The sequence below is a fragment of the Oncorhynchus tshawytscha genome, linkage group LG12 (assembly GCF_018296145.1).
Source record: "Oncorhynchus tshawytscha isolate Ot180627B linkage group LG12, Otsh_v2.0, whole genome shotgun sequence".
In the NCBI taxonomy this organism is placed as follows: Eukaryota; Metazoa; Chordata; class Actinopteri; order Salmoniformes; family Salmonidae; genus Oncorhynchus; species Oncorhynchus tshawytscha.
Window position 1 is genome coordinate 65,707,334 of NC_056440.1, and position 60,948 is coordinate 65,768,281.

Genomic DNA, 60,948 nt, shown 5'->3' on the forward strand with positions numbered 1-60,948 from the left:
CCCTCCTGGATGAGATTGTAAGCACTCCGCAGGTCCACTTGAGTTTTTTTTTTAAATAAAAAGCTGCGTGATGGCACCAATGGGAGAGGGTACCAATACTTGGTGCTGATTTCGTTGAGTCCTCTAGTCGATGCAGGGACATAACCCTCCATATTTCTTGGCTATGAAGAAAAATAAAGCTGACGCAGGACAAGTGGACGTGCGAATGAAACCTTGTTGGAACGCCACTTGGATGTAATCCTCCATGGCCTGGGTCTCAGCCACCGACAGAGGGTAGATGCATCTGCGCAGAACCTGAAAGCAGGTCGATGGCACAGTCCCAGGGGCAATGAGGAGGAAGAGAATACCTCCTGCAGGTTCTGATATACCTCTGGGATGTTGGGCAACCATAGGACTCTCAACCGACATGGAACCACAAAGGACAGGGAAGCAGGTCTCCCGGCATTCAGGTGACCAGTCTGTAATTCTCATCCTCGACCATGAGATGGTAGGGTTATGGCATTGAAGCCAAGGGAGGCCGAGGATGATCTTGTGGACTGGTAATGAAAAGGGGGATGGTCTCCTGATGACTGAACTCCACGGTGAGGGTGAGAGCCTGACTGGCCAGGGCTTGAACCGGAAAAGGAGAGGAGAGCGGGTATGAGTTATGATGTTAAGGGAGGAGGGAAGGGTCTGGTCAATAAAGTTCCCCCGCGGCACCAGAATCCACTAACGCTGTAGACACTGTACATAAGTGACAGTCAGTGTGATGGACACCAAAAAGAGCCTAGTAGACAGTGATGGAACTCACTCCTGTCCCAGGGGGTGGAAGATCATGTGACTGTCCCTCTGCTCTTGTGAATCCCAGGTTCTGACCTGCCGGACAGCTCTGGAGCTTGTGTCCTCCTTGTCCACAGTACAGACAAAGCCCCAGCTGTATCCGTCTGCGGCTATAGCTGGGGGAGACGAGTGACCCCCTACCTCCATGAATTCAGGCTCTGATCCGAGTGGTCACTGAGGGAGGGAAGCGATGAGTGTACCGGCGCTCCCGAAGTAGGTTATCCAGATGGATGGCCATCGCAATGAGTGTGTCCAAGGCACGGTTGTCGTCGCGACAAGCCAATTATGTCTAGGACCTCTTCTAAATAGTGTATGGAGCGCCGGCTCATTCCATCCACTTGATGCCGCTACTGTCCGAAAGATGAGCACGTACTCTGCAGACGTCTGGTTCCCCTGCTGTAATTGCAGTAGCCACTCACCTCCCTCTGCCCTCCAGGGGATGATCAAAAATACATTTAAAATCAAGCTCCTCTCGCCCAGACGGCCGTAGCCCATTCCAACACCCTCCCCAGTCAGCAAGGAAATCACAGTGGCAACCTTAGACCACTGGGTGGTAGGAGCTCCCATCTGATGCCTAAAATAGAGGGAGTAGCTTACTAGGAAGCCATGGCATTTGGATGGTGTACCGTCATGTTTATCGGGGAGGGATAAACGGGCGTCGCTGACCTGAGTGGGGGTCACTGAATGGGCTGATGTGCTAGGGTGACTGGCTGAAGAGTATCCTCCGCTGGATGAAGGCAACGCCTCTCGGGTGTGTTTGAGACGTTGCATACCACGAAGAACCTCCATAGCCGATCCCAGTTGTTCCAGCTGGTCATGGTGTTGACGTAGAAGATAACCCTGTTCATCAACCATCTGAGAGATAATTTAATTTCCTGCTGCTTCCCTATTTTGAGTTGGTATTCTGTAACAAAGACGCAGTGAGTCGAGAAGCAGGTGAAACATTTAGTAACCCATGAACCGAGATAACATCACAGCGGCTAAAAAGCATGAACATAGGAACAATACCAACTGAGGAACAAATGTAAGGGAGGGACAGATAGAGGTGAGGTAATGAGGAAGGTAATGGAGTCCAGGTGTGAATCATAATGATCAACAGGTGCGTGTAATGAAGAATGCCAGGTGTGCGTATTGATGTATCCCAAAACAGGTGGTTAGTATTCCGGCGACGTCAAATGCCGGAGGCCAGGAGCAAGAGTAGACTGATGGTAAAATAATCAGTATAAACATTCGAAATGCTTTCTTCAGCACTGTTCTTCTGTATGACAATATATGGCATCTAATTTACATGAGAAAATGAATGGCTCTTATATCTTAATGAATCCCCTCCTACAAACTGGCTTTTTTTTTTTTTACATCTTCTGACTCAATTTGAAAGAAATTATGTTATGTTAAAAATCACATGATAGCTTTAGAGTGCCTGTAAACTCATATTTATGCACTTGGTCCTGTTATTAATCTACTATTTTAACAAGCTAATCTGCATCATTAAGCAAAGAAAACTTCACGCATGATTCCTCCATCCTCACCTACCTTGCACAAATCATACATTAAGCTGTGTTGTTGGGGGATATTCCCAAAATGGAATTTCCATTGAAACCATATTGCTCAAGTACAAGTGAGCTGAGAGCAGTTGCGAACGACTAATTTCTGTTGTGGTTATATTACTGCTATCATACTGCACATTGTACCATTTACCACTTGACAGTGTCAGTTGCTTTACATTGTTTTGAATGCATTTGACCAACTTGGGGTTGATTTAATGAAACAGTCAAGTGTAAACGTGTTTTAAATATATTTCTGAAGTTCTCTTTAATGGTTTGTGTGATCATGGGACACCACAATCATTATGAATGATAGTTTTCATCCAAAGTGTATCAGTGAGGGTGTTTCATCTAGAGGTCGACCGATTAATCGGAATGGACGATTTAATTAGGGCCGATTTCAAGTTTTCATAACAATCGTAAATCTGTATTTTTGGGCGCTGATTTCAGATTTTTTTTATACCTTTATTTAACAAGGCAAGTCAGTTAAGAACACATTCTTATTTTCAATGACGGCCTAGGAACGGTGGGTTAACTGCCTTGTTCAGGGGCAGAACGACAGATTTTCACCTTGTCAGCTCAGGGGACCCAATTTTGCAACCGTACAGTTAACTAGTCCAACTGGCTAACCATTGCACTCCACGAGTAGCCTGCCTGTTACGCGAATGCAGTAGAAGCCAAGGTAAATTGCTAGCTGGCATTAAACTTATCTTATAAAAAACAAGCAATCATAATCACTAGTTATAACTACTAATCCAGTTTAGCAGGCAATATTAACCAGGTGAAATTGTGTCATTTCTCTTGCCTTCATTGCACGCAGAGTCTGGGTATATGCAACAGTTTGGGCTGCTTGGCTCATTGCGAACTAATTTGCCAGAATTTTACGTAATTATGACATAACATTGAAGGTTTTGTTAGTGTTTATATATTGGAGAGTTGAGACCAAATCACGGACGCTGGACAGAGTGGATTTCAGTTGTAACAAAAGACAGTTTTAATGAGTCAAAGATATCTTGTCCCGCAGTTTTACGTGCACGGATCTAGTTCATATAACTCGGCAAGGAGTCAGGTGAAAAAGAGGCCTTATACAAAGGTTACATTCATTTTTATACATAGAATAAAGTAGGTAGAGTCTTGTTGTTTTGGTCTTCTGACTGGTCACAAAGGGTTTGAGGCGGGCCTTGCTCTAGCCAGAGCGGGCCCCATTGGTGCACAGCAGAGTCTTGTTCTCTGAGCTCCCGACCAGTAGAGGGGGTGAGATGTGTGTTTATACAAGGAGACATTTGTGTGTCAGGAAATCTGACACAGGAGAGCAGAGGGGGTCAGTTTTATGGCTGGGTGTATGTGTTCTTGCGATGGAATGTCTTTGTTTCCTGGGGTCGGGAGACAACAAAGCTGAGGGGATAGTGTTAGGGGGGTAGTTTTATTGCTGGCTGTGTGAGCTAGTTCCTGTTTTAACAGGGGTAGGTAAGATGACTTGAGTCAGGCGGTTTGGCTTGGCGCTGTATAATATATGAGCTATGTGTATGAATGTTTACATATATATAGATATGACAGTTTGTAACGGCTGTTGGAAGGAGAGGACCAAGGTGCAGCGTAGTATGTGTGCATTTTTATTTAATGAGCACTGAAATGACAAAAATAACAACGCGAACGACCGAAACAGTTCTGGCTGGTGCAGACACACAACAGAAAACAAAAAATAGAATACCCACCCACTTCACACCCTGACCAAACTAAAAATAGAAACATACAATGCAATCTACGGTCAGGGCGTGACAAGGTTGTGTAATGTAACAAGAATATTTAGACTTAGGGATGCCACCCGTTAGATAAAATACCGAACGGTTCCGTATTTCACTGAAATAATAAACATTTTGTTTTCGAAATGATAGTTTCCGGATCCGACCCTATTAATGACCAAAGGCTCGTATTTCTGTGTGCTATTATGTTATAATTAAGTCTGATTTGATAGAGCAGTCTGACTGAGCAGCAGCAGGCCCGTAATCATTCATTCAAACAGCACTTTTGTGCATTTTGCCAGCAGCTCTTCGCAAGCACAGCGCTGTTTATGACTTCAAGCCTATCAGCCTAATGGCTGGTGTAACCAATGTGAAATGGCTAGCTAGTTAGCTGGGTGTGCGCTAATACCGTTTCAAACGTCACTCGCTTTTAGATTTGGAGTAGTTGTTCCCCTTGTGCTGCAAGGGCTGCGGCTTTTGTGGAGCGATGGATAATGTTGCTTCGAGTGTGGCTGTTGTCGATGTGTTCCTGGTTCGAGCCCAGGTAGGGGCGAGGAGGGGCACGGAAGCTATACTGTTACACTGGAAATACTATAGTGCCTATAAGAACATCCAATAGTCAAATGTATATGAAATACAAATGGTATAGAGAGATATAGTCATATAAATACTATATTAACTAAAACCTAAAACCTCTTACCTTGGAATATTGAAGTCTCATGTTAAAAGGAACCACCAACTTTCATATGTTCTCATGTTCTGAGTAAGGAACTTAAACATTAGCTTTTTTACATGGCACATATTTTACATGGCACACATTTTTACATGGCACATATTACATATTGGCACATATTACTTTCTTCTCCAACACTTTGTTTTTGCATTATTTAAACCAAATTGAACATGTTTCATTATTTATTTGAGGCTAAATTGATTTTATTGATGTATTATACTAAGTTAAAATAAGTGTTAATTCAGTATTGTTGTAATTGTCATCATTATACATACATGTTAAAAATTTGGCCGATTAATCGGTATCGGCTTTTTTGGTCCTCCAATAATCGGTATCGGCGTTGAAAAATTATAATCAGTTGACCTCCAGTTTCATCGTCACCTTGGAGATCTCATACCAGTGTGCATCTGTCAGAGTGCTTTTATACACAATGGCAGAGCCCTGTTATCATGTGGAGGTAGGGAGACTGTCAGACAGACAGAGAGCATAGTGCTGCTTATGTCCCTTCACATATATCCTAGTGATAATGAAAGTTAGTAGTGGACCATCTACTACCCCCACATCCACCCTTCAGCCTCCATTCCAACTTGTGTTAGTCAGCCTACTATCTCTCCTCAGCATCTGTTATGTGTCACCATCCACTTGTGGAAGCACTCAGAGTGATGGAGCCCACGCAAAACAATCGAAGTCCACCCACTCACACAAAAAACAACACTGCACATTTTTCTCTATCTTGCAGGAGCAGATACACAAAACATCATGTACACACACACACACACACACAGAAAAAACATCCTGTGTGCACACACACACCTACATGTGTACAATGGGCGCACACACACACACAAGGAAACCTACACGTGTACACGGACACACACACTCTTTCCCTAACAGCTACTCATTTAAAGTATTCACCCTATCCATATTTGAGCTGCACAGATAAAGACTCCCATAAAATAATGTGAAAATAGGAATTCATTCTACTTGTCAAATCCCTATTTCTTAATGGGAATTCAAATTATTATTGAAAAGAGATGTAAAATTAACCAAACTATAGCACATAAGAGATTAGGGAAAACTTGCAGAGGGATTTAAGAAGATAACCCTGGTTGTTTTGCTTCGATGCCAGAACCATTTGACCTTCTGCACCCTCTTTTCTGTGAACTTCCTGAAGATTCTAATCCTGTTAGTCCTGCTATTCTGAGGAGGCACATGAGATAATTCAGAGGTTCAGTTGTCCAATATGGGATGATTGCACATTACCTCTGCCTGGATCACACTACTTACAGTGCCTTGCGAAAGTATTGGGCCCCCTTGAACTTTGCGACCTTTTGCCACATTTCAGGCTTCAAACATAAAGATATAAAACTGTATTTTTTTGTGAAGAATCAACAACAAGTGGGACACAATCATGAAGTGGAACGACATTTATTGGATATTTCAAACTTTTTTAACAAATCAAAAACGGAAAAATTGGGCGTGCAAAATTATTCAGCCCCCTTAAGTTAATACTTTGTAGCGCCACCTTTTGCTGCGATTACAGCTGTAAGTCGCTTGGGGTATGTCTCTATCAGTTTTGCACATCGAGAGACTGAAATTTTTTCCCATTCCTCCTTGCAAAACAGCTCGAGCTCAGTGAGGTTGGATGGAGAGCATTTGTGAACAGCAGTTTTCAGTTCTTTCCACAGATTCTCGATTGGATTCAGGTCTGGACTTTGACTTGGCCATTCTAACACCTGGATATGTTTATTTTTTAACCATTCCATTGTAGATTTTGCTTTATGTTTTGGATCATTGTCTTGTTGGAAGACAAATCTCCGTCCCAGTCTCAGGTCTTTTGCAGACTCCATCAGGTTTTCTTCCAGAATGGTCCTGTATTTGGCTCCATCCATCTTCCCATCAATTTTAACCATCTTCCCTGTCCCTGCTGAAGAAAAGCAGGCCCAAACCATGATGCTGCCACCACCATGTTTGACAGTGGGGATGGTGTGTTCAGGGTGATTAGCTGTGTTGCTTTTACGCCAAACATAACGTTTTGCATTGTTGCCAAAAAGTTCAATTTTGGTTTAATCTGACCAGAGCACCTTCTTCCACATTTTTGGTGTGTCTCCCAGGTGGCTTGTGGCAAACTTTAAACAACACTTTTTATGGAAATCTTTAAGAAATGGCTTTCTTCTTGCCACTCTTCCATAAAGGCCAGATTTGTGCAATATACGACTGATTGTTGTCCTATGGACAGAGTCTCCCACCTCAGCTGTAGATCTCTGCAGTTCATCCAGAGTGATCATGGGCCTCTTGGCTGCATCTCTGATCAGTCTTCTCCTTGTATGAGCTGAAAGTTTAGAGGGACGGCCAGGTCTTGGTAGATTTGCAGTGGTCTGATACTCCTTCCATTTCAATATTATCGCTTGCACAGTGCTCATTGGGATGTTTAAAGCTTGGGAAATCTTTTTGTATCCAAATCCGGCTTTAAACTTCTTCACAACAGTATCTCGGACCTGCCTGGTGTGTTCCTTGTTCTTCATGATGCTCTCTGCGCTTTTAACGGAACTCTGAGACTATCACAGTGCAGGTGCATTTATACGGAGACTTGATTACATACAGGTGGATTGTATTTATCATCATTAGTCATTTAGGTCAACATTGGATCATTCAGAGATCCTCACTGAACTTCTGGAGAGAGTTTGCTGCACTGAAAGTAAAGGGGCTGAATAATTTTGCACGCCCAATGTTTCAGTTTTTGATTTGTTAAAAAAGTTTGAAATATCCAATAAATGTCGTTCCACTTCATGATTGTGTCCCACTTGTTGTTGATTCTTCACAAAAAAATACAGTTTTATATCTTTATGTTTGAAGCCTGAAATGTGGCAAAAGGTCGCAAAGTTCAAGGGGGCCGAATACTTTTACAAGGCACTGTACAATGTACATCAAAGTCAGATTTATCAAAGCATCCAATCATATTGTCCCTGCACTATTAAAAAAATCCCATTTGCGATAATATTCTGACTAATTATGTTTCCTGTGTCATTTTGATTATATTATGAAAGGGTGCTTGAATTTTGATTGAATGTGTCAAAAAAACCTAAAGCATCATTATCCTACCCCATGTATTACTGACTCAATGTAGGCTAATGACCTGACCTTGAACCCTGGTTTATGAGTAATTCATCTTCACTGGGGTAGAAGTTTAGTTGTTGCAATGTAAAACCCACAAGCACAGAGCAGCCTCTCTAACAGAGAGAAACAGTCATAAATCAGCACAGAAAATCCAAAATATAATGAGGACACTTATCACCATGCTTCAGGTAACCAATGGCAAACCGAAATGTGCATCAGCCCACTCTCCTGTGGCTCAAAATAGAAAATGGATGTGCTGAGTGATTACAGAAAGGCACAAATTGGCCCCGTACTTTTAGCTTCAGACTGGTACAATGCCCTGTCTCTGAAGCATAGCGGTGGCTATCTACATCTCAACACATACATCTCCTGTTCATCCTTTTATGTGCATAAAAAATGTATGTAGCATGTGATCGTGATGGTGTTTTTTAATGGCCAATATGTATTTGCATTGCTTTTAAAATCTCACGGCAGCTTGTGTCTTCATTTGTTCTTGATGATTTGTGCTTATTCACTCCAACAGCTTGATTCATTTTGCAGACATTAGAAAATAATGGAATATTATTTGTCTGGTAATAACCAAAAAATGGATTCCAACAAAATTTGTTGCATCTTTTTTTATACAATGTGAAGTATATTCTGTAGAACCAAATGAAATAACCTTGTATTGGGGTGTGGCGTAATGAAAATATTATACTCCGACTGATATTTCCCAAGAAGGCCCTTGGATAGATAAAATAACATTTCTGCCTCAGCCACTTCAGTGAGAGAATGTGAGCTATCTGTACAGTATCAATGTTTGAACAGTGAAGTCCAGCTGCTATGGAGGCCCATCAGAGGGTCTGCTTCCCCAGCAGGTAGGCTAGTAGTGTCAGCTAGCCATGAACATGCCACTCTGTGGAAGGAGGACGGTCTGGAATATGCCTTTGATATATGCGCTTGTCACTGTCCTAATGACGAATCCATCTGTGCGGAGTCCAGTGCAGGGCTTGGAGGAGATGGTCTCATCCTTCAGCTATTTAGGTTAATGTCCTCGCACTCTTCCTCCCCAATCCACTCCCCCATGTAGCTCATCTCTGCCTGCTCACAGGTGGTCTTCACCTGATTCCGCCTGTAGTGGAATTGAGTGGCGATAGAGCCATTGCTCATACAACTGGGCCACAACCGAATGATCCTAGTGTAAATGAGTGTTTCAATACAATGTCGACTACATTACACAACAAAACAATGACATACAAGGACACCAACTCTGAAATGTGTTGAAAAGTCCTTTGAATGTGCATATTATCCTAATGGCCAAGGAAGAATAATTTGCCTCTTGGTTGATCTTTTTACTTGCATCAGATCCACGTATTTGATTGGGGCACGTGACTACCACCTAACGTGCCACAGGTGTGGTAGTGGTATTTATTGTTGTGCATACCACGGCTTGGTAAGTTGATTTTATCATGTAAATTCACCTGAAATCATTTTGAAGAGCATGCCCTTGGGTGTTTTCTTTTTTAAGTTTCACAGAGGAAGTGACAAACAATATGACCGACAATGTTTGCAACACTCAATTTGTCTGAGTCCGAGGACACCAATCTAACCAGCGCAGATACGCAAATGCTTCTAGAACGGCACAGGCCCATTAAAATTGGCATAATATCAGTTTTAGGAGCGATGATCACGTTGGGGAATATTGCAGTCATTATGGTGATTTCTTCATCGGTGTCCGGCTGGTCAAGGAACTCTCGATACTTTTTACTCTCACTCACAGGTGCTGATTCGGCGTTTGGACTGATCATCACGCCCTTGAATCTGTGCGTCAGTCTGGCGAAAGACTACAGTGAAGGCCCAGACTCCCTCTGTCACATTGTGGCTTTCTTCAACGCGACGATTTATTCGACGTGCATGTACACACTGGCTACAATAAGTCTAGAGCGATACATAGCAGTGTTTTACCCACTTAAGTACTCATCGCTGATGACAAGGAGAAGAACGCTGTTTTTGATCGCGTTTGCATGGTGTTTTCCTCCATTTTTACTTGTGCCCATATCATTTCCTAACGGGATAATTGAGGTCCACTTTTCTACAGCGTCACTGGTTTGCAATCCATCGTACTCTACTAACGTTGTGTACACTCTAACGTTGACGTGCCTCATCTTCTTTCCTTGTTCAATCATCATGACTTGCGCAAACCTGCGCCTTTGGTTTGCTGCAAAGAGACAGCGAGTAAAGATGCGGGCACAACACCTGGGTCGTCACAACAGACCCGACGTAGCCTCCAGGGTGCTTGTCCCTGTAATGACCGTGTACTACACATGTTGGACGCCGTGCATGGCGGCAATTATCTATAATGGTGAGTAGGCCTATAGAAGGAACCAGTTGGTTTACATTTAGTGGATGAAGGAACTTTAGTTGGAACTTCTAAAATTCAGTCAAGGTGCATGTTTTTCCCAAAGTCACTCACCACCCTTCTAAATGATCTCAGGAAAATTACCGTAACAAATGTAGGCTACAAGGCTGTAAAGTGGAAATGCCAATGTGCTGGGTGTAAGATGACCGAGGTAGGCTGATGAATCAGACTGATATGGGCAGCTTCTGGTATACCGCCTTAAACTAAGCCGTCTCAACGGGAACGTTTCTTTACATTCAAGACTCTAGAATAAAATTACAATTTACACTACCGGTTGTCAGTATAGTTGGTTAATCAAATTGGCCCCAGGAAATTGTTATTTACCCGACTTTTTGGAGCGCTGGTATTGCTGCTGAAATATCTATCACCTGGCACATGCGATAAACCATGTAAACACCTGCAAAACTTTGGTCAGTATGCATGCATCAAAGTGCAAGTTCTTCAGTCTTGTGCACGTGCCTTGGATCAGGAGCAAACGCATCTTGATTGTCCCCACATTTTGAAGTCTTTAATAGTACTTTTCTGTGGATATTTTGACCCACTGATGAACCAATCCCACGGACAATCGGCAGTAAGTTCAAATTGTATTCAACGTTCGTGATAGACAAGGGAAGATGGGTTATTTGTACATTTGTTTGCAGGGCGCCGCATACTAGTTTGCTTGCTTTAACTCGGCTAGGTGATGTTTTTGCAGAGAAGATCTTAGTCGTGCAATGTTACATACAACTATGTTTGGTGCAGTATTTCTCAAGTGAAAATAATTGCATGAAAACTAGTCTTCTCATTTGAATGACAAAGAACACTTCGTTGAAGATTCCTGTTCACACTCCTGCTAGAAGTAGTACTGTTGACAATCTTTCTTCGACTGACTATAGTCCGTCTTATTTCATAGCCTATGCTGTCCCTTTTTATGCATTTTTCTCTCTCTGTTATGTTTTCCACCAGCCATCTCGGGCAACAGAGTTCCAGAGTGGATGGAGTTTTTGGTGGTGTGGCTCCCAACCTCCAACGGTTTCCTCAACTGCATCTTCTACTTCTGGATCAACCGCAGCTTCCGTAGAAAGTTCTGCCTGCTTTTCCAGCGGCTGTGTCTCACATTGTGCCCAGATTTGGCCACGGCCCTGGGCTGCACAGCCAGCTCACAGCCTGTAGTCTGGGACAATAACAACACCTTCCAGGAGCGCTGCTCCAGTGTGTCGTCAACCTGCACCCTGATCACCCTGGCCAGTGACACCCCCTTCTGAGGGATTAGGCTTCTCATAGACATGGTACTCGCTCACATTATTCAATGATACATCTGGTAAGTTTCAACGCCAAACACCTGAAGGACATTTAGGAGAGCTGCTTGTATTGAGATCATGGTATCCGGTTATATTTAAAAACAACGTGTGGCAAGGAGACATGGGAGTGCTGTCAGGCCATGGTGTGGTGTTTGACAGGGGCTTTGAAGCATTTATCTTCCTCACCATCACTATGCAGTTTGAGTTAGTTCGAATATTTTTTTGTTGTATTTTTGTTTTGTTTTTGGAACCCAAACATAATTCTTTAATTTTATTCATCCCCAATTGACAGTATTAGGTCCATGCTGGAATGTTTTTTTGTTGTTTTTTTATAGATTTATTTTTTGTTTTACATTTTACTGTCACATCAAGTGTTGTCAGAATTTCATGCACCAACAGTGAAAACCTCTTAAACCACATTTTTAGTAACTTCTTTTAGTTTGTAAATCCATCTGAATGTAGCCCTCAACCAGCCATGTCTCCCGCCACCTTGTTTGTATTTGCATTATCAGTATTTTACGTGGTGCTACAATTTTATCTGCAGGTTGTCTACAGCCCATCAATATGTTGCACTTAAATGTCAATAATGTTTAATTCATTGAAATATTTAGCCATCAAACAATAACATTTATTTGGTGAACTTCACTCAGAAATGTTTACAAGCTCTTTGATGGTCTTCAGGCCATCTACTCTGTACACCTATATCTTGTATATCAAAGGCCCGGTGTATACGTAGCAGCCTTGCAAGGTAAACCTTTAAGTCATTGAATTTCACCCCGAGAAAAGTAATTAAACGGCTCCGGTGTATAAAAGTCCCCACTACACGTGTCTGTCAGCGTTACCCTTTCCCTCCCTTTGACTTAGCTTCTCATATCACCAGGGTCACCTCCCAATTCGTGGTCCCTTTTTTTTAAAGCTGTTAAGACTACTTATGCATAACCAATGCTGCTACTGTCCGCCCTACATTGTTATGATATTGGGCAGCTCTCTTATACTATTTACAACTTCCTTTAGACATGCTATTATGGTAAATGTTGACGGTGAAACCTGTTGATTGTGAACCCATCTCTTTGAGATTCATGACCTGGCATGTATAGTGTTTGGCCGAAATCTGAAAATATAGTCCATATTTATTATGAAACTTGCCAAACTCTATTGGTGCTTTCAAGTGTAAAAATAAGTACTTGGACTTTTACGAATGTTTGTATGTTTAAATTGTATTTTGTGAATAGTTGAGTGACTTGGCTGTGTACATAACAATTTTATATTGTTTATAAATAAGTGAAAATCCCCCAAAATGTTTGTGATTGGGAAATAAAGCATAATGCCTTTATTGTGTTAATTAGTCATTTCGTGTGGCATGGAAAAGGAGAGGCAGATTTGAGAAGCTGCCTACATGGGAATTATGCTCTGCAAGAGGCTTCACTGAATATCACTATTATTTCCCACACCATATTTATTCCAATTTGAGGTCAAGTCAGACTCACACAGGTTTCTGTGCCTTAGTTCAGGAGATCCAGTCATAGGTGGTGGGCCGACACATTGTATCTGCTTTAGTTTTCAAGATGATTGGTCTCTGCTGAGTGAGGGAGGAGCTGTTTTTTTTTTTTTTTACATAGTGTATATATTTTTTTCTGCACACATTTCTGTTTGATGGCATTGTCCTATTGTACATAAGCACAGCTGGTGACACCTCGAGCGAGAGATCTCAGTCCGACAAACTGCTATCAGGTAAAGTGTTATTTTTTTGGTATCTATTTAGTTATAGAGACGTGATACCATCAATGCAATCTGTAAAATAACTCCTAACTTTACTTAAAACGTAACCTTAAAAATGTAGCTAGCTACAACAAGTAGACCTTTTGCTAGCTGGCAGGAGCAGAGTACTTCATCACTAGCATGTCATTCTGGGACAGGGAGCTTTTGCTATTATTCCAAGTAGCAATTTAAGACTACAAAAATCTATAGGACAAGTATTGTAAAGCTAATACAGTCATCAAGGCAAAACTCACTAATTTAATTCATGCTGACAAATAAGAAATTATACATTATCCCTGTAAATAGGCCTAGTTGGAGTAGAATGCAGAGCACCCTGCCTTTATCCCCGTAGCCTAGTTGTAATTTAAGACTGTCAAGATGTCCATTTCTACAATCCTATGCTGCTGTGATTTCTTTGATTCAATCTGGTCTCTCACGTTTTGTCTCCCACAATCTATTCAGCTCTTTCCTGTGTCCTGCTCCCAGAGATCAACTAAGTGTTGCTCAGTTGATTCACTCACCTGTGTGGAGAACCATCCTACTGCAGTTTGAACTATCCCTGCCATCACTATTAAAAATTGAGGCCTCATATGCATTTGTCTGTGGATTTTGTCTTACACTAGACTTTGTATTTTAGAGCTGAGAAGCACCAACTACAGATACACATGCTTGTTAGACTAAATTCAATAATAAATCAATTTTGTTGAGGTGATAACAGATATTTTACTATTGTAACACACAGTGGGGAGAATTCTGTTGTCCCTGTCAGGAGCCCAGGCTTTTGCCGTAGATGGTTGAGTTCTCGTCTCTGGACCACATGATCTTAAGATTGCATTGTGCTTAAAGCACTTCTCTACAGTGGTGACCAGGGTGTGATCCTTTCGATACACCTATGGGGCCTGGGCACACGATTGCTCCTAGAGAGGGTAAATACTGAAACGTGTTGTTATACAGTCTCCATCAGAGGATCATGCTTTTGGCATAGATGGTAAAACCTATCATTTCTGGACTACAACATTGTAAGCATGTACCCCCCCCCAGACACTTCCTCCTATATATATATATATATTGATTGGAAGGCTACATTTTATTTAGATACTTCAAATACTGCCTGAGACACCTTTGCTGTTTGTCCCTGTACTCAATAAATGGTGAAACACAATGTGATGTTCTTTGTTTGAATGTATATGTATGAAATGTACGTCTCACTCAGTCATAGTAGTAGAATAATGGATTGTCAAGAATTTGGCACTCAACTTTTAGAAGGTTAGTAGGAAAGTTAGGTTAATCATTTAAACCACAAATCTATTCACATTCACTGAACATTGAGTATTTGAAACTAGTGCTACAGACTATCATTCTCCATATCTTATATTCCAATGCATCCAACATTATGCAAGCCCTCCATGGTATTGGGCAGCTCTGGTGTAGGAGTAAAACTGGTCATCTTATTACAGAGCACATTATATACAGTGGGGCAAAAAAGTATTTAGTCAGCCACCAATTGTGCAAGTTCTCCCACTTAAAAAGATGTGAGAGGCCTGTAATGTTCATCATAGGTACACTTCAACTATGACAGACAAAATGAGAAAAAAAATCTAGAAAATCACATTGTAGGATTTTTAATGAATTTATTTGCAAATTATGGTGGAAAATAAGTATTTGGTCACCTACAAACAAGCAAGACTTCTGGCTCTAACAGACCTGTAACTTCTTTAAGAAGCTCCTCTGTCCTCCACTCGTTACCTGTATTAATGGCACCTGTTTGAACTTGTTATCAGTATAAAAGACACCTGTCCACAACCTCAAACAGTCACACTCCAAACTCCACTATGGCCAAGACCAAAGAGCTGTCAAAGGACACCAGAAACAAAATTGTAGACCTGCACCAGGCTGGGAAGACTGAATCTGCAATAGGTAAGCAGCTCGGTTTGAAGAAATCAACTGTGGGAGCAATTATTAGGAAATGGAAGACATACAAGACCACTGATAATCTCCCTCGATCTGGGGCTCCACACAAGATCTCACCCCGTGGGGTCAAAATGATCACAAGAACGGTGAGCAAAAATCCCAGAACCACACGGGGGACCTAGTGAATGACCTGCAGAGAGCTGGGACCAAAGTAACAAAGCCTACCATCAGTAACACATTACGCCGCCAGGGACTCAAATCCTGCAGTGCCAGACGTGTCCCCCTGCTTAAGCCAGTACATGTCCAGGCCCGTCTGAAGTTTACTAGAGAGCATTTGGATGATCCAGAAGAAGATTGGGAGAATGTCATATGGTCAGATGAAACCAAAATATAACTTTTTGGTAAAAACTCAACTCGTTGTGTTTGGAGGACAAAGAATGCTGAGTTGCATCCAAAGAACACCATACCTACTGTGAAGCATGGGGGTGGAAACATCATGCTTTGGGGCTGTTTTTCTGCAAAGGGACCAGGATGACTGATCCGTGTAAAGGAAAGAATGAATGGGGCCATGTATCGTGAGATTTTGAGTGAAAACCTCCTTCCATCAGCAAGGTCATTTTAGATTAAACGTGGCTGGGTCTTTCAGCATGACAATGATCCCAAACACACCGCCCGGGCAACGAAGGAGTGGCTTCGTAAGAAGCATTTCAAGGTCCTGGAGTGGCCTAGCCAGTCTCCAGATCTCAACCCCATAGAAAATCTTTGGAGGGAGTTGAAAGTCTGTGTTGCCCAGAAACAGCCCCAAAACATCACTACTCTAGAGGAGATCTGCATGGAGGAATGGGCCAAAATACCAGCAACAGTGTGTGAAAACCTTGTGAAGACTTACAGAAAACGTTTGACCTCTGTCATTGCCAACAAAGGGTATATAACAAAGTATTGAGATAAACTTTTGTTATTGACCAAATACTTATTTTCCACCATAATTTGCAAATAAATTAGTTAATCTTACAATGTGATTTTCTGTATTTTTTTCTCATTTTGTCTGTAATAGTTGAAGTGTACCTATGATGAAAATTACAGGCCTCTCTCATCTTTTTAAGTGGGAGAACTTGCACAATTGGTGGCTGACTATATACTTTTTTGCCCCACTGTTAATTTTTTTCAGCTGTTTTTAGAGATTTCATTGTAAGGTATTGTGTAGGATACTCCGCGTTGGCTAACATGAATATGCAGCTGCACTATTTAAACCACCATTTATGCATACGGTGCCTATAGAAAGTCTACATCCCCCTTGGGTGTCTTCAAATGTTATTGTTTTACAAAGGATTAAGGTGAATTCCTCTCCCAGTGTCCATGTATAGCAGACTGAAGCAGGTTTTCCTCTAGTGTTTTGCCTTTGCTTGGCTCCATTCCGTTTCTTTTCATCATTAAAAAAAACTCCCCAGTCTTTGCCGATGTCAAGCTTACCCATACCATGCAGCCACCGCCATGCTGGAAAATAAGGAGGCAGTTACTCAGTGATGTGTTGTGCTGGATTTGCCCGAAACATTTGCATTTAGGCTAAGAAGTGTATTCCTTTGCTGTGTTTTTTTGCAGTATTACTTTCGTGCCTTGTTGCATACATATGCATGTTTTGGAATATTTGTATTCTGTATATTTGTATTCTTCTTTTCACTCTGTCATTTATTGTAGAGTCACTACAATGTTGTTGATCCATCCTCCATTTTCTCCCATCACAGCAATTGAACTCTGTAGATGTTTTAAAATCACTAATGGCCTCATGTTGACAGCCCTAAGCAGTTTTCTTCTTGTCATGCCGTCAGTTCAGTACGACGACTGTGTCTTTGATGTGTCTGGGGGGTTAAATACATCACCCACAGCATAATTATTAACTTGACCATGCTTAAAGATATATTCAATGTCATTTGTTATTGTTACCCATCTACCAACCACAGAGACAGAGGAAGGGGCAGTCATTTAACAAATCATGTCAACCCATATTATCTGAACAAATTTAGCCTTGCCTAAACAAAGAGTGTGAATACCTATGCAACAATTATATTATAGTTATTATAAATTTGGTTAATTTGTAAAAAAATATATATAAAAAAATAAAACATCTTTTCACTTTGACATTATGGAATATTTTGTGTAGATAAATGACACAATATACAATTAAATCTATTTCAATCCCACTTTGTAATGCAACAAAATGTGAAGAAAGTTCAAGGAGGTGTAGACTTTCTATAGGGACTGTACATGACACACACATATTTCTATCAACATCAAATCACACTGTATTTGTCACATGCTCTGAATACAACAGGTGTACAACTTACAGTGAAATGCTTATTTACAAGCCCTTAACCAACAATGCTTTAAGGGGAAAAAAAGAAGAAAAAGTGTTAAGTAAAAAAATAGAAAATAAAAGTAACAAATAATCAAACAGCAGCAGTAAAATAACAAGAGAGGCTATATACAGAGTCAATGTGCAGGGGCACCGGTTAGTTGAGGTAATTAAGGTAATATGTACATATAGGTAGAGTTAAAGTGACTAGTCATAGATTATAAACAGAGAGGAGCAGCCGCGTAAAAGAGGTGTCTGGGTAACCCTTTGATTAGCTGTTCAGGAGTCTTATGGCTTCGGGGTAGAAGCTGTTAAGAAGCCTTTTGGACCTCGACTTGGCGCTCCGGTACCACTTGTCGTGCGGTAGCCGAGAGAACAGTCTATGACTAGGGTCGCTGGAGTCTTTTACAATTTTTAGAGCCTTCCTCTAACATCGCCTGGTATAGAGGTCCTGGATGGCAGGAAGCTTGGCCCCGGTGATGTACTGGGCCGTACGCACTACCCTCTGTAGTGCCTTGCGGTCGGAGGCTGAGCAGTTGCCATACCAGGAATTGATGCAACCAGTCAGGATGCTCTCGATGGTGCAGCTCTAGAACCTTTTGAGGATCTGAGGACCCATGCCAAATCATTTCAGTCTCCTGAGGGGAATAGGCTTTGTTGTGCCCTCTTCATGACTGTCTTGGTGTGTTTAGACCATGATTGTTAGTTGGTGATGTGGACACCAAGGAACTTGAAGCTCTCAAGCTGTTCCACTACAGCCCTGTCGATGAGAATGGGGGCGTGCTCGGTCCTCCTTTTCCTGTAGTCCACAATCATCTCCTTTGTCTTGATCACGTTGAGGGAGAGGTTGTTGTCCTGGCCCATCCGGAAGTCCAGGATCCAGTTGCAGAGGGAGGTGTTTAGTCCAAGGGTCCTTAGCTTAGTGATGAGCTTTGAGGGCACTATGGTGTTGAACACTGAGCTGTAGTCAATGAAAAACATTCTCACATAGGTGTTCCTTTTGTCCAGGTGGGAAAGGTCAGTGTTGAGTGCAATAGAGATTGCACCATCTGTGGATCTGTTGGGGTGGTACGCAAAATTGAGTGGGTCTAGGGTTTCTGGGATAATGGTGATGATGTGAGCCATGACCAGCCTTTCAAAGCACTTCATGGCTATAGACGTGAGTGCTACGGGTCGGAAGTCATTTAGGCAAGTGACATTAGTGTTCTTGGGCACAGGGACTATGGTGGTCTGCTTGAAACATGTTGGTGTTACAGACTCAGTCAGGGACAGGTTGAAAATGTCAGTGAAGACACTTGCCAGTTGGTCAGCGCATGCTCGGAGTACAAGTCCTGTTAATCCGTCTGGCCCTGCAGCCTTGTGAATGTTGACCTGTTTAAATGTCTTACTCACATCGGCTACGGAGAGTGTGATCACAGTCGTCCGGAACAGCTGGCGCTCTCATGCTTGTTTCAGTGTTACTTGCCTCGAAGCAACGCTTTGCCTGTTTGATGGTTCGTCGGAGGGCATAGCGGGATTTCTTATAAGCTTCCCGGGTTAGAGTCCCGCTCCTTGAAAGTGGCAGCTCTGCCCTTTATCTCAGTGCAGATGTTGCCTGTAATCCATGGCTTGTGGTATGTACTTACTGTCACTGTTGGGATGACATCATCGATGCACTTATTGATGAAGCCAGTGACTGTTGTGGTGTATTCCTCAATGGCATCGGAAGAATCCCAGAACATATTCCAGTCTGTGCTAGCAAAACAGTCCTGTAGCTTAGCATCTGCTTCATCTGACCACTTTCTTATTAACCGAATCACTGGTGCTTCCTGCTTTAGTTTTTGCTTGTAAGCACGAATCAGGAGGATATAATTATTGTCAGATTTGCCAAATGGAGGGCGAGGGAGAGCTTTGTACACACCTCTGTGTGTGGAGTAAAGGTGGTCTCGAGATATTTTCTCCTCTGGTTGCACATGTAACATGCTGATAGAAATGAGGTTAAACGGATTTAAGTTTCCCTGCATTAAAGTCCCTGGCTACTAGGAGCACCACCTCTGGATGAGCATTTTCCAACATGCTTTTATTTGGGTTGATATGCAAATTAAATTATTTAATGTTTCTTTAAGCCTGCAGCTGGTTACTTGAAATGAGACACATGACCATGACAGCACATGATTAAACATTTTAATTCACCGACAGAGAGAGTGCTAAAGAAAGAATAGCTTCCTGGAAATCAGGAGATCTGTTTCCTTTCAGAGAAACTGAACTGTGTAGTTCCAAGGACAACAAAGTTGTAGCCTATTTCTCAGAACTGTAATATGGAGTGATTTTTAATGGGAAGGGTCGGTTTGTTTGAACCAAAAATCTGGCAAGCCTTTTCTTCTCAATAATAAAGGTGGACCAAGTCAGAATAACTGTGCATTTACACACTGATGTATTCATTTATTGGCATTATTATGGAATCAGAAATCTAAACGTTGAACTTCTGTAGTTGTGCTCTGCTGTAAAGGCCATACTCGTTGTGTCACCTTCCATATCTCTCCAATTTTCTTCAATGAACAATAATTGTTTAAATTATTTAAGACCATTAATAAAATAATAGCAAATATGTGGATTAAAGGTTATTTCTCTTCCTTTTTTCTCTCCTGTTTTTCAGACATTATCACGTCTACCAAGATCCTATTACAGTGATGTCATGAAAACATTTCTCATTTGCTGTGCACTAGCTATATTTCCATCCAACTGGCGACAGATTTTCATGCGAATATTCCAAAATCCTCATTAAGAAAATATGCGCATTTTCCCACCAGTGGTGTTTCCACCAAACGTACTTGTTGCAGATAAAAATCAGTGCGTGATGACGTAGGGCACACAAAATTTAATTTTTCGCTCAAGTTTTCATGCAAAATCTAATGTTCAATGTGTTTCCATCGAATTTTCAAATGTACTGTTAGTTTTGTCACAAAACTGTTAAATAACAAATATGTCAAGTCTGATTTTGGCACATGCGCTCTAGCCAACAGCTCGTAGATACAATGCGGGTAGGCTCTGTGGGTTGGTTAGTCTACAGTACATGATACGATTATTATGGATAAGAGCGCTAATATTTGTATTTGTCAAAAGTCAGTCAAGCATCGATCATCAAGTCATCAGAATAAGACCAAAATGAATTGCAAAGGAGCATCAAGCTCGTACTGTACACTTTCACCACCCTGTGAAGTTCATCATCATTTATTTAATCTGTAGCCTAATAAACTGCATAGTTTCCTGAGCCGTAGTGGGAAGAGCACACGCCATGTCATTACGTGACTCCAAGTTTACTTCGATATGATGGTTATTATATCAATATTTGCGCATAAAGGCAAATATCTGTAGACATAAAATTGTACAGAAACTTCCTGTTTCCATCACAGCTGTCGTGATTTTTTAAATATACGGTATGACTTTGTGATATACAAAAAAAATCAACTCCTCGCTCGACAGGGATCGATCAACTTCACGTTTTTCGGATTCGGCCCACCACCTAGCATTCTAAACGCCTTATTCCATTACCCTCCCAGTCTACAAAGAATTTATTTAGACAGGCAGCCCAATTTATATATTCTTTCCTTCCACTAATTGGTCTTTTGACCAATCACATCAGATCTTTTTCTGAGCTTTTTCAAAGACCAATTAGTGAAAAAAAATATTAGAATTGGGCTGCCTGTCTTAATGCAGCCAGAGACATATTGCCTCTGCCTGCCCTTTTGTGCTTGTTGTACATGTTCACAAAGCGAGGCGTCAGAAACATTGCAATTAAAACATCAGTTTACTTAGCAGGGACAGCTTGTGCAAACACCATCCTCCCCTTCTAATTTCCTCTTTGATAAGCTTCAGATGGCAGTGTCATGAGCCTGTTGTCTGTCAGAGCTGTGGAGGAGAGCACAGCTGCATGCTTTTAGGGCCTTGTGTCATAAAGACTTCAGGCTGCTGACGGCAGGGTAGGAGGTGCCGGCTTGTCAGACAGTGTGGTTGGGTCTCTGTGATTTTATGAAGGACACACGAGCACTCAGCCATACAGCGGGGGGCTATTTTGTCAGGGAAAGGTCTGATGTACTCAAGAATGAACAGCCATTTACAGATACAGTTGAAGTCAGAAGTTTACATACACCTTAGCCAAATACATTTAAACTCAGTTTTTCACAATTCCTGATATTTAATCCTGGTAAAAATTCCCTGTCTTAGGTCAGTTAGGATCCCCACTTTATTTTAAGAATATGAAATGTCAGAATAATAGTAGAGAGAATGATTTATTTCAGCTTTTATTTCTTCCATCACATTCCCAGCGGCTCAGAAGTGAACATACACTCAATTAGTATTTGGTAGCATTGCCTTTAAATTGTTTAACTTGGGTAAAACATTTCGGGTAGCCTTCCACAAGCTTCCCACAAAAGTTTTGACCCATTCTTCCTGACAGAGCTGGTGTAACTGAGTTAGGTTTGTAGGCCTCCTTGCTCGCACAAGCTTTTTCAGTTCTGCCCACAAATCTCCTGTAGGATTGAGGTCAGGGCTTGGTGATGGCCACTCCAATACCTTGACTTTGTTGTACTTAAGCCATTTTGCCACAACTTTGGAAGTATGCTTGGAGTCATTGTCCATTTGGAAGTCCTATTTGCGACCAAGATTTAACTTCCTGACTGATGTCTTGAGATGTTTCTTCAATATATACACATAACTTTCCTTCCTCATGCTGCCATCTATTTTGTCAAGTGCACCAGTCCCTCCTGCAGCAAACACCCCCACAACATGATGCTGCCACCCCCGTGCTTCACGGTTGGGATGGTGTTCTTCGGCTTACAAGCCTCCCCCTTTTTCACAAAAACATAACGATGGTCATTATGGCCAAACAGTTCTATTTTTGTTTCATCAGACCAGAGGACATTTCTCCAAAAAGTACGATCTTTGTCCCCATGTGCAGTTGCAAACCGTAGTCTGGCTTTTTTTATGGTGGTTCTGGAGCAGTGGCTTCTTCCTTGCTGAGCGGCCTTTCAGGTTATGTCGATATAGGACTCGTTTTACTGTGGATATAGATACTTTTGTACCTGTTTCCTCCAGCATCTTCACAAGGTCCTTTGCTGTTGCTCTGGGATTGATTTGCACTTTTCGCACCAAAGTATGTTCATCTCTAGGAGACAGAACGCGTCTCCTTCCTAAGCGGTATGATGGCTGCGTGGTCCCATGGTGTTCCTACTTGCGTACTATTGTTTGTACAGATGAACGTGGTACCTTCAGGCGTTTGGAAATTGCTCCCAAGGATGAACCAGACTTGTGGAGGTCTACAATTGTTTTTCTGAGGTCTTGGCTGATTTCTTTTGATTTTCTCATGATGTCAAGCAAAGAGGCACGGAGTTTGAAGGTAGGCCTTGAAATACATCCACAGGTACACCTCCAATTGACTCAATGTATGTCAATTAGCCTACCAGAAACTTCTAAAGCCATGACATCATTTTCTGGAATTTTCCAAGCTGTTTAAAGGCACTGTCAACTTAGTGTATGTAAACATTTGTTGGAAAAATGACTTGTGTCATGTACAAAGTAGATGTCCTAACCGACTTGCCAAAACTATAGTTTGTTAACAAGAAATTTGTGGAGTGGTTGAAAAACAAGTTTTAATGACTCCAACCTAAGTGTATGTAAACTTCCAACTTCAACTGTACATTTTTCCCCCAGCTAGTATCCATGGATATGAAGTGTGTCACCACTCTTGAATTCAACCAATTCAGTTTTATTGAACAGTGGCGTACCAGTTTTGTCCCAGAATTGGGCTAATGTCAATTAATTGCAAAATGTTGAATATGGTTGCATGCAGTACTGAGTAACATTGCACAGTGTTGAAAGATTAAATCAAGCCATGGATATAATGTAAGTAAGTAGAACATTTTGATTAAGCAGATAAGAAAGTAGCAGCTGCCAGTAACATGGATTTACTTTAGGAGTAATTCTTAAGCAACCCCACACATCCTGATGAGGATCCCTGAGCACCTGCTGTGCTGCTCAGCACAGCGCAGCCTCAGACTATATGGGATGTGAAGGGGGCACCATCAAAGCAGTGCAGAGGCTGGCAGATTAAAACTATAGCCAATTCACTGCTTCTGAAATGGGCAAAGGAAGAGCAGATAAAGCAGCAGGGCCTGAACATAATACTCTTACTGTGATAAATGTAGATCTATTTCACAGGACGGCTCCCACACCACTCTGGGTTACCCTCCACATCATGTGATCCTCCTTACAGACCCTTCAGACGGCTACTTTTTAATGGACTATACGTCAAGGTGGTCATATCGGGTTGTATATAAATTGAAGACATAGATTTTCTTTATGGCTCAGTAAAACTAAAGTGAAATCCTCTTCAGGAGTTATAGAGGACCTCTGGATGTTGTAAATGTCATATGATCAGATAATACAGATGGCCTGCCCTCACTGGACATTGAGTAATAAAAAAAGAGGTGGGGAAGTACATCAAGATGGATCCAATTTCTGCGCCTCAATGTGGAATTATACAATTAATGAACCTCTTTGGTGGCATAGGGCTTACCAATTAACGTTGGTCTTCCTATTCCTTGGAATTCATTCCACAGGAAAGGAAGGCCAAGATGATTGCCATCTTTTGGTTTGTGAAAACATATCCTCTGACAACTTCGGAGGAATTCTATGCATATGGTACTTTGTAGACTGAACTGGGCAATCTTTATCATCTCAAAAATGGAATACACATTAAAGGGCTCTCCGCCTTCCCTGGTGTTTGATGCTGTCAGACACTCTTGGCGTAAGCTTTTTCTTATTTTGAGGTCCAAAGGCCCATCAAAGTGATGTCCAATAACTGGGACTATAGCAGCCCTACCAGGGGATTGGAACCATTGTCATATTAGCCAAATTAGTATTATCTAAATCTGATTATCAGTCCCTCCAGCAATTTTTGGGCAAGTTGTGGATAGTAGCTTAGTGGATTCAGCAGATGATTTGATGCTAAAGCTGAGCTGGGTTTTGCTGAACTGACAGAGATAACTCTCATTAGCCGTGGTCTCACGTTGTAACAGTGATTTAATGGGTCAATGACTGGGTACAACATTAATCCCTCCAATCCCAATGAAAAGGTCAACAGTCACAGGTCTGTCTATGACTCAGCTCATTGCCAGAAACTATGACTGTGCTAATTACTTAGCTGTTGTTTACACGCTGAATGAATCAGATCTTATGAAGGAATTCTTGATAGGAAGGAAGCACTTCAGGATAGTTCCGTTTCAGCTCTCGATACAATTGGTTTCATCTCATGAGTGTTTGGAGGTTTGTTTTTGTTATTTTATCTCCTCTCTCTGTGTCTATGTTCCCATGGCAGAGTGCATTTTCATTGATATGCTGACATCAAGGCAGATCTGTCAATTTTTAGAACAGGGAACACTTTACTTGGCCTACCAGCAGACCCTGAGGACATGGCAACACACCACTGAGGTAGACTGGTAAGAATGTACTTTGTATTATAAGAACACCGCATATTGCATTTCTGAAACCTCTCCATGAATCTGCTCACTGAAATATTGACATCCCAATATTGTGTGCCCTTCTGGAGGATTTTAATTCAATATGACTGAATCCAAACACTTGAAAATAACGTTTTGAAAAAATGTAAAACAAGCTATGAAAAACTGTTTTGACATCTGTAAGTAAGAATTCATTGTCACAGTTCAATTACATTTGTAACAATTGGTAGTTCTAGCCTACACTGTATTGGATGATATGCAGTTATTCAGTCATAGGTCTGATTTGGCGGAAATATCTCTGGGCTAACTTATTAAGTTCAGGAATTGATCTAATTTATCCAGTGAAAAGTAGAGCAGGATCCTCATTATCCCACAAAAGTTATACAGTACATCTTTTCAGCCAGACTACAAAAGTTTACAGTGATTTGAGAATAGAATAGAATAATAGTCCTTTGGAAAGGAAGTTTACTATCTGACAATTCACCAAGTATAACCATCATATGAGACAAACACTGGCAAATTGACACTGTACAATTACCTATTTTATATTGACCACATCTGATATGGGCTTAGGCTTGGGTTTGGGCAAAATATTGGGCTAGAGAGCAGTGCCGGCTAGAGAGCAGTGCCGGCTGGTGGAAGGGGCTATAGTAGGATGGGCTCATTGTAATGGCTGGAATGGACGGTATCAATCACATGGAAATCACATGCTTGACTCCAATCCATCGATTCCGTTCCAGCCATTACAATGAGCCCATCCTCCTATAGCTCCTCCCACCAGCCTCCATTGCTCGGCAGTATGCATGCTGTGTTTTCATAATTTTACTCAGTTTGATGGAATGTTCACTCCATGTACAGTACAAACATGTGTTGGTGGACCTTTCATACGAGGGTGGAGGCTGCTATTTATATATTGTGTGCATCTGACATGTGTGTAAAGCTTGATTTTCCTCTGAAGGTCCTTTGGCCACTCAAATGAAGTGGGATGAATCACTCATTCATTCTGCTCTGACTGGAAGTATTGGAAAAAGCAGTAGTTCTAAGTATGTATCTCTATGATATAGAAGGGATAGCATCACATAATACTAGAATGTTTAATTGATAAATTACAGTTTTTTGCAGTCTGAATATAATTGATTAATAGTGAAAGCAACAGAAGGCCTTGATAAATGTGTGTAATTTGATTGGCTCTAACCACTGCCTGTCATAGTCGATAGCACTGATATGGAAATACTAAAGGGACTGAATTGTCAGTGTTACTAATACCAACATATGCATCAGGTGTTTGTTTGACAGGCACATGTATAGACAGGCTTTGGTCCAATCTGTTGATCATAGTCCCCAAATGTATTTTAATCTGGACCTGGGTATTGAATATATCTAGATTCAGTACTGATTCAGTACAGCTAGACATATTATTCATATATTGAATAATCCGTTGATTCCATTTATAGCCAAAAAGGTAATTCCAGGCCGGTGAGGATTTGACATAGTACGGAGACTGTCAGTCACCGTGGGCATTGTGATGTTGTGCATTGGCAGCCGAGGCTCTCCTTGACGAGTGGCTGTGATGGATCTGACAGCTGCCTCAGCCATGGGGACTGATGTCTTCATCTGCTCCCAACCGGGCCGCAGACATATAGTACTACAGTCTACACTGCGATCTCCAATAACATTACTGCCTGCCCATTGCCTTTTCCACAACCCAGAGAATAAATGTAGCCGACAAAATGGTTTGTGGCCAAGTGCACCTTACATAGTTGAGTCAGTAAGAAAGTTTAATGCTGGTATACAAAAATCAAGTATTTAGATTTTAATATTAGAGCTGCTTCTGCTACTTTCCTACTGCTTTTACCACATAAATGTTTATTCAGACCAATCTATTGACTTACCATACAATTAATATCAGGCTGACATCACTCCCTTTATGCAGCATGGGGCTATTGAACATGTTTCATAGCTATGGGAAAAATGTTTTCTTCTTCTTTGCAGTGATGACTTTGAAAACCTGTCACAAATATAAAGTATGTCTGTCTCAGGGGCAATATATGGGGCATCAGCGCTCCAGTCTATATACTGTATATTATTCCTCAATAAATACACACAATGATTACAGTACTATACTGCAAATAGGGTGTTGTCATACAACAGGTTGGGTTGAGATATAGTGCAATGATTGACAGTGTCGACAGCTGTGTAACCAAATGGAAGATTATGCAAGGGCCGTGGATGCAACTGTGGTTGCTCTTAAGTCCCAGTCAGTCTGACCAGAATACATGATCTAAATGCCCACTCCACATGGCAGATAGACACAGAGAGGCACAGAACAGGGAAATCACTGTCCAATTTTCTGTGTATAAACACCACCATCTGTCTGGTCCAAAGAATCTGCTATGTGCATAGTGTAAATTCATGGAAAGGCAAGATAAAGGAGGTAACAGATAGAATGTTGTCATCAAATGACCTGCATTAAGGAATAGGCTATTGTCAATGGGGCACATAGCAATTTTGTCATTAGATGGCCAAGAGGGTTTCTAGTGGCATCGAAACCTTTTCATGCGAATGTTTCCCCCAATTATCCATCATGATAGTCTTTGTTGGTTGTTGTTTGTTATTGCTGTTTTGGTTTGGTGTTTAATGTCTCTCCCATCATGCGTGACACCACCCACTGTGTTCACTTCCCGTGCCCCCTGGACATGCTGAGTGGTGTTCCTTTGATGAATATATTATAAATAGGAATAATGAATCTGGATGTGTGAATCAAATCAACCATGTGAATTTTGTGTTTTATTCCTTTTCAGTTCTTCCTCTTCACAGAAAATGGAACAATTGATGCGACTGAGGAGTAAGTTGGCAGCATGAGTTTGACCTTGTAGTGCCATCTAGTGTTCATGCATATTGGCCTACTGATATGTACAGTATGTTCCGCAATGTGTGACGTGATCATATGGCTCTCTCTCGACACCTTTATGGTGACAGTCAGTTGTAAGAACTGAAGTAAAACTCAGACAATAATGTATAGATTAATGCACAGAAAAATGTCTCATCTGGTATCCAGCCTTCCAGTTAACAGGTAAACTCCATGTAGCTGGAGTTATGTCGATTTTTACCTGCTCTTTTGCCATCGTGTCTCTTTGTCTAATTGTCACATTCTGTGGAGTGGCCATCATGTTTTATGTTTGTGCCACACCTGATTATGATTGATGAATCAGTGACTGTTGATCTGTGCCACCTGTGGTTTGCCGGTCACGGGCACACTCTCCACGAGGGCTCTTGTTGGGACTGTAGGCGGCAAAGCTTTTAGTTCAACAACCACCCGCTCCTCATCCGGGAAGTGCCTGGAGGAAGGAAGGCATTATTCAGTGTGTCTTTGTATTGTGCCATGGAATGACTGTTTAAGAGAACAATGAATATTCGTGGGTGGCCAGTGACCACATTACCTTTTTGTGTTTATGTGCCAACCTCCTCCCTCAAAGTCATTAGGTATTGGATGTGAAAATGAATGAATTGAGACAGCTAATTGAGACAACAGCTCTCCTAAAAGTTCTGTACAGGTGAAAGTAATAGTTCATTAATTTGTAAGAACAGAGAAGTAGCTACTTGAGTTGACACACAAATGCCTTTCTAAATTGGGCTTACTTAACCCATTACTTTCATTCTCAATGGCAATTCATGGGAGTTACATGAACAACTGTCCTTGGTTCAACATGATATTAAACAGCATATCTGCTGGAGATTAGGTGAATGTGTTATTTAGACATAGGTGCACCATGACTGAGACTGTGTGTGTGTGTAGAATGGAGTTTGCTGACCTGTCTGTGACAGGCTGAAAATAAGGAGAACGTGGTCTGTGACCCCTCTGAATATGGGCAGCAAAACACTAGCTTCATACAATTGATCTGAGGTGCTGTTGTTCATACAATAGGGTCACTAAGAATAAAAGCCTGCCAACAGAAGTCACATTACACAGATATCACAGGTCTCAGCTGTACTCTGCTCACCAACGTGAAGATCACAGTGGAAATGCCAGATGTCAAAGGTTCATATCATCATTCTCACAGTACTTTAGTTTGTTAGTTTGTTGAATTTAGTTAAAAGGTGGTGGTTGACTAGGAGTGGACTGGATTTATGTCATAACACAGGGTCATTTTTAAGCTATGAAAATATACTTGATGGAAAGATAGGTCAGATGAAGTGCGGTCTTCCATACACAAATCCCAGGGGGAGCAGGAACTCTACAAGAATATGAAACGTCTAATTATGATTCCGCTTGCAGCCAGTCAGCTTCAAGACCAGTATCTACCTGCCTTGAGGGCAGGCCTAATTGCACAGATTATGTCACAGGGAGTGTGGCCTTTGGTGACACCGGGATGCCTTGTTTCCCCCTAGTGAGAGCAATTAGTCTGTGAGGGCAAGGACAAGACAGGAGTATTAATGACACACTGCTTCGCTGCTGGCTGACTGTTCCTTCTGTTATCGAAGTGTTTAACACGGGGCCCCCTGAGATGTGGCTACAGCTCGAGAGATAACTCAGACCCCTGCCAAAAGATATTCCCCGGTTGTAGATGCAAACAGCCTATCTGCTGGAGATTAGGTGAACGTGTTATTTTGAAATAAGTGCATTTGAAGGATTGAAAGAATGTCCTCCAGTTTATGGGAGGCTTAATTTTACTCAACATTAGAGTAGATATTTTCAGGGGAGATCTTTCATATAAGAGGTTGATGACACCTGTTTTATAACAGGTGACACCTGTTTTGTTATTGGTGGATATTCTGTATGTATGGTTTGGCACTGCCATTCTTACACATTTCTTCATATCATTCCCTACAGATGTAGGATCTTAATTTGATCACTCATTTAATGCTGAGAATTTTCCTGCACAGCAGGAAATGCAAACTTGTGGTGTATTCAAAGTTTGTAATTCCCACTTTAAAATGTCAGACTTGATTTGCTATAATTAAAAATGTATCAACCTCTACAAAAAAAATGTAATTAATTGTAATCTGCATAATAATTCACATTTCCTGTTGCAGCAGGATTATTTTCCTGCTGTAGCAAACTAGCTAAAATGAAGATCCTACATCTGTACGTATATTGAATAGTGCAATGGTGACCCAAGAGGGACCTCTGTGAACAAAGCAAAATAAATCCAAAAGTTCAAGGTGTTTGGTCTTTAGTTTAGACACAGGTGCCAAAGTGTATTAACTCACTGCCATCTTGTGGAGCATGTGAAGATCACCATTTTTGTTTTGTTTTGTAGCATTGTAGCAAACGGTGGGGCAGGGAAGCAAACCTGGGTCACTGGCGTGGAAGGCAAACACCCTACACACCACGTCAATAGGGTTAACACACTTGGTGGGAATTGTAACGTGGCTCATACATTATAACATGGATTGCTACACTGCTTCCTTTTGAACGAGAAGGCACGTCCCTGTGATTCGACATTCTTTCAAGCCCCTTCACACGTCTGCCCGTGCGTTCCGATGGCCTCATGGCCGCCATCCCACTTCTGACACCAATGCAGTGAAAGGCAGGGAAGTGAACCCGGGTTACTGGCATGAAAGGCAAACATTTTACGCATTGCGCAACTAGGTAACCAACTAGGTGGGAATTGTAACGTGGCTCGTGTAGTATATTTATAGAATGAAAAGCATGATATAAGTGGAAGTATTTTGTGTTTTCTTGAAAATGACATGACTTTTTATGAATTACTATTCATGTTACTACATTATCATCTGTTATTAGTTCAAACTCAGAGCAATGTTTGCTTGGGGTTGTCTATATTGGTGATGAGATGACAGTAATGCATGACATCTGTGTGTATGTTATCAGGCAGGTCTGATAAAAACTCTGCTACACTCCTGTCAGTGCCCCCCTTATCCAGCATATCAATATTGTACATGTAGCCTCCCACTGCCTCCTTATCACTGGATGGAGAGAAACATACTACACTGAACAAAAATATAAACGCATGTAAAGTGTTGGTGTTATAGGCCGTCATTGTAAATAAGAATGTGTTCTTAACTGACTTGCCTACTTAAATAAAGTTTCAAGAAAAATAACAAATGTTTCATGAGCTGAAATTAAAGATCCCATACATTTTACATAAGCACAAAAAGCTGATTTCTCTCAAATTTTGGACACACATTTGTTTACATTCTTGTTAGTGACCATTTCTCCTTTGCCAAGATAATCCATCCACCTGACAGGTGTGGCATATCAAGAAGCTGATTAAACAGCATAATCATTACACAGATGAACCTTGTGCTGGGGGACAACAAAAGGCCACTAAAATGTGCAGTTTTGTCATACAAGACAATGTCACAGATGTCTCAAGTTTTGAGAGAGTGTGCAATTGGCATGCTGACATTAGGAATGTCCACCTGAGCTGTTGACAGATAATTTAATGTTCGTTTCTCTACAATAAGCCGCCTCCAACTTCGTTTTAGAGTATTTGGCAGTACGTCCAAACGGCCTCACAACCGCAGACCACGTGTAATCACGCCAGCCCAGGACCTCCACATCTGGCTTCTTCACCTGCGGGATCGTCTGAGACCAGCCATGCGGACAGCTGATGAAACTGTGGGTTTGCACAGAATTTCTGCACAAACTGTCAGAAACCGTCTCAGGGAAGTTCATCTGCGGGCTATTGTGTGTGTGTTTTCACGTTATTTGTAACTTATTTTGTACATAATGTTTCTCCCACCGTCTCTTATGACTCAAAATAGCTTCTGGATATCAGGACGCAAAGGACTTACTTCAGACACAGGACAAGGCCCAAATCCCAGTCATTCGCATGAAGAAGAGACAGTGGGTAATCCGAGTGGGTAATCCGCCTCTACCATCAGTCCTATTAACCAATGTGTAATCACTGGATGTGCTCCGATCAAAACTATCCTACCAATGGGACATTAAAAACTATAATATCTTATATTTCACCAAGTCGTGGCTGAACGACAACATGGATAACATACAGCTGGCTGGGTTTTCCATTCATCGGCAAGACAGAACAGCTGCCTCTGGTAAGACAACGGGTGGCGGTCTGTGACTATGACTGGTGGCAGTCTGTGACTATACCACAAAATCCAATATTAAGAGGAAGTCTCAAGATTTTGCTTGCCTTAGGTAGAGCATCTCCATGATAAGCTGTGAACCACACTATTTCAGCTAGTGCACAAAATCTAAAATTAAGAGGAAGTCTCAAGGTTTTCTCGATGATATCTCGATGATAAACTGTGGACCACACTATTTACCAAGAGAGTTTTTTGTAGCTGTCTATTTACCACCACAAACCGATGCTGGCACTAAGACCGAACTCAACGAGCTGTATAAGGCCATAAGCAAACAAGAAAATTCTCATCCAGAGGTGGCGCTTGTAGTGGCTGGGGACATTAATGCAGGGAAACTTCAATCCGTTTTACCTCATTTCTACTAGCATGTTACATGTACAACCAGAGGGAAAAAAACTCTAAACCACCTTTACTCCACACACAGAGACGCATACAAAGCTCTCCCTCGACCTCTATTTGGCAAATCTGACCATAACTCTATCCTCCTGACTCCTGCTTACAAGCTAAAACTAAAGCCGGAAGTACAAGTGACTTGCTCAATACGGAAGTGGTCAGATGACGCAGATGCTAAGCTACAGGATTGTTATGCTAGCACAGACTGGAATATGTTCCGGGATTCTTCTGATGGCATTGAGGAGTACACCACATCAGTCACTGGCTTCATCAATAAGTGCATCAATTACATCATCCCCAGAGTGACCGTACATACATACCTCAACCAGAAGCCATGGATTACGGGCAACATCCGCACTGAGCTAAAGGGTAGAGCTGCCGCTTTCAAGGAGCGAGACTCTAACCTGGACGCTTACAGGAAATCCTGCTATGCCCTCCGACGAACCATCAAACAGGCAAAGCGTCAATACAGGACTAAGATTGAATCGTACTACACCGTACCACGGCTTGCAAACTATTACAGACTACAAACGGAAGCACAGCCGTGAGCTGCCCAGTGACACAAGCCTACCAGACGAGCGAAATTACTTCTATGCTTGCTTCGAGGCAAGTAACACTGAAGCATGCATGAGAGCACCAGCTGTTCCGGACGACTCTGTGATCACGCTGTCTGAACCGATGTGAGTAAGATATTTAAACAGGTCAACATTTACAAGGCCGCAGGGTCAGACGGATTACCAGGACGTGTACTCTAAGCATGCGCTGACCAACTGGCAAGTGTCTTCACTGACATTTTCAACCTGACTCAACTGAGTCTGTAATACCAACATGTTTCAAGCAGACCACCATAGTCCCTTTGCCCAGAACGCCAGGGTAACCTGCCTAAATGATTACTGACCCATAGCACTCACATCTGTAGCCATGAAGTACTTTGAAAGGCTGGTCATGGCTCACATCAAAACCATTATCCCAGAAACCCAAAACCCACTCCAAATTGCATACCGCCCCAACAGATCCACAGATGACGCAATCTCTATAGCACTCCACACTGCCCTTTCCCACCTGGACAAAAGGAACACCTATGTGAGAATGCTATTCATTGACTACAGCTCAGCGTTCAACACCATAGTGCCCTCAAAGCTCATCACTAAGCTAAGGACCATGGGACTAAACACCTCCCTCTGCAACTGGATCCTGGACTTCCTGATGGGCCGCACCCAGGTCGTAAGGGTAAGTAACAACACATCTGCCACGCTGATCCTCAACAGGAGGGCCCCTCAGGGTGTGTGCTAAGTCCCCTCCTGTACTCCCTGTTCACTCATGACTGCATGGCCAAACACGACTCCAACACCATCATTATGTTTGCAGACGACACAACAGTGGTAGGCTTGATCAGCGACAACGATGAGACAGCCTATAGGGAGGAGTTCAGAGACCTGGCAGTGTGGTGCCAGGATAACAACCTCTGCCTCAACGTAATCAAGACAAAAGAGATGATCGTGGACGACAGGAAGAGGAGGGCCGAGCACTCCCCCATTCTCATTGACAGGGCTGTAGTGGAGCAGGTTGAGAGCTTCAAATTCCTTGGTGTCCAGAACACCAACAAACTAACATGGTCCAAGCACACCAAGACAGTTGTGAAGAGGGCACGAGAAAACCTATTCCCCCTCAGGAGACTGAAAATTATTGGCATGGGTCCTCAAACCCTCAAAAGGTTTTACAGATGCACCATCGAGACTATCGTGTCGGGTTGCATCACTGCCTGCTATGGCAACTGCTCGGCCTCCGACTGCAAGGCGTACGGCCCAGTACATCACTGGGGCCAAGCTTCCTGCCATCCAGGACCTATATATCAGGCGGTGTCAGAGGAAGGCCCTAAAAATTGTCAAAGACTCCAGCCACCCTAGTCATAGACTGTTCTCTCTGCTACCGCACGGCAAGTGGTACCGGAGTGCCAAGTCCAGGTCCAAGAGGCTTCTAAACAGCTTCTATCCCCCCAAGCCATAAGACTCCTGAACATGTAATCAAAGGGCTACCTAGACTATTTGCATTGCCCACCCCCCTTCTAGCTGCTGCTACTCTCTGTAATGATCTATGTATAGTCACTTTAATAACTCTACCTACATGTACATATTACCTCAATTACCTTGACACTGGTGCCCCCTGTATATAGCACCACTATCATTATTTTACTGCTGCTATTTAATTATTTGTTATTCTTATCTCATACTTTTTTTTTGTATTTCCTTAATACTGCATTGTTGGTTAAGGGCTTGTAAGTAAACGTTTCACTGTAAGGTCTACTACACCTGTTGTATTCGGCGCATGTGACAAATACAATTTGATTTGATTTGATGTGCTAATTGACGAGGTCTCGTGATCATCCAAAGGTCACCTGTGATTGGTTACAATTCTACAATGTTGCCTTTCATTGGTTACTTGTCTAAAATGTAATACACGTTCATTGGAAGGTGACACCGGAGTGAAATCATTGGTCCTTTCCTTTCCATATGCCGGTTGAAAAGGGGGAAACCGTGGCTTGCTGTGTATTTTCCTACGAAACACAGGCATTTGGATACACGAACCGTCATTCACGTTGGATAATCAAAGTGTATAGCTAAGGGACTTAGCGTGTTAAACTAGACAGAATGAGCGAGGAAATTAAAGATAACATGACCAACACAAACGGTGCTGATGTGACTCACACAGCAGCAGAGACAGCAGACAGCGATGTGACATACTACACCTTGGAAGAAGTAAAAACTCATAATAAGCGCACGGACGCATGGCTTATCATCCACGATAAAGTCTATAACATCACCAGTTTCTTGGCAGAGGTAAGCTCAAAATACCACTGTTACAAGCTAACGTAACACTCGCTACGACACTACTAGGTAGTTCATATCTCGGTCTCTTCTGTCCGTTGTCTGGTTTCAAATTCATTTCGTATCCAAAGCCAACCTAAACGTCTAGCTAGATAACCAACTAACTTGTAAAGTAACAATGCACCTGTGTGAAGGTATGGGTATTTCTAACTAGCTACCACAGCCTAACGTTAGTTATACAACACCCAGTCAACACAGGCTGAGGCAGCTTGCCAGCGATAGTATTTATTATTTTGGCTAGTGTGTTTTGCCTGTTTAACTAGCTATGTAATGTGGGTAACTGTTTGCTATTTTTGTCTACCTGCATAGTCCCAATAATAACAGATGTGGTGTAATGTTGCGCCTGGATATACGTTAGATAGTTAACGCGCAAATAGTTTGCTTGGTTTGAACTAGCTACTAGTTATCTTAATTTGCTAAATATAACTGCAACATTTTGTCACGACACTCCTCATTGTTCGTTAGTTCATCTTTGCCTGGTCCTTTACTGTACCTATAACTACCGTTGGGACTTTAGTCCACTCGGCAAATGTTACAAAAGTGGCTATGGCGGTTACAAGAGGTCAGTTGAGCGACTCGCATGTAATGTTAAAGGTATAATGGGAAAAGAAGTCCAAATACAATGCAAATGGCACAGCATCATGGTGTACCAGTCTGTTATCATTCCACTCCATGTCGTGCTTTACAATTTGACAATGGCAGAGTATAAGGAGTGGAATGTTAGCAAAACAAGTTCTGGATTTCAGGATGACATCTTTCATGTGTTACATTATCACAGCTGTATTTGTGGAGAAAAGCCACATTAAGATTTTTTTACCTTCAAAGAGTAAGCCTGCCAACAAAAAACTAAACTGAGCTTTAACCATTATGATGACTCAATCTATCCCAATATGTCATTTGAGGATATCAGAGAATAAGAGTTCATAGCTTTATTTAACACTTACCATATTGATATTTATGACAATATAAGCCATCCATGTCATGTAGGATGTCATATGCTACAATTGTCTAGTCTGTGATTACATTCCAACTTGGTAGTGACGGATCATGATTAATGTAAGTTTACTTGTTTCCAGCATCCAGGAGGTGAGGATGTTTTGATGGCACAGGCCGGTACAGATGCCACAGTGAGCTTTGAGGATGTTGGTCACTCTAAAGATGCCAGAGCGATGCTCATCAACTACTACATTGGGGAGCTCAAGATGGTACAGATTGCTTTCGCTCAGCTGTTGCACTCATTGCAAAATCATTTGTTTGTTCAAAAGTGTCTTTGAAACAGCTTTCAATTAATGATGGAACAAAAATCTGTGGCATGATTTATTCGGATTGTATATGTGTAAATGATTATTTCACCTTGTCTTTTAGGATGACCGGGAGGACGGCACAAAGGTAAAGTATTCAAGTAAATGTTCTGTAAAAATGTTTAATAATTTAAAACCTATTTTGCTAATGTTAACTCTTGAACTTTGTTTTAACAACAAATTCTCCCACAGGAAGAATTCATTACAACTTCAGGAGATGGCTCCAGGTCAGTCATAAGCGATAAGAATTTGATTATTCCATTTGCATTGACTAAGTATTCTGTCTCCTAATCATTCTTCACTGAGCTGTTTGTTCCCTGGCTGAATGTTTAAGTGCTCTGTCTCTCTCTAGCTCGTGGACAACATGGTTAATACCTGCCATAGTTGCAGTTGTTGTGGGTATCATGTATCGATACTACATGCAGGAGCGCAAGTCTCCCTGAGCCCTGACGCTGTCTCTTCTCATTCTTTCTGTCTGGAGGCCTTGACATGTTTGACCAACCCCCCCCATTGAACACAACTTTTCAGAGGTGCGGACAAGGACAAATCAATCTCCTTGCCCCTTGGCTTTCTTTTCTACACCTCATCCAACAGGCTTTGGGCAAGATGCATCTGGAAACTTTCTCCCCTCAGTGTCTTTACATTGGTTTCTTATCTATTCATAGTGTTAACTCACTGCCTTTTTGTAGTAATTATTGTGTGGTCTTAAGTTATTCATATGCAAATGTTCTAAACTATCTGCTTTGTGGGACTCTTACAGTAAGCTCCAAAGGTATTGGGACTCATTATTATATTTTTTGGGGCTCTGTACTCCAGCACTTTAGATTTGAAATGATACAAGGACTATGCTGTTAAAGTGCAGACTGTCAGGGTATTTGCATCCATATCAGGTGAACCGTTTATAAATTACAGCACTTTTTGTTCATGGTCCCCCATTTTAGGGGATCAAAGATAATGGCACATTGATTTGTGTATTTGGTCCCATATTCACAGCACGCAATGACAACATTAAGGTTGTGATGGGGGGGTGTCACTTCACTGTCCCAATACTTTTGGAGCTTTCTGTATTACACAATTTGTTCAGACATGTTTTGTGGCTAACCCCACATCTGTTTGACTGTAGGTCTAGGAAGTAGAAATGTAGTAGGGCATAGCAACACAGGTTATGGGGTCATATCTATGAAATAATGCTGTTTTCTTACGGAGAATTCTGAATAGCGTTGAGTTGCATAATCCTTGTTAGTCTTAATTCTCCTCAGACTGCTGCCCAGTATAATTTCTGGTGACTGAATAACATCGGAAAAGGTAGCAACAAAGCATTCTAATGTATGTTTGCTTGAGAGTACATTGTCATGCAACTTGTCATTTCAAACTTAAATCATTGATTTGAACCAATGACTTGATTGCACAACATGCCTCATTAAAAGTACTTCATTTATGTTCAGCTATTCGTTGCATGCATTGAGAGAACGAGGCCTACTCGAAATCAGGCAATCAACATTTTGCATTACGAAGGCTGCACACAATCTACAGTATTCTCTTTTGCTGTCTTGGGGATAAGTACATTTCACTTTAAATCATCAACTCTCCTTTTCTAGTCTTACACTAAGCATTTATTTGGTGATACTATGCTTTAAAAAACATGAAGTATGAGAATTGGTGTGTATTATAACCTGTGTTAATTCAATTGCATAACACTGTGCAGGATATGTCTGTCTCTTCCTATGCACATCCTTTAGCACTTAACTGCTGCCCTGTGAGTGAATTCTAATGGTTGGACTAAAATTGTTGAACTCTTGAAGGCATAAAACACTTTTGCATTCGTATTGTGTCAGCTGTTCATTTATTGTGGTGTTGGTCACCGTGCCATTTAAGTGTACATTTGGGTCTGTGGGCATTGTGGCTAAATGGCCGTACTTGAAAGCATATGTGGATACTCAATTGCACTACCAATTTTAATTGGTATGTCAACAATATATACTTGAAAAGCACCTGAAAACAATCTGCCCAAGACTCTAATACTGATTTGTACATATGATAACCAACATATTCCATTTGGCCACTGACCTTTATTATACTTCAAAGACCAGTCCCATTTGAAATAATCATTCCCGTCGAGTCTGACATTGCCCTTGTCATGGAAAGTAAAAATGAATCGTGCTCTCATTCTAATACAATTGTGAGTGACGTTTCGATTTTATAAGCTTTGTGCGTTTATGATATGCTGGTCATTCTCTATTTTTGAGGTACTCATACTAAGGAAATATTTGTTTACTGATGGCTCAGTTCATTCAGCTATCCACTGTAACCTCTTACTGACATTTCCTATAAGTCTTAAGGTATCTCATATTAATATTTTGAAAGTTGTAATATAAAATTCCATTTAATAGCTACGGTTGGAATTTTAACATTCTGCAGTTGACTCATCACTTCAGTATACAGCATTCATGTAGTTCCTGCCTATATCTTGTCCTGCACAGAATTAGATTGTCGGAAATCTGGGTAGGACATTAGACAGCTGGAAGAAGTGCGATGGTGTGAAAGTGTAAGAATGGCACTATTAAAATCAGAGATTCATCTACTGAGTGTATATACCTTTGAGGTGTACATTTCCAGATTACAAACCAAGTAGTCTAACCATATACCATATTTAACCAACCGTTAAATCTAGAATTGGCTTCCTATTTCGCAACAAAGCATCCTTCACTCATGCTGCCAAACATACCCTTGTAAAACTGACCATCCTACCAGTCCTCGACTTTGGCGATGTCATTTACAAAATAGCCTCCAATACCCTACTCAACAAATTGGATGCAGTCTATCACAGTGCAATCCGTTTTATCACCAAAGCCCCATATACTACCCACCATTGCGACCTGTACGCTCTCGTTGGCTGGCCCTCGCTTCATACTCGTCGCCAAACCCACTGGCTCCATGTCATCTACAAGACCCTGCTAGGTAAAGTCCCCCCTTATCTCAGTTCGCTGGTCACCATAGCATCTCCCACCTGTAGCACACGCTCCAGCAGGTATATCTCTCTAGTCACCCCCAAAACCAATTCTTTCTTTGGCCGCCTCTCCTTCCAGTTCTCTGCTGCCAATGACTGGAACGAACTACAAAAATCTCTGAAACTGGAAACACATCTCCCTCACTAGCTTTAAGCACCAACTGTCAGAGCAGCTCACAGATTACTGCACCTGTACATAGCCCACCTATAATTTAGCCCAAACAACTACCTCTTTCCCAACTGTATTTCATTTTTATTTATTTATTTATTTTGCTCCTTTGCACCCCATTATTTTTATTTCTACTTTGCACATTCTTCCATTGCAAAACTACCATTCCAGTGTTTTACTTGCTATATTGTATTTACTTTGCCACCATGGCCTTTTTTGCCTTTACCTCCCTTCTCACCTCATTTGCTCACATTGTATATAGACTTGTTTATACTGTATTATTGACTGTATGTTTGTTTTACTCCATGTGTAACTCTGTCGTATCTGTCGAACTGCTTTGCTTTATCTTGGCCAGGTCGCAATTGTAAATGAGAACTTGTTCTCAACTTGCCTACCTGGTTAAATAAAGGTAAAATAAAATAAAAATAAAAAATATAGTGGGCCTACATGTGGTGACAGGTGTGGTAGTCTTCCAACGTTTGCTCTGAGAATCCTACCAAAGATGATTTTGGAACTGTAGGAGTGAGATTTTGGAAAGAGTGGATTCCAGTTTTTTTTTGGCTGACCCATATGTTTCAAACTGGGAATGGTTACATCTGTGAAAGTTTCCATTTTTTGTGTATCTGCCTCCCAGAGGAAGCGGGTGCTTCGTGTCATGCAGTTTGGCTCAACCTGTGGTGTGCTTTGCTCTCCGGAGCAAGGTGCAACTAAAAGGGGTGATCAATGGGGTAGCATTGAGTGTAGAGGTCGATCAAATTGAAGGGAATATGTTTGTGATTTCCACTGTTTGGTGAGACGTAGACCCAGTGGCAATGGCTAGTCTGAGAATACCCTGTCTGTCTTGTGATCTTTGACACAGATTCTACCTGATCAGGTTTGATTATATTTGCATTCTGTGAGGGTTCCGAACCCGCTTCGGTGCTTTAGGTGCCAAGGATTCAGACATGTTGCAGCAGTGTGTAGAAGAGAGGTCCCAAGATGTGAGAAATTTGCAGGAGGGAGTGTACAGCTGGGATAGAGAAAGCACTGTGTCAGCTGTGGGGATGCCCATTCAGCTGGAGATCCAAAGTGCCCTGTGAGAGGCAGATTGAGATTGCCCGAGTTTGAGTGGGGCAGAACATTTCATATGCTGAGGCAGTGAAGAGAGTAGAGGATAGCCGAAGGGTGAGTGAGTTGACTGGGAGGTACCCAGTGAGTTAGCCTGAAGAGAGAGAGCCAGGGAAGAGCTTTTTAGTATGGTTGGATTTATTGCGTTTATAGCCATGGTGATCAACTGCACTGCACTGATGGAGCGGAAATGATAAGTGAGAGATTTTAGTGCCGAAGAGCTACAGGAAGTTTTGAGAGAAGGTAGTTCCATCCTCCCAGTCCAACGGCCTGGTGTAGGATCATTTAGGACCAAAGTAGTGGGATGGGCTGGTGGATTTTTGGGGATAGTGTATAAGTGCTGGGTTAGATGGTGGTGCAATTGAAGTTTTTCCCCATTCTGCTTTTCCCTTTTTTGTGACAAAAAGGTGCAAATTGCACTCCAACCTGTGAATTGCAGCAATATGAAACTAGTCTGCCGGAAAACCACAGGAAGAAGAAAGTAGACTGTCCATTGTTCATCATTTTAATAAAGTTTTTTTTTTATTAGGAATATCCCGTGGAATTGTGGGATAGCAATGGCGACTTCTGTCTTTGTAAACATAAAACGCATTATTTACAAAAGATAATAGCTATTTCATAATGGTTTGAATCATCTCAAGTGGGTGGCACAGTTTCATACTTACATGAGTGGTATTTTCCCAGTAACTCGGGTTAATGTAATTGAAGTTCGTTTTTTGAGTTACAATAAATACATGTGGCAGGTTTAGCTAACGTTAGCTCGCTTAAAACATACTAGCTAGCGTGTCAGGATCTTGATAGACTCACCACCTATTTATTGTTAAGGTAAGCAAGCCGGTGTTTATGAATGGGATTTGACAACTGTAATATCAGGTGTATAGTCGTAGCTATTAGTTAATTTCCTTTTTTGTAACGTAATAGTTAGCTCGCTAATTAATTCATTGGCTGAGCGATATCCAGTTAGCTATCTGGGTACTATAGCTACTTAAACAATATATATATTTGAAGTCACATCTGTCATTAAGTTATAATAGTTTCTGCTGGTTTTTCATTGGCGTTAGATGTAGTAGTAACAAATATACTATAAGTCGCTACAGTAGTGACTAAATAGCTGCGTACCTAGCTAGCTACTGTAGCAATCTAGAATACATCCCGTGAATTATTCGGGCGCAATTGTATACTTTGGATCGATTAGTTTAATGTAATTTCCATATGTAACGTTACAGAATTAATAGTTGGCTAATCTCCCCAAAAAATGTGGTATCCAATCCAGACAGTTGTTTGAGACCATGGAGGATGATGCGTCGCTGCACCGACTGGAGGGCAGTGACCCCACCGCGCAGGTCTGCGGGTTGATCGTGAAGAAGAAGAGTGCAGCAGTAGAGCCTCATGTCTTTCGTGCACCCACTCCACGCACCTCTCTCCTGGGCCTGGATCTGCTGGCAGCTCAAAAGAGAAAGGAGCGAGAGGGTAAGGAGCAGGCTGAGGCTGACAGCGATGACAGGAATAACAAGAAATCCAAGGTGTCCTCCTACAAGGACTGGGAGGAAGGGAAAAGTGATTCTGGGTCTGATGAAGAAGACAAAGACGAGGAGGACCAAGGTGGTAGAAAAGAGAGGTATGTTGTTTTGAAGTGATTTGGTTTGAGTTAGTGTAGCCTCTTTTCATAGTGGCATAGAATACATACTCTCTCTCCCTATTAAGAGATCACATCTAAACTGATGTCATGCATGCAGTGTTGTCTTACTGACACTTTATTCTATGTTTCATAAAGCAGCAGGAAATACCGTGTGACTGGCTCAGAGACACCCTCTAACCCTGGAGGGGTCAGCGAAGAGTTCCGTCGCAAACACCAGCAGAGGGAGAAAGACCGGCGTGAGCATGGAATGTATGCCTCCTCCAAAGAGGACAAGAACAGAGAGAGGGAGAAGGACAGAGAGAGGATCAGAGATACGGACAGAGATCGAAGGGGTGAAAGAGGTGAGTAAAAAATGTATACATCTGCATGCACAATGTTAATATTCAGGCAATAGCAATATTTTCTATCTGTTGTGTATTTGTAACTGAAGTAATGACTAACTGTTTTGATGGCAGATGAGCGAGAGCGCAGTAACAGCCGCGGCAGCAGCCGGTCAGAGCGTGGAGACCGCAGTGAGAGGAGTGAGCGCTCACAGAGAGAAGGCTGGTCCTCCGAACGCATCAGCCGGGGTAGCAAGAGAGAGGAGCCTCCAACGCCCCAGACACGCCCCAAAGGTCAGTAACCCTACCTCACCCCCGGATAGGCTGTTCTTTAAGGTCCTTAGCTCATGCTTAAAATACACTAAACACTCTCTCTCCCTCCATTCCTCATACCCTTTGAATCAGATGGCACTCCCTCGCGCACCAGCTGGGATGAGGATGACGGTGGCTATGCCAGCTCACGCCGTTCCCACTGGGAATCTCCCTCTCCTGCCCCTTCACACAAGGATTCTGACAAGTCTGAACGGTCGGAGCGCAGCCCCCGCTCTGGACGGGAGAGCGAGAGGAAGGACAAGTAAGCAACTGCAGCTCAACACTCGTATGTTAATTTAACTGGGTTTTATACTACTATTAAAAGACACATTTTCTGTGGCTATTAGAAATGTGTTATTTTCAGCTTTTAAATGAACTTTTCTCGTTTCTGTTCCCAGGTCAGTCAGAGGCCGGTATCCTGATGACACGCCCCTTCCCACCCCATCATACAAGTACAACGAATGGGCCAATGACAGGAAGCACTTGGGCTCCACTCCTCGCCTGTCCCGTGGGAAAGGTAAGCCCCTCCTCCTTCCCCTCTCAGTCTTCCCCCAGTCACGTTTGAGCTCTTATTAATGCTCTGATAAGGCTTGCTGATGATTGTGTCTCTGTGCCCCAGGTAAGAATGAAGGAGAGGATGGCATCGCCTTTGATAATGATGATGAGAAGCAGCAGTGGGAAGAGGACCAGAAGGTGTGTGGACATGGAGTTTTAGCAATAACACAAATGAATAGCTTTCCCAACATTCATAAATGCACATTTCTTTGTATTTACTATTGCCCTGTGGTGTTGCAGCAAGCGGACAGAGACTGGTACATGATGGACGAAGGCTATGATGAGTTCCACAACCCACTGACCTCCACCTCTGAGGATTATGTGAAGAAGAGAGAGCAGATCCTGCAGAAGCAGACACAGAAACGTATCTCTGCCCAGAGACGACAGATCAATGAGGTATGGCACTGTGTAGCTACTCTATGACCACCTCCAGCCCTGGGTGTATGTAGCTCGTTTAGTTATCGTTTTGACCGTTATTACCATCCGTGGATTAGAATTTTGTGTGTGTTGTCTGTGTTTAATGATGTGTGTTGTGTTCCTCCTGCCAGGATAATGAGCGCTGGGAGACTAACCGTATGCTGACCAGTGGAGTGGTCCAGAGGCTGGAGGTGGATGATGACTTTGAGGAGGACAACGCTGCCAAGGTTCACCTGCTGGTTCACAACCTGGTCCCTCCCTTCCTGGATGGGAGGATAGTCTTCACCAAGCAGGTAATGCATCAATTACAGCATGTTATGGGCCAATGAAATGACTAACACTCCCCTACCTATTCATTTTTGATTTGATTTGATTTGGACAGAGAAGCTAAAACTTTTTAATTTGGCTTTTAATTTGATTTGAGATCAAATGTTTTGTGAGGCGACACTTGGGCTCCGACAATACCAGTGTCGCAATATTTTTTTCCATGGCAAAAATGAAAACACAAAGCAGACCACTCCCTTAGGTCCTTTAAAAAACTGCTGTATGTACAATATCATGTTCTATAGCTTGGACAATAAATAAATGTGACTCTGGGTGACCGTAATGATGATTGTTTCTAACATTAGGGCAGTTTTCCTAAAGAAGTTAAATTTGCTTCGTGTTTTTTTTCCTTTACCAATAACGGGAGGGTAGCATTGTTAGGGGGGTATGAATGATATTTATGCCTCTAACTTTCTCACTCCTCATTCTTCACGATTCATTCATGATTATCTGTAATCATTCTAGCATCCACATTAAAGTAGAAGTGTTCAGAAACATATTCTCATTTACAATGAAAGTGACTCCAAAATGACACAATTTACCATTGGGCACAACATAATCTGAAACGCAACCAAAACAAACTGCACATGCATCCAACACGTTTGTAGGGTCAAACCTTAATGTAGTCATTGCTTGCTAGGAATATGGGACCAAATACTAAACTTTCACAGAATTGAATACACTATAAGTGAATTTGTCACAGGGCCTTTAGAAAGTATTCACACCCCTTTTCTTTTTCCACATTTGTTTGTTGCAGCTTGGATTAAAAATGTATTCAATTGAGATTTTGGGTCACTGCTATACACTACCGCATAATGTAAAAGTGGAATTATGTTTTTAAAAATGTTTGCAAATTAATGAAAATCTGAAATGTCTTGAGTCAATAAGTATTTAACTCCTTTGTTATGGCAAGCATAAATAAGTTCAGGAGTAAACATGTGCTTAACAAGTTGCATGGACTCACTCTGTGTGCAATAATAGTGTTCTACGGGATCTTTTTATGAATACCTCTGTACCTCACACATACAATTATCTGGGTAAGGTCCCTCAGTCGAGCAGTGAATTTCAAACAAAGATTCAACCACAAAGACCAGGGAGGTTTTCCAATGCCTCGTAAAGTAGGACACCTATTGGTAGATTGGTAAGAAAAAACAAAAGCAGACATTGAATATTCCTTTGAGCATGCTGAAGTTATTAATTACACTTTGGATGGCATATCAATACACCCAGTCGCTACAAAGATACAGGTGTCCTTTCTAACTCAGTTGCCGGAGAGGAAGGAAACCACCCAGGGATTTCACCATGAGGCCAATGGTAACTTTAAAACAGTTACAGAGTTTAATGGCTGTGATAGGAGAAAATTGAGGATGGATCATTAACATGGTCAGTTAGGGTAGTATTGTGGAGTAACTACAGAGTGAAAATCAGGAAGCCGGTACACAAAGTATTCCAAAACATGCATCCTGTTTGCAATAAGGCACTAAAGTAAAACAGAAAATGTGGCAAAGAAATGTTTGGGGGCAAATTCAACACAACACATCATGGAGTACCAATCATCATATTTTCAAGCATGGTTGGTGGTGGCTGCATCGTGTTATGGGTCATTGATGAGGAATAGGGAGTTTTTTTTTAGTTATGTGCAGACAAAATCCTAGAGCAAAACCTGGTTGTCTGCTTTCCACCAGACACACAGGGAGACAAATTTGCCTTTCAGCAGGACAATAACCTACAACACAAGGCCAAATATACAGTGCATTCGGAAAGTATTCAGACCCCTTGCCTTTACCTCATTTTGTTATGTTACAGCCGTATTCTAAAATTGATTCAATCGTTTTTTCCCCCCCTCATCAATCTACACAATACCCCATAATGACAAAGCAAAAACTGTTTTTTAGAAATGTTTGCAAATTTATTCACTTATTCATGCGTATTCCTGCCCATTTACTCAGTACTTTGTGGTGTACCTTTTGGCAGCGATTTACAGCCTCAAGTCAGGTATGACGCTACAAGCTTGGCACACCTGTATTTGGGGAGTTTCTCCCATTCTTCTCTGCGGATCCTCTCAAGCTCTGTAAGGTTGGATGAGGAGCGTCGCTGCACAGCTTTTTCAGGTCTCCAGAGATGTTCGATTGGGTTCAACTCCGGGCTCTGGCTGGGCTACTAAAGGACATTCGGAAACTTGTCCCGAAGCCACTCCTGTGTTGTCTTGGCTGTGTGCTTAGGGTCATTGTCTTGTTGGAAGGTGAACCTTCACCCCAGTCTCAGGTCCTGAGCACTCTGGAGCAGGTTTTTATCAAGGATCTCTCTGTACTTTGCTCCGTTCATCTTTCCCTCGATCCTGACTAGTTTCCCAGTCCCTGCCGCTGAAAAACATCTCCACAGCATGAAGATGCTGCCACAACCATGCTTCACCGTAGGGATGGTGCCAGGTTTCCTCCAGATGTGACACCTGGCAGTCATGCCAAAGAGTTCAATCTTGGTTTCATCAGACCAAAGAATCTGGTTTCTCATGGTCTGAGAGTCCTTTACGTGCCTTTTGGCAAACTCCAAGCGGGCTGTCATGTGCCTTATACTGAGGAGTGGCTTCCTTCTGGCCATTCTACAATAAAGGCCTGATTGGTGGAGGGATTCAGAGATTGTCCTTCTGGAAGGTTATCCCATCTCCACAGAGGAACTCTGGAGCTCTGTCAGTGTGACCATCGGTTCTTGGTCACCTCCCTGACCAAGGCCCTTCTCTTCCGATTGCCCAGTTTGGCCGGGTAGCCAGCTCTAGAAAGAGTGGTGGTTCCAAACTTCTTCCACTTAAGAATGATGGAGGCCACAGTGTTCTTGGGGACCTTCAATGCTGCAGACATTTTTTTTGGTACCCTTCTCTAAATCATTTTGCTCTGGCGTGCACTATCAACTATGAGACAGTGCACGCCACAGGTGTGTGTGTGCCTTTCCAAATCATGTCCAATCAATTTGATTTTTACAACAGGTGGACTCCAAGGTGTAGAAACATCTCAAGGATGATCAATGGAAACAGGATGCACCTGAGCTAAATGTCGAGGTTCTTAGGAAAGCGTCTGAAATACTTATGTAAATAAGGTGACATTCTGTTCTGTCACCTCATATAAAACATTTGGATGTATAGAAATGTTGGAGTATAGAGACATATTTTTTTCTTTCTTCACTGTCCAAATATGTAGGGGAGTGTATATACTTTTAAGGTCTGAGCCATTGGGGGAGAGCTGTTGCAGGCTTGTTGAGGGATTGTAAGAGTCTGCTGATAAGTTTTTGGAACAGGCTGAGTAGTAACTAGTAGACTTACTATCAGAATTGCTGTGTACTGAATAGGATACTGTTGCTGATGTCTCTCTGTGCTGTAGCCAGAGCCTGTCATCCCTGTGAAAGACGCCACCTCTGACATGGCTATCATCTCCCGTAAGGGCAGCCAGCTGGTCCGCAAGCACCGCGAGCAGAAGGAACGCAAGAAGGTAGGCAATGTTTAAAACAGCTATACAGTACTTGATGGTATGGTTACTGGCTGAATATCTGACTGTCATTTTGATTGTTTCTTCAGGCTCAACAGAAACACTGGGAGCTGGCAGGCACCAAGCTGGGTGACATTATGGGCATCAAGAAGACCGAGGACGGGGATAGCTCTGGGGGCAAGCCAGTGGGCGAGGATGGCAAGGTGGACTACAGGTAACAAGCCCTTTACTAAAGGCTTATTTTATGTCCATTTTGAATGTTTATTAAACATCCGTTTTGACAAGAACGGCCTCATTATTTCCCTCCGTCTCTTCTCCTTCTTCCCTCCAGAACGGATCAGAAGTTTGCAGACCACATGAAAGATAAGAGTGAGGCCAGCAGTGAGTTTGCTAAGAAGAAGACCCTGCTGGAGCAGAGGCAGTATCTGCCCATCTTCGCTGTGAGGCAGCAGCTGCTCAATATCATCAGGTAGCTACTCTACTGGACCTGGCCTGGCTGTCCTGGGACCACTTATCACCCCCAGCCTTACCCCAGATGCAGGCTTTCATTCAGGGTGTAGGATAAGACATGTATGGCATTGAAGGGGGGAGTTGGGGGCTGTGAAGTCAGAATGTTCATATGTGATTTACCTTTGGTTAGCGAATGACCACATTAATGCTAACTTAGGAAATGTTAGACAGCGTTTGTAAATCATTGACAAATACACTTCCGGATCTGTTTTCTTAAGCCGTTATTCATGTTTCCACAGTTTCGTAAGGTTGAACGTCCCATCAGGATTGTAATGTTATTGGTTGTGATGTGATTCTGTCAAGGGACAACAGCATTGTGATCGTGGTGGGGGAGACGGGCAGTGGGAAGACCACCCAGCTGACCCAGTACCTTCACGAGGACGGCTACACCAGTTACGGCATGGTGGGCTGCACCCAGCCCCGCAGAGTGGCAGCCATGAGCGTGGCCAAGAGAGTCAGCGAGGAGCTGGGCAGCAACCTGGGAGAGGAGGTGAGCATTCAGCTGGCTTATGGAGGAGCCACTAGACAAACATTAACTAGATCTTAGAAAACCGTGATCTATGGATCAGTCAAAGCAGTAGATAACTAGTCTTATCAGTTAACCCAGTGTAACAGACCTGGCAAGAGTTTATGAACGGCAATGAACTTGTTTATAGAGGAATGGAAGTACCCCAGAACAGAATAAGTGTTTTCTTCCACCAAATATCAATGTTCACTGTTTTTATAGAGGTCAATTGTTGGGGAGTCATGGTGCTGTCTTGGTTTTCTCCTTATGGAGTTGACGCTTGTATTCATATTGTGCAACACTGCTATCTAGTGGTGATTCAGAGATTGTACACCGCTTCCATTCTACAACTTGTCATGGAACTCTCCTCGCCAGCTCGTTTCTTTGGTTGACCCGTAGCACTGTCGTTTGAACGCCGTAATTCATACGTGGAATGTAAATATATGTAGTTCACTACTAAACCATTTATTTTTTTGCTTTGCAGGTGGGTTATGCGATCCGTTTTGAGGACTGTACGTCGGAGAAGACTGTGATAAAGTACATGACAGACGGCATCCTGCTGAGAGAGTCTCTCAGGGAGTCAGATCTGGACCACTACAGTGCTGTCATCATGGACGAGGCCCACGAACGCTCCCTCAACACAGACGTGCTGTTCGGCCTGCTACGAGAGGTGAGGGAGACACCTTTTTATAAAGTATGTTTATTGGCATAGAGCGATATAGAGCTGAAAGGTTGGAGAGAGAGTGTTGAAAGAGCAGTGGGCTGGATTCAAACTCATACTGGCAGTGATATGTGTTCCAGGGACAGTGGCTTCGACTGCTAGACCAGAGAGACACTTTTACAGCTCACTGGATGTTATTCAATTGTGATTCTTTTGCATGCATATTTTTTATTCGGAGGCTTTGGTTGTCTTGTAAGCAGTAGTAGAACTCTCTGTCTCTGTCCTTTTCTTCCAGGTTGTATCGAGGCGTTCTGACCTCAAGCTGATAGTCACCTCAGCCACCATGGACTCTGACAAATTTGCTGCATTTTTCGGCAACGTTCCCATATTCCACATTCCAGGAAGAACATTCCCTGTAGACATCTTATTCAGCAAGGTATTGTGTCCAACTCTCCATTCAACATCCATGTATTATTATTTGTTTCAACACAGCCATTTCATTTGTATAATGACTTACACCCTGACTAGACCGGCCACATTTCGTGGGCGGGCGTTGCAAAATAAATGTACACATGCATGTTTGTCAATCATTTCATCCACACCACATGGTTCTATTTCAGATGCTCGATGCAATGCAAGTCCCGCCTCTTCCATCTCCTTATTGGTTTTCACAAAGATACAAACCCACGTGGGTGCTTTAAAGACGAACAAGGAGAGATTAATCAAAGATAACTAAAAAACTAACTTGGTTTCAGTTTTGTCTGTATATTAATCGTCAGAGTAGAGGAACACACTAATGTGTAAAATGTACATAGAACCAGCTAAAAAGTAGATTAATCGTCAGAGTAGAGAAACACACTAATGTGTAAAATGTACATAGAACCAGCTAAAAAGTAGATTAATCGTCAGAGTAGAGAAACACACTAATGTGTAAAATGTACATAGAACCAGCTAAAAAGTAGATTAATCGTCAGAGTAGAGGAACACACTAATGTGTAAAATGTACATAGAACCAGCTAAAAAGTAGATTAATCGTCAGAGTAGAGGAACACACTAATTTGTAAATGTACATAGAACCAGCTAAAAAGTAGATTAATCGTCAGAGTAGAGGAACACACTAATGTGTAAAATGTACATAGAACCAGCTAAAAAGTAGATTAATCGTCAGAGTAGAGGAACACACTAATTTGTAAATGTACATAGAACCAGCTAAAAAGAGGACCATTTGCATATCAGGTAAAATAACATCCCTGGATAAACTGCTAGCAACAGCTATCTAGCTGAATGTTTCATGTGTTTTGACCTTCCCCGAAATGTATATAATTGATTCACAGTTGGTTTTTGGTATTTTAACCTTTTAACATGATCGCTTCTGGTGGGGATTGACAAAATGATCATGTGCAGAATGGCAGCCGCGGGCCCGGTTTAGTCATGGAGTAAGACTACTGTTATTTGTACCGATGTAGTGTGTGGTTGCTGTGTATTCTAACAGTGTTGTGTGTTTGTGCAGACTCCCCAGGAAGACTATGTGGAGGCAGCAGTGAAGCAGGCCCTACAGATCCACCTTAGTGGTATGGGGGGAGACATCCTCATCTTCATGCCTGGCCAGGAGGACATCGAGGTGACGTCAGACCAGATTGTGGAGCGTCTAGAGGATCTGGAGAGCGCCCCTCCTCTGACTGTACTGCCCATCTACTCCCAGCTGCCCTCTGACCTCCAGGCCAAGATCTTCCAGAAGGTAACCAATAACACCCAGTTACTGTTACACTAACATGTACAGTTGGAACTCTTAACATACTGCAGTATCCTTTGTACACAAGCATACTTGCTATTAGGTAGTCGGAATGCATATACTTAACACAAAAAATAACTCGTCCTCCTTACTGGTAAAGTGACGTGTGGGTAATGTCTTTATGTTCTCTAACCGCCAGGCTCCAGATGGTGTGAGGAAGTGCATCGTTGCCACCAACATTGCAGAGACTTCCCTGACTGTGGATGGTATCATGTTTGTTGTGGATGCTGGATACTGCAAACTCAAGGTACCCGGTCACCCTCACTATCTTCCCCAGACGATCAAATGATAAAGACAAGCCATGTTAGGATAGTATTTCTCTGTGTTTTGATGCTGATGTGTTCTCTTTGACAGGTGTTCAACCCTCGCATTGGCATGGATGCCCTGCAGGTGTACCCCATCAGCCAGGCTAACGCCAATCAGCGTGCGGGCAGAGCAGGACGTACAGGGCCGGGCCAGTGTTACAGGTAAGTCACTGTCTACACACACACTTACTCACAAGCAACCAGTCTCACACTCCAAATGTGCAGTCCTCCCACCTTCCTCAGTTTCCAGAGGGCTTCCTTTATCCTCCAGTTGTGGTAGAGAAGTATGGAGCCATAATGAAGGTGTAATGAAAGGCAGTTATTTGAAGGTGTCACCTTGGTGTGATGTTTGAGAGTTACAGTCAGGGCTAGCAGGAAGTAGTATTCACATGGCTGACACTGGTCTATGTCAAGAGTGTCCTGTCTTCTAGAAAGATACTTCAGTACTCCTACACCTGACTGAAGCAGTCTGGAACTAAAACTTAGATCAGCCATATCGTCCCCCTTTCATGTCTATCTGGTGCCTAGATACAGGAATAAACAGCCTGAATTACACAATTCTCCTCACTCTGCCTGCTATCTCATTCCAACCACTCCTATCCACCAAAAAGGTAGAAAGCCAGATACAAACATTAGCATCCTTTTGTATGGTGAGCCGTGCTGAAACGGGTGTCTATCTGAAGCGAGATTGTGTGTGTTGTTGTTGTGTGTAATGCCGCCGCCGGTGTTTCATCCTCTGGCTGATGCACATCAGAGCTCCCCTCAGATGGGCTGTCCAGGCCTCTGATCTGCAAGGCGGCCGGGCTGCTTTCAAAGCCATCAGAGGCTGAGAGGGAGGGAAAATCCTAATCTCCACAGGATTTCATGCAGTTTAACTCTGTTTACAGCAGGGAAAATGTGACACAAAAGCCTGTTCTCTCTGAGATTTCACATGACCTTTCTCCTATCTGTCATACTTCCCCAAGTTGAGGGAGATGGTGACACACACCAGACACGTGATTGTTTTGCCTTGTAAATGAGCTGGGAATTTTATAAAAGCGCCCTCTTCCAAGATTACCCCCCCTCCCCTCACACACACACACAGATCTGTGAAGAATCAATTTGGGAGTGGAGCTTTAGAGTGAGTGGGGCCTAGGCGTTTGGAGGGGCGGGAGGTGACGTGTGTGCGCCGTGCTGGGTGACTCTACTCGTGTGGAGAATCTGCTACTCAAAGCACCTCTTAGCTGTGAACCCAACACACCGCACATCTCCAGCCCCGAGGACATTCACACAACCCGGCGTAAACAAACACAGATCATTCCCTCAATGCGCTTCAGAGGGATTAGCCACGTACTGAAATGGTTGAGAGATGCTTTGTTAGGCCAGACCTATCAGTCTGAAGCAGCAATGGGAGCTGCTCTAAATAGTTTGGATAGTAAATACCTCATAAGTAGCTTGGTTAAATGTTTAATGTGCAGTAGGCCTGTTTCTTTGCCCTTGGGGAGAGTTCAGCTTTCATGGAAACGGAGGCTTCTCAATCACGGTGCCACTGTTACAGGTGTGAGCACGGTGTGAAATCATATCGGTGCCATGCAGAGCGGGTTTAACCAGGTGGTGAAGACAGCGTCTCCAGACCTGTCACTCTATGGAGCATTTGTGCGTTTAGAAAAATGGTGCGTCTGCTAGATGATTCAATAACCTCCCCACTGTCGTTGTCTCTGTCACTCCATCTCTCCCTCTCTACTTCTCTGTCCATCCCAGGCTCTACACCCAGAGCGCCTTCAAGAATGAGATGTTGACCACCACCATCCCAGAGATTCAGCGGACCAACCTGGCCAACGTGGTGCTGCTGCTCAAATCCCTGGGGGTCCAGGACCTGCTGCTCTTCCACTTCATGGACCCCCCGCCTGAGGACAACATGCTGAACTCCATGTACCAGCTGTGGATCCTGGGGGCCCTGGACAACACAGGTGGGTCTCTGGCCTGGCCTGGACCACATCACTCAAGATTAGGCCACTAGATGTACAAACTGATCAAATAGAATAATTTATCTCAGAAAACAAGGTTAAAATAGGGTGGGATAAGTATGTGTTCCCCACCAGCAATACAGCCAACAGATTAACAATAACTACATGTGCGAGGAGAGACTTGGATGATGGAACTAGTCAATAGGTTGCTGTAATGGTATGTACATGCACTGCACACCGTAAAGTACAGAGCTAGGTAGCACTGTGGTGTAGGTAGTGGAGTAATTGCATAGTGCTTTATCCTCTGTTAGATTTGACTGGCTGAGTCTCATCTCTGTCATCTGAACCAGATCCCTGGGGATTAGGGGATTTGGTGTCTGTGGAGGACTTTTGACGTTTGCCTGTGTGGTGTGTTAACGGCAGATCATCTCTGATTAAGGTTTACCTGGCCAATACAGCCTGTTCTGCCTCTGAACTTTCCCTCTAAGCTCCTTATAGTCTGTCATGTAATCATTTAAATCAGAGCTGGCAAAGTTTGATGTAAATATTTTTTACAACCCTCCTCCACTATCAACACAGGAAGGTGTCACTTGTATTGTGTTCCCCCTCTCCTCTGTCTGTAGACAGGAAGTGCGTAAGTTATTTGTGTCCCCCTCAGGTTCCCTGACGCCCACTGGGAGGCTGATGGTGGAGTTCCCTCTGGACCCGGCTCTGTCCAAGATGCTGATCGTATCATGTGACATGGGCTGCAGTGCTGACATCCTCATCATTGTCTCCATGCTGTCTGTACCGGCCATCTTCTACAGGCCAAAGGTAGATGTCATTGAGATCACCAACCGATTCATGTCTTAATGTGTTGCTAATGTTTGTTTCTGTTAAGAAAAGTTCACATTACACACTGGACAGTTGTATGACCCCTGTATTTCCTCTGTGTCCTGACCTTTCCAGGGTCGTGAGGAGGAGAGTGACCAGGTGAGGGAGAAGTTCTCTGTCCCAGAGAGTGACCACCTGACCTACCTGAACGTCTACCTGCAGTGGAAGAACAACAACTACTCCAGCATCTGGTGCAATGAACACTTCATCCACACCAAGGCCATGCGAAAGGTCAGACCCCGCCCTTGTCCTTTACTCTCTCTGACCAGTCTCCCTGGCTTAGGATTGAAATGCACTTGATTACCACTTTGCATCACAATAGTCACACACTGAGCAATGTGTATTCAATGTCCTCTTGAGTTGGTTCTCCGGTAGCTAACGTGTCTCTGTGGGTGGGTGTTTCAGGTGCGTGAGGTGCGCTCCCAGCTCAAAGACATCATGGTGCAGCAGAGGATGAACCTGGTGTCCTGTGGCTCAGACTGGGACATCATCAGGAAGTGTATCTGTGCTGCCTACTTCCACCAGGCAGCCAAGCTGAAGGGCATAGGGGAGTATGTGAACGTGAGGACAGGCATGCCCTGCCACCTCCACCCCACCAGCTCTCTGTTTGGTATGGGCTACACCCCAGACTACATCACCTACCACGAGCTGGTCATGACCACCAAGGTAACAGACCCAGCCTCCACACAGCTACGCTATGATCTGGACTGTTCAGAGATTATGTTATACACCTTGACTCACCAGAAAGAGCTGTCATATATCAGCCTTCTAGCGCTGTTAAATCAAATCAAATTTATTTATATAGCCCTTCGTACATCAGCTGATATCTCAAAGTGCTGTACAGAAACCCAGCCTAAAACCCCAAACAGCAAGCAATGCAGGTGTAGAAGCACGGTGGCTAGGAACAACTCCCTAGAAAGGCCAAAACCTAGGAAGAAACCTAGAGAGGAACCAGGCTATGTGGGGTGGCCAGTCCTCTTCTGGCTGTGCCGGGTGGAGATTATAACAGAACATGGCCAAGATGTTCAAATGTTCATAAATGACCAGCATGGTCGTATAATAATAAGGCAGAACAGTTGAAACTGGAGCAGCAGCATGGTCAGATGGACTGGGGACAGCAATGAGTCATCATGTCAGGTAGTCCTGGGGCATGGTCCTAGGGCTCAGGTCCTCTGAGAGAGAGAAAAAAGAGAGAATTAGAGAGCATATGTGGGGTGGCCAGTCCTCTTCTGGCTGTGCCGGGTGGAGATTATAACAGAACATGGCCAAGATGTTCAAATGTTCATAAATGATCAGCATGTTCGAATAATAAGAAGGCAGAACAGTTGAAACTGGAGCAGCAGCACGGCCAGTTGCTGCTCCGCCAGAGACATCTCCTCCTCCATGTTAGTGTTACTGTGTTCTACTGTGTTGTAAACCTGTGTTGTTTGATGTCCCTCCTGTAGGAGTACATGCAGTGTGTGACTGCGGTGGATGGGGAGTGGCTGGCTGAGCTGGGGCCTATGTTCTACAGTGTCAAACAGGCAGGGAAGAGCAGGATGGTAAGCTCTTGTTACTCAGCCCTTCCTTCCTACGTCTCATGGTTAATTCCTCCTCCCTCCTCCCTCTCTCCTTTTCTCTCCTCTCACCCCTCTGTTCCTCTCTCTCTGTGCAGGAGAACCGGCGGCGGGCCAAGGAGGAGATCACTAACATGGAGGAGGAGATGTCTCTGGCGGAGCAGCAACTGAGGAGCAGGAGAGAGGATCAGGACAGGAAGAGTAACGTGGGCAGCGTCAGGTATACACTCATCTACCTTCATCTATTCTTCAGAGAGGTTTCACGCTGACACTAGTCCCAGTCGCTATTAAATAGACTGCAGAAGCCCCACCCGCCTGTGGGGAAAGCAACAATTGGTTACCCAATTGGCTCACAGCAAAATCTTGACCTTTTTTCAAAGCAATTTTCCTGTTGTCTGCTTTTTTTTAGTCAATTACAAAGCTACATTTAAGAAAAGTACATCTAAAGATGACTTTTCAACATTGCCAAGCGTTCCCGTTACTTAGAAAAACGTAATATTGAAAGGCTTCCCTCATGCCCCATTTCATGACGGCGCTAACGTTAGCCATGTGAGTGCTAGCTACCTACCAACCAGGACATTAAGCTAGCCAGGTCAACAACAGACTATACAGCTACAAGTAGTGAGTGGAGTTACAAACAGACTGTACTTAACAAGTTAAATGTTTTTTTACACACATAGCTACGTGTAGCCTAATTGGACACAGTGTCCCTACATTTGCCACTCTGAATAGCCTGAATCCACAGGGCTCTATTTCCCTACGTGGGAGCATTGTGAACCGTAGGTTGTGATTTTTGACCTGGCTACATGTACATTGAACAACAGCAGCAGCTTTTCTGCATAACAAACAAAAAAAAATCGAAGTTTGCTTTTTTTACAATGGGGGTCATTGGGAAACAATGTTAGTTTTCCAGAATCTGCCCCTTCTGAGTCGTAGAAACGGGTTAATTTAGCTGCTTCTCTACCCAGCTCTCTCTAATTTTCACTGCCTTTCCTTCTCTCTTATCCTCTGTCTTCTCTACCCATCTCTCTCTAATTCTCTCTGCCTCTCCTTCTCTCTTATCCTCTGTCTTTTCTACCTCTCTCACTTTCCATGATGAGCTTTTCTCACCTCCAGTCCCTCCAGACGAGACAAAAAGAAATAATATTGACTCCTTGCTGACCCCCATTACTGCTGCAATTTAAATGGTGCCACAGCAGAGGGGAGAAAGGAGACAGTGTTAATTTTCAAATTAGAAAGGACATTTCTTCGCACCCATTCCACAAGGCTCACAAAAGAGATGGGTTTGGGAGGAAAGAAATAACACTATTGTTAATGAATCAGCAGATGTATTTCTATATCAGTCTGTGTGTCTGTCAGCCATTCTCCAAAAGAATCACATTAAAACACGGAGGATTAAGGAATAGATTAGAGAGCGAGGGCCTCAGAATTATGATAATAAACATGGCTGGCTCTCAGCTGCTTTTGTCCTCCTCTGCCTGTGAACACAAGCATCCCTTCACCGTGCCGGGGCCCCATGAAACACTTCTACTACACATTTTGATCTGGTTTCCTTTCTGTCATTCAGCAAACCCCCACCACCCATACTCAGATAAGTGGGCTCAAAGCTTTACGTCAGAACTTAGGGATGAAGGGAAGGACTGGGTAATGACCTGATGGCTGTAATTGCTGGTGTGTGTGAGGGCTGAGGAGAGAATGCTGGGTAGTGTCTGTGTTGAACTGAGGGCTGAGGAGAGAATGCTGGGTAGTGTCATTTTGCTGTCAGCCTGTCCCTCCATACTAGCCTCCCCTTCTATCCTGTCCCACCCCACGAGCCTGTCCCTCCCCTTGAGCCTGTCCCATTATGTTTGACATAGCAAGTTTTTTTTTTTTTAACTCTTGTTATTTTTATTGCCAATTGTTTATTCTTGTCTCAATAGGGCTGTGAAAATCTGCACCCCAGGAAGGAAGGAGGAGGCACCCATGACCCCAAAGCGCACCCCAGCTCGTTTTGGGCTCTAGTACTTCTCTGTTAAAAGTTAAACACTTGAACTCCCCACTAAATATCACCTGTATGTGTACCATACCATCACTGGAGGAGCCTTGCTGAGAGGCCTTGGAACACTGTCCCCTCCTATTGTCTGGAACCAGCCGCAGTTCAGACAGAGGCCAGCAGAGGTAGAACTTGTATAAGGCATGAGGCTCCCGTAAAAGACCTTTTCTGTCAGCAAATCCACATAGCGTCGTTCCATTTTTATGTGCAGAGATGTACGGCTGTTAGAATGCAGTATTTTCTATTTCTGTGATTGTAAAAAAATATAAACACAATGATGAAACATCATTGAAAAGGTATCGTCTTTAAGGAGTATTTGATATACCTTGAAAATCTGTCAAAGCCTTTATCATAATCGTTCACTAGCTACAGTGTCCAAGTGGGAAATGTTTAGTTGTTCCATCTCCTGCTGTACCCTACAAGGGGCTGTTTTCTTGATGTAGTCTCTCCCGATCAATATAAACTGTGTTCAATAGGGCTGGGAATTGCCAGGGATCTCACGATACGATATTAGCATGGTACTTTGGTGCCAATACCATGTGTATTGCAATTCGATACTGTGATTGAGTTGATGTTCCAAACATATTGCTCACCATATATCTTCTGCAGAGGGACGAGAGATCCATGAGAAACGGGTTTTGATCAGTCATGGAGATAAAAGTTCTGAATATAAAAGAAGATGGAGAACAAGATATGAAGGAAAAATACTGGCGTTTGTGCAGGTACAGCCAACTAGTGCGATATTGTCAAAACAATATATCCTGATCTGTAACTGTATAGACCCCCCATTACTAGTGTTTAAGTAGTGCTGCATTGTGCTGTCAGTCATAAGTGGACAGCTGGTCCAAACTAGTCTGATCCGATAGTGTGTTCATTGGGCTGTATGTCATTCAGTGTGAGTAGAGAGGAGGCAGAAGTAGTACTGTGTCGTGTGTTCATGAATTCTGCCCGATTTTCTTTAGTTATTTTTCAATTTCATCATGTCCCTCTCAAATCTCCTTCAATAGATAATTTTCACATTGTACAACTGGCTGACCTCTGTATCCTTTGTATGTTGTGTGTAGCAAATGGCCTGTGCCATGGTGAAGTGCCCCTTCACTGACTGAAGCATTATCCAAACTGTGCTTGTGGCATGAGTGTCTCAGACCTTATATCTGGAGCTACCTTAACAACACCCTTCATGCCAACTGTTTGGAGGACAAGCTTTAGCAACTGAGCTTTTCCTAACCCCATTAGCCCTTCAAAGCACTGACGGGCGGCAGGTAGTCATGTGGTTAGAGCGTTGGGGCAGTAACCGAAAGGTTGCTAGATCGAATCCCGGAGCTGACAAGGTAAAAATCTGTTGTTCTGCCCCTGAACAAGGCAGTTAACCCACTGTTCCCCGGTAGGCAGTTTTTTTGGAAATAAGAATGTTCTTAACTGACTTGCCTAGTTCACTTAAAAAAATAAATTAAAAAAAGTAGAATATTCCTCAGCTTCTCACCGTTTACACATGAATGTCAGAACCTGGATGAAACGCATGACGGCCTCAGCCTCATGATCCTTGTGTTAAAAATGCCCACCAATTTTTATCTTGAGATTCCCCTCTCCAAGTCAAGTGGGTGAATGATAATATTTTGATTTGTTTAACACCTGTTTGGTTACTACATCATTCCATATGTACTACTCCACAGCCTTGATGTCCCCACCATTACGCCACAATGCAGAAACAGTAAAAATAAAGAAAAACCCTGCTAAATAGCAGGGGCCAAGGTTGGAGTTTGTGTGTGCGCACGTTTGGGTTTTTGCCCTAGCCCTACACAGCTGATTCAAAACTTAATGATTAGTTGGTTATTTGAATCAGCTGTGTAGTGCTAGGGCAAAAACCCAAATGTGCACCTGGGGGCCCCCAGGACCCCAGACTGATATGTCCTGCACTTGAGTAGTCAGGTTCAGCAAGTTCCAAGCGGTGGACTTGATTCTGAAGTCATTCATTCTCTGTACTAGATTGACTTTGTATAGTTTTGTACAGACTATATTGTCTTGTTGGTGGTCAGTGATTCTGTTTTGTGATGTGAAATTAGGCTCTGGTAACACCAGCCCATGGTTTGCAAATATAATTTAACTTGACTACTTTTGGGAACTGAAAATTAAATTGTCTTATTTTTTACTCTGTTGGGTTATGTGTCCTTTATTCACTCACCACAGGTAAAACAAAGTAAACACTAGTTTAGTCAGAGCCTAAGGGCTTGATTCAATCCGTATTGCTCAAGTTATGTGGTGTAGCCCAATTGAAATGTAAAGGTCATTTCTAATTGAGCCGACATGCAGCCTCCATGAACGTGGGAGCATTGCCTTTAAGGGCTGGAATCATTCTGTAGCGCCGAAGATCAGCATTATGGCGTGATTTGAAATTTAAAGGCAATGTATCCGCGGAGACTGCATGTCTGCTCAATCGAAAATGATCTCACAGATCTTCTGTGATACGGATTTTATCCAGTCCATGTAGTTTACATACAGGTAAAAGACCGGACTAATCACCTGCTAATGATTGACATACAGGTTTTCCTGTATATAACCTGCTAATGTCTGACTAGTAGTGACTACAGTTCCAACAGCTTTTCTGCCAGAGAATGGCGAACCTTGCCCAACAACCATGTGAATA

At 42.7% G+C, this 60,948-nt stretch overlaps 3 protein-coding genes across 4 annotated transcripts; all 3 read left to right on the forward strand.

Moving 5' to 3' along the window:
* The first annotated feature begins 9,397 nt into the window (after positions 1 to 9,397).
* Positions 9,398 to 12,966, forward strand: LOC112263697 (adenosine receptor A2b-like). The gene is made up of 2 exons (XM_024440214.2): positions 9,398 to 10,296; positions 11,299 to 12,966. The coding sequence occupies exons 1-2, from the start codon at positions 9,498 to 9,500 to the stop codon at positions 11,595 to 11,597; spliced, it is 1,098 nt and encodes a 365-aa protein (XP_024295982.1). The 5' UTR covers positions 9,398 to 9,497; the 3' UTR covers positions 11,598 to 12,966.
* Positions 12,967 to 35,112: 22,146 nt separating this feature from the next.
* LOC112264059 (cytochrome b5) lies at positions 35,113 to 38,622 on the forward strand. Its single transcript, XM_024440663.2, has 5 exons — positions 35,113 to 35,449; positions 36,574 to 36,702; positions 36,863 to 36,886; positions 36,991 to 37,025; positions 37,151 to 38,622. Exons 1-5 carry the CDS (start codon positions 35,261 to 35,263, stop codon positions 37,239 to 37,241), a joined length of 468 nt encoding a protein of 155 aa, XP_024296431.1. The 5' UTR covers positions 35,113 to 35,260; the 3' UTR covers positions 37,242 to 38,622.
* Positions 38,623 to 41,615: 2,993 nt separating this feature from the next.
* LOC112263698 (pre-mRNA-splicing factor ATP-dependent RNA helicase PRP16) lies at positions 41,616 to 60,453 on the forward strand. 2 transcript variants are annotated; one of them, XM_024440215.2, is made up of 25 exons: positions 41,616 to 41,906; positions 42,355 to 42,699; positions 42,856 to 43,061; positions 43,176 to 43,334; positions 43,446 to 43,614; positions 43,751 to 43,869; positions 43,972 to 44,045; positions 44,148 to 44,303; positions 44,456 to 44,617; positions 48,020 to 48,127; positions 48,214 to 48,338; positions 48,456 to 48,593; positions 48,938 to 49,124; positions 49,624 to 49,809; positions 50,096 to 50,236; positions 51,311 to 51,538; positions 51,732 to 51,839; positions 51,947 to 52,059; positions 53,638 to 53,846; positions 54,502 to 54,656; positions 54,792 to 54,947; positions 55,122 to 55,382; positions 56,162 to 56,257; positions 56,371 to 56,492; positions 58,192 to 60,453. In XM_024440215.2, exons 2-25 carry the CDS (start codon positions 42,371 to 42,373, stop codon positions 58,271 to 58,273), a joined length of 3,789 nt encoding a protein of 1,262 aa, XP_024295983.1. In that variant the 5' UTR covers positions 41,616 to 41,906; positions 42,355 to 42,370; the 3' UTR covers positions 58,274 to 60,453. The 2 variants fall into 2 exon arrangements, with proteins under 2 accessions (XP_024295983.1, XP_024295985.1); XM_024440217.2 differs by having other exon boundaries at positions 42,859 to 43,061.
* The last annotated feature ends 495 nt before the right edge of the window (positions 60,454 to 60,948 follow it).

Excerpts from the sequence above, each read along its gene's own strand:
- LOC112263697 (XM_024440214.2), top strand. The coding sequence starts at position 9,498 with ATGTTTGCAACACTCAATTTGTCTGAGTCCGAGGACACCAATCTAACC. Across the intron at positions 10,297-11,298 it reads GGCGGCAATTATCTATAATG|CCATCTCGGGCAACAGAGTT; the intron begins GTGAGTAGGCCT and ends GTTTTCCACCAG.
- LOC112264059 (XM_024440663.2), top strand. The coding sequence starts at position 35,261 with ATGAGCGAGGAAATTAAAGATAACATGACCAACACAAACGGTGCTGAT. Across the intron at positions 36,703-36,862 it reads ACATTGGGGAGCTCAAGATG|GATGACCGGGAGGACGGCAC; the intron begins GTACAGATTGCT and ends CTTGTCTTTTAG. Across the intron at positions 37,026-37,150 it reads ACTTCAGGAGATGGCTCCAG|CTCGTGGACAACATGGTTAA; the intron begins GTCAGTCATAAG and ends GTCTCTCTCTAG.
- LOC112263698 (XM_024440215.2), top strand. The coding sequence starts at position 42,371 with ATGGAGGATGATGCGTCGCTGCACCGACTGGAGGGCAGTGACCCCACC. Across the intron at positions 43,870-43,971 it reads TCGCCTGTCCCGTGGGAAAG|GTAAGAATGAAGGAGAGGAT; the intron begins GTAAGCCCCTCC and ends TCTGTGCCCCAG. Across the intron at positions 49,125-49,623 it reads GCAGCAACCTGGGAGAGGAG|GTGGGTTATGCGATCCGTTT; the intron begins GTGAGCATTCAG and ends TTTGCTTTGCAG.